The 65,178-nt window shown below is 34.9% G+C and overlaps 1 protein-coding gene across 5 annotated transcripts; it reads left to right on the top strand.

Moving 5' to 3' along the window:
- Window positions 1–4,976: 4,976 nt before the first annotated feature.
- LOC140141232 (myophilin-like) lies at window positions 4,977–36,586 on the top strand. 5 transcript variants are annotated; one of them, XM_072163031.1, is made up of 5 exons: window positions 4,977–5,158; window positions 18,003–18,127; window positions 19,657–19,723; window positions 23,491–23,628; window positions 26,888–29,961. In XM_072163031.1, exons 1-5 carry the CDS (start codon window positions 5,108–5,110, stop codon window positions 27,101–27,103), a joined length of 597 nt encoding a protein of 198 aa, XP_072019132.1. In that variant the 5' UTR covers window positions 4,977–5,107; the 3' UTR covers window positions 27,104–29,961. The 5 variants fall into 5 exon arrangements, with proteins under 5 accessions (XP_072019132.1, XP_072019135.1, XP_072019131.1 ...); XM_072163034.1 differs by lacking the exon at window positions 26,888–29,961 and adding an exon at window positions 34,103–36,586 and having other exon boundaries at window positions 4,978–5,158; XM_072163030.1 differs by lacking the exon at window positions 19,657–19,723 and adding an exon at window positions 20,712–20,778 and having other exon boundaries at window positions 4,979–5,158.
- The last annotated feature ends 28,592 nt before the right edge of the window (window positions 36,587–65,178 follow it).

Genomic DNA, 65,178 nt, shown 5'->3' with positions numbered 1-65,178 from the left:
CAACCATTAAATATATTTGTTTCTCGAGTATTCATTAATGTATAGAGAAATGACAAACATGTTTTCGTATTGACACACACCCGGTACCCCACCCAACCCATATATACTGCGCCAATAGTATCCTTACACTTGGAAAAATAATCACAATTTCCAGGCTGAATAATATGTGGGTAAATTTGTTTTTTTAATAGATGCACTATCTAATCCTGCACATTATGACACCACATCGAATCCAATCTGACTTCAAGAAGCAATGTTACAAGCATTTGATTAGACGAAGGTCCAGTTTTAAAAGTGACAAACTGGGACAGACTAGACATCTGGTTTGAGAGTCGTGAATGGCTAATTTATGCGATTGGCTTTAATTTAAAGCCAAAACTGAAACAAAAGAACTGACAAATAAATGAAAGTTATTAAAAGTACAGAGAAGCAAAAACTGAAATAAAAACTGCTTTAAATAACGCTTCATTGAAGAAACAGTGTTGTCTCTTTGTTTCGCTTGTTGGAATCTTTTTTGCGCCTTGTATAGGCCAGTTTGTCACTTTTAAAACCGGACCTTCGTCTATTCAATTGCTTGTAACTTTACTTCTTGAGGTCACATTGGATTCAATGTGGTGTCATAATGTGCAGGATTAGAAAGTACATCTATTAAAAAAACCAAATTTACCCCAATTGTTCAGTTTTGAAATTGTGATTATTTTTGCAAGTGTACAGGTGTAAGGATACTTTATTGCAGGGGTGCAAATTGTGAATTCTTCCTCAGGAGCAAGATTTTTAGGCTCAAGATTTCCTCAATCATACCATGCATAAAATAGGTTTATTCTGCACTTCAAAAGATGAGAATGTTAACATAGCGTGAATTTTTAGAGCAACTGTATGTTAGGTCTTCGAGCTTCCAAAAAAGGCTTTACGATGACAAATGCGCGTAGCGCTAAAAATTTAGTATTATACACTAGTTTGGGGTCAATTTCGGTCGGACAGAGGCTCCTTTCCCCTTTTATTTTCCTTTTTTAAGCCTACCTCCTTTCCTCTTTCATTTTTGTCAGAGGAGCACAACTTGTTTAGTGATTTATATGGTTCTTATTTTTAAATTTCCTCAATAGTTTCCAGTTTGTCCTTTTCTCAGTAGCATTAGTATTGATACTAAGTACACTGAATTCCTTCATGACTTTTGTTCCCATAAAATCCTAATTGCTGCTTCTCTATAAATTTCCTCAGGTATGATTGCCGCCTCTCTAAAATTCCTCAGATATGAGCCCTGTTTCCACCTGTCTTCATCCAACTGCTTTTTTCCTGTTAAATTACATTGAATACCTCCTATGGTGATGAATTGTAAATTTTCTCATATCCCATTTCCATATTCTAACACCATGCACCTTCCTCTTTTTTGCTCTTATTTCTTGAACAATAATGTGAATTCCTCCAAATTTTGCACAACCGGTGTCTTTTAAAGATTTCCCCTCTTCCATTCAGTAGCTTCACTTCCTCACAGCCCTCGCCTATTATCTTGTACCTCACTCTTCTTCTTTTTCTTTCCTCTTTTCCCTCTTCTTCTTCTCTTTTCTTTTCTTCTCTCTCCCTCCTTTTTCATATGTTTCTTTTTTCTTCCCATGGCATTATTCCTCAATTTTGACTTTCATTTCCTAGGAGCGATGCTTCCCGCTCCCGCACAATTTGCATCCCTGCTTTATTGGCGCAGTACACTGCAAAAAAGTTGGTCAAATCTTTCTACCTATTTGGTTGGGCAAACTCTTTTACTTATTTGTTGGTCACGGCTTGCCCAATAATAGTTCAATCTAAATTCTTATTGGGCAACCTCTCATTTTGACCATTTATTTATCTTTATTTTACTACGAGAGGAGTAAAGTTGGTTAAGTTTTTGGCCACGTAATTTATATACGACTGTTGTGCAAAATAAATCACATCAGTTGGGCAACTTTGTAGTAAATTGCGTGAATTACAAGTTGTTGGGCAAAAAGATGTAAAATGTTGAGCAAAGTTTTCAATCATGCGCACTGTTGTCTTTTCATTGAACAACAGTTCGATGATTCGAGCGGTTCGGTTCTTATCGTAAAATGGTGGATGACATGGGTGCTGGCAGAGTGGGGGCTGGCACAGCTAATTGACACCTTTAAAGGTGAGTTTTCTCTAAATTAATTATAAATACATACATTATTACACGGTGTTACTTGCCTCATTTCATTCTGACCACTGTGTATGAAAAAATACTGAGAAATTTAGTGAAGTTGTTTTACGACTAATTTGGCAAATATTTTGCTTAATAATTGAGCAAAAAATAAACCAACATATGAACCAATAATGTGTAAAATGCCCAACAGTTCAATCAAATTTTGTCCAACAATTGGTACAATCAACTATTTGCCCAACAGTTTTATTAAATATTGCCCAACAATTAGTGAAAAATATTTACCCAACTATGTTGGTCAAATATTTTGCTTAACAGTTATGCAAAAATAAACCAACATATGAACCAATACCCTGTAAAAATGCCCAACAGTTTGTTCAAATTTTGAACAATAGGCCTAATTGGTAAAACAAATTGCCCAACTGTGTTGGGTAAATACTTTGCCCAATATTTGAGCAAGTTTTTGTAAACCAACTGTTGGTCATAATTTTTGTATTAACTCTTGTTGGTCAAATTTTGACCAACTGTTTCATGTGTTGTATATAGACCAAACTGTTGGTCATTTTTTTGACCAACATCATTTGCAGTGTATATTATATACATTGTACATGCACTCTAAATTTCTAGGATTTAAAATAAATTCTTAATCCTAAGGGATTGTGATTTATAATAGAGACCTATCATGTATTAGATTTAAAATTAAATCTTACCAATTTAAAATCAAATCTTTAAGATTAAAAATTCAAATCTATAAGATTAATTTTAATAATATCAAAATCAAAATATAGTTTACTTGTTGTTAAAATTTACAGAATTAGGGATGAAATCAAAACTCGACCGGCGGTTCCATCCGGTTCCGTCAGGTTGCTATTGTTCTAAACAATGGCAACCGGATGGAACCGCCGGTCAACCGCCTGTCGAGTTTTGATTTCATCCCTTAGTATAAATCAGTATCAGTATCTCGAGTGACCAGCAGGCAACGTCCAGATGCATTTCACTTTAAAACACATAAAGTGCTTCATTTGTTTATGTATGATAACATATCGAATCACCAAACGCGTGAGTTTATATAAGATATCATATCGTATCACCAAACGCGTGAGTGAAAGTGAAAATATTGACCTTAGTTGATACGGTGACATGACAGTGATAGAGGTATTCGACATCTCTTGAATAATGCTCATAATGTCAACATGGTCAAGGCACATGTCTCTACCTCCTATGATTGTGCATTAAGGGCCGGTTTCGAAGCTTGGCATGGCTAGTGGTCAGGCTTCCTAAGCCATCAGGCTTAAGCCTAATTAATCCTATATACAAGTGCTTACAAATTTCACAAAGAAAGCTACATCAATAAAATGATTCCACATTGGTAGGGCTAGTCCACTGGATTAGGAAGCCGGACCACAAGCCAAGCTTCAAGAAATCGGACCTAAAAGACCTTAGAATAATTATAAAAACGTATACGTCGCATCTAGAGTTTAGAGTCTGAAATATAATTGTTGAAAGGAAGATAACGAACTGCGCCATTGGAAATGATGCTATTTTGGCTCATTTGATGTGTGATAGTAGTATCCTTCCAGCGTCAACTTCGTATAAAATTATTTTTTTAAATTATTGGCCAAAATGACTTATATAACTTTTATTAGTTAACAATTATCTGTTAATTATCTACTATATTTTCTTTAATAGTTACCTGTAATTAACTTGTCTATTTACATCTAGATATTCATCAAATTATGACTGGCGTGAAAATTAAATGTATCAAAATAAATGGTAACAGAATAACAGAAAAAGCACTAAAGCACTTCATATTCAAAGGAGAAATATCAAATAAACAACAATAATGAACAATATAGGAAGTGTTGATTAAATATATTTAAAAAAGGAGCCAACGTTATAGTATTCGATTTTGTAAAAATGTACATTCGGGATATTATTTTTTTGGTATCGGTGTAAATTAACCTTATAATCTTCTTGTTTCCAAATTTTTGGCATCAATATCAAAACGAACATACGAACTAAATCATTAGCCTACTCTGTCACCTGACGTGACAAGTAAAATTCTTTCATGACGTAGTTAGCATGGTAGACCTATTAGTTAATGACCTACAGATAATTGGGACTAATGATCATGATTAAATGTAGCCTAAGGTGTATGCTTCATTATGTTTAATGTATCTCAATTAAACTAGATGGAGTCTTTAGCTGTTCATAATATTCAATAACATCAAAATATGTTTAATACTTAGATAAATTGATTATAATAACATACATTGGATATAAATTTGGTAAGTCCATCAAAATAAACTATTACGACTGTTTAATAAATACCTTCCGTATTTATAAAACCACATCTTGACCTAACAAAAATACTTTCACCTTTTTAAATATTTTTTTAATCTGATCATATTTATATTTATTTAGGGATGAACTGATAAACTTTTTATTATTATTAATAATTACCATTGCAAAACCTACAACGGTGTCTGAATGTTTTATCAACACTGCCAACAAGCTTTGCTGGTCTTTTGCCTCCGATGTCCCGCCAAGTTATTTGCGTGTGTATAGGAATGCCCATAACCGGCTGGCATTCCATTCTTGATTGGCTTACAACAGCCACTATCAAAATGCCTGGTAGCATGACATCATGAAATCAAAAATATAACCATGTCAATCACGCCACGATCCAACGTATTTGGACATAACCACACCTACATCGACAACGATACACCAATCATAACGCGTTAATACTTTTTATGCAAATTAGAGTACTTAATATCGACCAATGGGTGCAGAGCATTCAGCTGACTTTGTTCCCATCGTCTGGTTTCTTGATACCATCTTCTCACTCTTGTTCTTCGGTTCTCTCTGCGCCATTTCTGTTTGTGTGTGATTATCCCGGCGAAAAAACAGTCGGAATATTTTCAACCAAGTGTAAAAGTCACGATCAAGAAATAAACCATGGCAAATCAAGGGAAAGCATATGGTATGTCAGCCAGGGTGGCGGCGAAGGTAAGTTGCAAATATAATATTAAAACTTCTCGGTATACATAAGTTTAAATTAATAGACATTTGAAAAGTAGTTTTGATCGCTGGTAGCTATTTTATTTTATATAAGATGTATGATTTTATTATTTAATCAACAAAAAAAGAATAGATAAGCTTATTACATTGATGCCATCAGCCTATCTGAAATTTGGTGTCAAATGTGAATTGTCATCTTTTTTTTTGGATGGCCATAATTTAATAAGACAAAATTAAATAGCTAAAGTTACAATACATATCAAACGTATTACAACGTTTTAACAAACTTTGCACTGTCACAGCCTAGAGAGAACAGTAATGCATTGATCCTGAAAATAGATTAAAATAATTATATGCTTTCTTAAGAGATAAAAGAACTTATAATATTACAAATTAGTACAGCACATGATAATATCAAACACTAATGACGAAAACACCAGGGACCAGATATTTGAATGATACGGGCCAGTAGTGTCAGGTTAACGTCGTGGGTGGATCCTCTCTCTCTCTGTTGGAATGCTGAGGACGTGACCGCATTTCAATATACCAAACGTCTTAAACTGTTCGCGCCCAAATCGAAACATACTTTGCACAATATTAAATACAATCTGCAACTTATATGTCTTCTATTGGCAATCGCCTTTTAGTATTAACGCCCGTTTTGTTTTTGTATCATCTTATTGCCAACTTGTTCAAAATGGCGCACCATGTTTTATTTACTTTATAAACTACCGTCGTAAATAAAAGCAAATTAAAGGTATTTTAACAAACAATGTTTTTGCAATTTTTGAAATACTATTATTTAGAAAAGGCAATTAAAAAGTATTTCAACATGGTGAAATAGTTTGAAATTTACAAAATGCAATGTTCTTGCAAATTTTTTGAGATGTAGTTTGGTATGAAAGTTGGTAATCAAATAAATTGTTCCAAAGTTTTGTACCGCGGAAAACAGTTAAGAAATAAAGTTAATAATTAAGGCATAAGTCTAAAATGCTATAATTGCTGTCATCGTATTTTTAGTTTGCAAATCTTTAAAAAAAACTTTTTTGAATAATGAAGCAAACTATCTAAAGACACACAAACCTGTGCTTCACAGTGAGCTGTCGTAATCAATGTTAATGATGAGAGTAGATTTTATCCTACAATAAACCAAAAGTATTTTCAAACAAATTCCAAAATTATCTATAAGCGAATACAAATTTGACAGCTTTGTGAAAATTGCAAGTAATTATTGGTTAACAATATATTGAAAAGTGGAAGTAATAGAGTTAATTTGGAAGATTCATAAAAATACAGACCACGAAAATAAAAATTTATGATCAAATTAAAATAATAATAATGTTACCTTATTTTTCTAATATACTTACAAATTATGCTTAAACATCCACTTGAAATGAAGGAATGGTAAAGGAAAGAAGTAGGGAAAAGAGGATGAGGACATTGTAAAATATCACTCCAGGAACACTTCAATTTTGAGAACAATAGATTGAAAAGATATTTGTCGCCCAAAACTGTTACTTTTAGTAATATAAAGCACCTCTTAGTATGCAGATATCTGATATACATATAAATGAGGTACTAAAGTATTACTTTGCAAGCTTTAAGAATCCAATTGGGCGGATAATTGGGTGTTTTCATCTGTCACAGTATACGGTTCTATGTGACCTGACTCGCCTCAGGCGTTCGTCGTATCATTGCCAAGTTTACCATAGCGTCTGACTTGTGTCCCTGCTTGTGTCCTAAAAAGGTAAAACATATACGCATTAAATATTAAAACTTTAAAGGAGAAAATATTAAAACGGTCGTCAGTAATTTTATACGAGTTTCGGTTTCTTTAAGAAGGTGATGGTGTGCCCGTTTTGACGGGATTTGGGGGTTGGAATGTTTCTAGATCATGTAGATTGGGCGATTGGTTTTATCAATGTAATTTTGTGTGTTGCAACTTTTTAGCGAATTTTATAGGCAAGTATGTTGGAAACAACCAATCAAATATCAATAAAATGTCAGTGCGCATAGCAATTATAGAAATTAAAAAACACCTCGTTTTTATGTACGCTATATTCATCTAAAATATTTGTTAAAAGTTTCACAGACATTATGTTACTTTAATTAATATACCAATTAGTGTAAGTTAGGACATGTGTAAATATTACAAATATACCCAAATGTTCGGTTTGAAAAAAAATTGACCAAGAACAAAAATTGACCAAACTTCTTTTAATGATTGTATATTATTATGGTATTAACCAGTCTAAATTAATGCTATACATTATCCACTTAGGGTCATTTGTTTAAAATGAGGTCAATTACAAAGCACTTAATCTCATTAATTACTAACTTACGGCTCAATTACTAACATTTAGAAGTACATAACAAACTGGTATAGGCATTTTAAAGTTGACCGTGTTAAAAATTCAATAATGAGTCTGGCTCTCAGATGAACCATCGCTACCCCGGAGCGTATTATAATAAACACGGTAACCCGTAAAACCGATGTTGGTTGTAGAAATAATAAGCAAGGAGTATATATATGAAAGATAAGACTAGTAGCAGTATAAGGGTTTGTGCAGTCCTTACATTATCTGAATATCATGTTCAAGAATAATAGCCTACACATTTTTGTTGCTGCAATTGCTGTAAAGAGCAAGTACATTTAAATTCGAAGTTGTTAAGGATAGACTATGTATTGTTGGTCGAAGCAACCAAAAAATCGTTTTTCATTATCTAAATCAATATATTATTGACAAATAACACGTTGATGTTTTGCAAAAGTTTATTCTACGAATCATATACTTTGAAAACTTGCTCGATTTATTGTTCTTAATGATTTATGTACGTTTTACAAAAGTGTTGTTGTTTCAGTCCTCTTTACAACATGATAACTCAAGAATCACAAAACCTATAAAAGTATATCTGTGATATTTGAATTCTTCTACACATTCGCTATGAAATGATCAATGAAATTCTTGCCAAAAGCTCACTACCATTCGCAAGATGCTGTGAACTACCAAATCGCAACAGTTAAAATAGTTGCTAACCTTAAAGTTTTAGGTTATTGACTGGTTGTAGCCATGGTAACACCATCCGATATTAAACACTGCAATCCATCATGAAATTGTAGCTATTTTTCCCGCGAGCACAAAATGGCCGCCGTAGATGACTTAACTAATTAGTCAACATTTAATTCCTTGCATATGTTGCTAGAGTTCATTATATTCAAAACACTCGTAGCTTTTTATGATAATTATTCGAACAATCTAACGCCTTAAGCTGCAAACCGGTTCACAAAATGTCAAAGAGCTAAAAATAAATTTGAGTTAAAAATAACTCTCAACAAATGTCACAAACTTCTCAGAAGTTTTGGTTACGGTTAAATATCTAAATATAATATTGCATTTTGTCTCGGGTTTTTTCAAGGTATAGATCATGTTATTTTGGATACTTAGGTCAACTAACTAATTTCTAGGATTGGAAATTTGAGTTAAGCATAACTTCAGTTAATATTTTAGCATTTTTCTGCAGGTAATAATCTATGTCTTGTTATGCCATAGACCTCCCGACCCATAGCCATAATGATGTTATATTATACACCCGTGGTGCTGTCAATATAGTCGTACTATGACATTGAAATCTAAATCATACATCAAGGATGTCACTTTGATGCCTTTAGAATATTCTAGGGGTCCTCCTCAGTTTGCCAAAGAATTCCTGGTATGAAATGATGACCGCGTACCGCAGCCATTTTTAGACAAGGCAAAATACCGAGACTATGGTCTACCATGGACGATGCGTGGAAATAAGCCAACAGTCTACCTGACGATAATTGACGGACCAAAGCTATGATCATGATCAAGTTCCAACTGAAACTTGATTGCAACTGTTCAAGCTGCTTCTTGCATGCCCGGAGAAGTTTTAAACGTTCAGTCAAAGTAGTTCAGGTCTGATTTTAATTGAGAGTTCATGAACCAACTACATTGATGACAATGCCACAGTACTGGACATAATGGAATATCAGTATATCACACATTACGTCTCCTGCAGTGTTGTTTATCTATCAGTTAAAATCTACAAAGTTCATTACATTCCCTGAGTTCACTAATGTGATATTTAGTCCGCACCATTTAGTCCTGCGATAGACTCTTTTCATGCTCATTCACCTGTGTAGAAACGGCCTTGAGCAAAATATCAACAAAGAGCAAGCCCCGAAATCTCAGTGTAAAATCCACGGAGCGTAAACTGTCTCATTTGCATAACAGGGCACAACTTTAATATGAGCAAACGCCATTTATATAATTTAGTTGATGCCTGGTTTCTCAGGTGTTGGTGTTTACCGCCGCCGGTATTGGTAAAAGCATTTTGACGTCGTGGAAAACAAAACACATCGGTATTATCTTGAAATTAAGATAAAATACGTTATTCTTTCTTAAAGACGTTATTTAATGACGTATCATTATCATTCAATCAAGAATACAATGAGTAAACAACCCAAACAAATAAACAAAATAAATGAAATATCTGCAGCTAAATATTTAAAAGAACAATTCACAATAATAATTGACAGAGTCGTCACATATTCTTAATAATGAATACAAAAAAACATTTCTGGTATTTCACAGTGTTTAATCCCGTGTTTAAATGAGAATTAATATGATAAGATTTAACGAGGATTCAAAACACCCGTTTCAGAACTCGAGCCACGCCCTATTGCGCGATACAAAATGCCCGCATATTTTTCAATTATGCTAATAAAAACGGATAACAAACTTCTAAAAATAGGACATGTCGAGATAGTGATGATAGTGAAGCAACTTCACATGCACCAGGCAATTGCATCAAGGATGATGACCTAGGGTCTTCAATTTACACATCTGCTTCTACTTTTAACACCAATCAGCTGTCAGTCCCTGGAAAGCGGAAATGGTATTTTAGGGTAACTTTTAGTCTCGTGCTTATACTGCATATGGCTTAATCACGAACAACAGAAACCGACTGCGAAGGGAGACTAGGTTGCAATTAACACCATGCTATTTTCAGGTGATAAGAGATGACACCGAGGATGACACTCCGTCGGATTTATATAAATATCTCTTTTAAGTTTGTCCTGACGTCAGATAATCATTCCGAAACAACATTCTTGTGGTAGTCTCTATTGATGATAATTAGAAATTGAATAGATAATCATGAGAGGCATTGAAATTAATGAGCTATCACATTTAGGATAATTCAATTAAAATTACTAACGTCAGATGTGTCAAGGTAATTAATGTTGCGCTCTAAAGGTGACGTCAAAATGAAGTCAGAGATGTTTAAATAGATCATAATAGTTTATACCTGATAGAAATGAATGATATTGCTCACTGCAATTCTAGAATAAAATATAACATAATTGTATTGAAGAAGTGTAAGGGAAAATGGAAAAGAAGAATGTTTTAATCATTCAATCATTCAAGGTCATGAGCACGAGTGGGAAGTTCTGCTTATTGTTGGGATTTCTCAAATTTAGTTGTTAGATCTTTCAAATGCGCGCGTACACCATTATAGTTTTGTGCTGTTGTTTTCGGGGCCTTTTCGGCATGTTTGTTTGATGTAATGTAATACCGTGTCATTTTTAAGTAAAGCTGAACGATGATGGCGATATGTACCTTAAGACTTGTTTGCATCTTTACAAGGGGTAGACACTTGTTTAATAGTATTAGAACTTTAGAAAAAATACTAACAAAATGGCAAGGGCATTTAATTTTAATCATAAAATGTAAGGAATAAGTCATGATTTGGCTGATTATATTTAAGATATATGTTTAATAGCGCCCTCAGTTTTCACACAAAAATTACCACAAAACAACAACAACAACAAAAAAAAAAGGAAAAATTTGATAAAGAAACGAGAATCTATCTTTAAAAAAAGCTTTAGAATATTATGTGTAATTGTGTATTAGTGTGATAGCTGTTGGTATTGTCCAGGTCTAAAATTGAACATTATAATAATGTTAGAAAAATTAATAAATGATCATATCAAACAACCGTGTGGCGTTTTTATCAGTGACGACCGTGAAAGCATATTAGAGCAAAATGTATTCAATTATTACCGTCAATGACAAATATTTTACCAACTGTCAAACGGATCATCTGTGTGATTTCTTGCCCATTGCTGACTGACAAATTGAATTCTTTGGATTCTTTTATAGGTAAATGGTTTTCATCATCATTCATATTGATAAGAGAAAAGAAAAAACATGAAAACGTTTAAATGAATATTCTTTAATTCCTTAAACAAAAATAAAAATATATAAATATGTTAATCATAATTATTTTGATATTGATCATAATGATAATATCAGTATAGTTGCTGAATTTGTTTAGTAAACTAGCCTCACTGTACACATGGTACAGGAGCAGCCACACTCTGTCCCCAATCTGGTAGGTATTTACGAAATAAATGGCGGAGATTTACAAAACAAATTATACAGTATTTATTCAATTAGAATTGATAAGCCTACCTACGTCCCAAACATGTGTAAACATTACAAATATACCAAAAGATAAGGTTTGAACAAATTGACCAAGAAAAATATTGGACAAACTCATTTTAAAAGTTCGTACATTACGGCATTAACCAGTGTAAATTTATGTTACACTTTCCACTTAGGGTCATTTGTTTAAAATGAGGTCAATTACAAAGCACTTACACTCATTAATTACTAACTTAACGGCTCAATTACTGACATTAAAAGTACATAACATGGTGTGTATTTCAAGTGTGAAAGGTCTGTTGATTCAGTTATAGCGATTTTGTTCGTCTAATTCAGCTATGAAATAAAACAAAAATCAAAACGCAGGAAATGTGGGTTTTTGTCTTTAAAAAAGTGTGTATAAAAATTCGTTTAGGATAGGTTATGACTAGAGACATTTCAGTTAGTAAGTCAGCTACACTTTAAATAAAAAATAGTAAAAATTTCTCAATGGTGAGTAAAAAGGGAACAGAGCAACTAAATGAGTCAAATAGAACTCAATGTTGATTAAATTTTTACTCAATATGACGAGTATAATTTAATCATCATTGAGTTCAATGCATTCAACGGTTGTTTGATGGGATCATTTATTAGTTTTTCAAACAAAACATCATGTACAACCAAATTTTAGGCTTAAACAGCTAAATGTGATATTATGCTAGTGTATACAAATGCTTTTGAGTCATTCTCAACTTTGATTTCCCCTCTTTTACAAAATTATTCACTTTTTTTTATAGCTTTTTCGGATATAAAATATCTATTAATGACAAAATTGGTGGCGCTATTTAGTTACTGGAAATTACTCTTTCAAGCTTTTAATACAGATAATTCCTTTTATTGTTTGATGAAATATGTTTATAAAATTTCCTTGTTGCTTGTTTCACCTATTCCAGCTGCTTTAGCGGCATTATTAATCACATACCCCTTGCAAATAAAGAAATATGATTTAGGATAAATAGCGTCATCTATAGTTTGCATTTAGTTAATAATGAAGCCAATTCTATATACATCAAACAACCGTGATATTCATATTGTTGCTCAGTTTCCTTTTTACTCAACAATTGAGTACTAATTATTTGCCGTGTAGCAATCTTGATTAGTGAAGTTGCGGTAAGTTTTCATTAGGCTAGGATTAATACGTTCTTGTTAACCGATTTAGCAGGTAGGTTCATACAAACATGGTTAGTAGGTTTTAAGGTTTACTATTGTTCTTTTCCCGGGATTTATTTAGCATATTTATATCTATGTCTACGCAGAGTCTACATGTTACGCCATTAAACACTGGCTAACATTTACACAACGCCCAAAGCCCAAAAGTTGGGCTAACTATAATCATGATAATTGTCTCAACATCCAGATGGTCTAGACCTGTCTCTGTTTCAGATTTGTTGGTGGTAATGATCTATATAGTTGATCATATCTGGTTTTTGCGTCAGCCCAACACGACAAAGAATGTCAAGACTTCACTGTAGATGATCTTCAGATTGTCTGACTGTCTCATGTAACATACCCGGTAACATCACTTGATATTTGCGAAGTGAATGATGTCAAAGGTCATTTATGTAATGAATATGTATCGACTTCAACATCCTCTGTAACATCTCTTGATATTTGCGAAGTGAATGATGTCAAAGGTCATTTATGTAATCAATACGTGTCGACTTCGGTGTTGCCATCACAAAATCTCATACAATAATAGTAATACATTTCAAAATAGGAAGAAAGGAAAGAGAAAGAAGGTAATTTCGAGCGAAATAATTCCATTTACTGTAACTATATTATTAAAAGTGTCTATCCTCCCTCTAACTGCTGTGCCAGCTATCTCAAACCGATTCAGCATTTTCTACACTTTTAACCCTCGTTCTGCGCTGAGCCACTAACAAGGCTTACGAAGAGGGAGCGGCCGGGGAGTGGGGGTGTTGTAAACCCCAATTTTTCTATTATAATCATCAGTATATTTGGTACCAATGTTTAGGTATGGATCTCTTCTATCCAGTGATACCAAAATAAGTACAGGCATTCTTTATGAAGGTCATAAACCGTTCAATTTGGTACCAATATTAGATATGTTAGGTATCTAGTGATACCAAAATAAGTACACATTCCCTATATACGTCATAAACCGCTAAATATAATACCGATGTTTATATATGCGCTCTTTTAGCCAGTAATACCAAAATAAGTACAACATTCTCTATAAACGTCATGAACCGTTAAATGGTTTTTTTTCTATCTGGTGATACCAAAATAAGTACACATTCCCTATAAACGTCATAATCCGTTAAATATATATAATACCAATGTTTATCTATGGTCTCTTCTATCCAGTGATACCAACATAAGTACAAGCATTTTCTATAAACGTCATGAACCGTTAAATTTGGTGCCAATGTATATAGATATGGGTCTCTTCTATCCAGTGATACAAGCATCCCCACATATTGTTGCTATGATAATGCAATCACGCCCAAAATGAGGAAATTCTGGCTATGTACAAATAATAAGCAAACGAACATGCAGTTTTCACAAGATTTTCTCCGGCCTGAATATGAAACTACAAAGAAAATAGTCGATATCTCTTTCAACAATTTTACAAGAGTGAAACGAAAATCATGGATTTGACTGTAGAAACCTATGGTAGGGCTCCCTCTGTCATTTTGGATGGTCCTACGCTCAGGTAAAATGCTATCACTAAAATGAGCGCAAACGATTAGCTTAAGGCGTTTGGACGTAAATGTGTGCGTTTTTTATGCCGGATAAAAAAACATGATGCAGTCATGTCTACAGTAGAATTCATCTCGACCTTTGCAGGACTTAACCCCATTAAAAGCTATTAAACCAAGATAACACTCATTGAAACAGCTCAACTGATTAAATCGGATCTTCTCTGGTTGTGCACAAGTGACTGTTTTCATGTGCGATATCGCAATAAAGCTGGTATTCATAGCTTCAGTTGGGTAACCGATTACAAAGGAAACGAAAGGAAACGAAAGGAAACAATGTTATGTGTGGCTTTGTTCACGAAATCAGACAATGTCGTGCTTTTTGTAAACCAGCATTCTTGAAAATGAGCAACATAATGATTTTTGACTTAACACGGTTTAGAAATAATTTCTTCATATTTTTGGTGTTATCTGTCGTTTACATGTCCTTCCTAAAACACAAAAGTACGACCCTCTCCAAACACCTAAATTAGCTAAAAATTTAGGACATGTTACAAAACTTTATTTTCTAGAACCTATTTAGAATAATTTAAATGTAGCTTTTACCGGTTTTTTGTGGCATCCTTCAGAAGTGAGCGGTCCGATACCAATATTTTCGGTCAAATCTCCATTCAAATAACACGGGAGTTGGCTAGCTATGCCTTGCCCTCACTCATATTTTACAAAAAGTACGACCATTTCTGAACATCTAACCTAGCTGTAATTTTAGGTCATGTTAGAGAAATATATTTGCTAGAAGTTTTGGAGAATAAATAAAATATTGGCTGGTTATTTTTCACACAGTGATGTTAACTAGGCAAGTGTCCATTCTCCCAACATACATCATTTGTAGGGGTCACGCGTCAATGGTGAGATCACTGTGTATTGTGTATAGGAAAACGGACAGTAACTGCAGTATGAACCATATAGAGGGTTGGTATGCTCCCCTCCTTCGTAGTACTAGAGTTAACCAGACATAAAGATGTAAAGGCAGACATTAATAAAAAAAAAGAGGAGAAATGTGATAGGAATGTGATAGGTATGACTATATTAAACAAAGCTTTATATTTGAGAAGTTTCATCTCCATGAACGTAAAAGCTCGTAGTTTTCACGGTGCAGTATTTACATGGGCGTCCATCCTGATAATGACATGCCTCTTTTTTGTATCAAAATGAAATATTTTATTCTCCTTTCAGCCACTTTTTTGTGCAATTCAAGTCAACTCTTCCCTCCCCCATTAATTTGTAAAACCCCGTCTACAAGCATATAGTGTGCTTCTGATGAAAGCTACATTAATCCAGTCGCCATTATGGAGTTTGAGCAAATAAATTACGGATCCAAGCATATACAAACAAGTATTATTTTAAGACCGATCTATTGTATTGGTATATTAACGCTTGCTTCCCAATTAATTAAGCTTTTATAAAAAAAACACTATATATGCTTGTAGACGGGGTTTTACGGTATTATAAGGTAAGCGTAATATTATAGTATAATTATTGAGCTAAACTAAATTAACAATGTATGTAAACAGCGCCCTCAATTTGCACACAAATATACAATTTTTTGAATAAAAATTACAACAAAAAGGCAGAAAAAGATGAATAATTTTATAAAGAAGCGAAAATCTACGTTGTATGTATTAATAGCTAACAAATGTGTTAAAAACATGTGTATATTAGTGTGATAACTGTTGGTATTGTAAAGGTCTATAATGGAAATTTATGTAATGTTTTTTTAGAAACATTAACAAATGATCGCATCAAACAACCGTGGGCAAGGAAGGAAATATTTTATTTGAAAATCTGCGCAAGAATCCGGTGGGAGCAATATTCCCAGCAATGTAGTCTTTCTGTTTATCTTTCCTGGTAGCAAGGCATCACATTTGTAGAGGCTTTACTCATGCATGCTATGCACGGTATGTTGTCCACGGGTTCATATAGCGGTTATTCCAACGGTTACCGTTAGCTAAATACTCATTAGAAAACCAAATATAGCTAATATAATATAAACACCCTTGGGAAAATCTCAGCCAGTTTATAATTAGCAACAAGTAAATTAGCTATGTTGAACTTCGACACAGTATCAGCTGAGCTGAAAGCGTTATAAACTTGCTCGAGATATGCCTATTGTCATTTGAAATGTCTATAAACAAAAACAAAAACGGGTTTGTATTAATTATCAAAGTATATTATACTAGTACAGCAATGTTTGATGAACTAAGTAACATCATTTGCTGTCGAAGGTTATAACAATGATGTTTAACATTGTTTAAATCAGCCAAAACATTCAAAACGTTATCCTGTGCTTAGAATCGACATTGTTAATGTTATAATTGTCCACACAGGTAATGTGAATTTCAAATACGGTATTGTTACCTGAATGGGTGGCTCCATTTGAAATGTACACCCCTTGCGTGGGAGATTAAGGTCATATCTTCCACAGGGGGTGTGTGGATTTTGACTGGACTAACCCATTGCGTGTTCAAGGCAATGCAATATAAAAGCAAAGATTGTCCCCTGTTCAAATCAATAAAGGCGAATCGCATTAAAAAAAATACAACAGAGTTCATGCGTATAATTATCGAGTTACACATAATATCACTGACTATACTCCATCCACCATCAGTCGCAATAAGTTGCATATTCTAAGACATCTGTCCTACGTTTGACCTAATCAGAACACCTACAAAAGTATGTGGATTCCTCTCAAATATTACTGACATATGCAGTCACGCAATAAATTGCATATTCTAATAAACCTACGCAACATTCTTACTTTCAAGTTCCCATAATCGCCGACTATACTCCATTTCATCTAATCAAAACACCCACAAACATTGTGGAAATGCGCTATTGCATTTAAAATCAACACTCCCACTGTGGAAGATGTTGGAAATATCTGCCACAAGGGGTATGAATTTCAAATAGAATGAGCACATTAGGCAGCTCCATTTGAGACTCACCCTCCCTCTATGGAAAATTCAGGTTGAATCTTTTCCAGAGGGTGTATGAAATTGGAGCTCTCTAATATGCTAATTCCATTTGAGATATATACTCCCCCTGCAGATGATATTTCCAAAATCTTCCACACGGGGAGTGTGGATATTAAATGGAATAGCCCAAAGGAACTCCTCTCAAAATGCTACTGACATAATCACCTAATAAGTTGCACATTCTATAATTAAAGACAGAGATAAATGCAATTTATCGCGTCTGATGTCACTGTCAATTACGATCCTTGATTGGTTTACACAGGTTAATCAGCGCGTAGATCTATCTGGTGCTGATCGGAGAAAAGGAATAGCAGCAAATGGCGAAAAATTACGTACTTTTACAAGGCAAAAATCAGCTTTGCTAGGCATTGTGGACATGGTGCCTTCACCAAAGAAAGTTTCTTACTATAAAGCCCTAACTTTTGAGCTGGTTTGCATGTCGAAAGGTGCAAAATCAACAATAAGGCGCCCGGTTATAAATCCGCGTTCAGCAAGTCATCATCACGACACTTGTAAACAAACCGTGCTCGAGTTTGATTGACAGGTGACGTCAGACGCGATAAATTGTCTTTATCTTTGTCTTTCATTATAAGTAATCTATTTTTTTTAAATTGTCCTCTTTCAGATTGAAGGCAAGAGAGACCCAGAAGTAGAAGACAGGTGCAGGCAATTCATTGAACATCTCACAGGTGAAAAAGTAACCAGCGCAAAATTCGAAGATGACCTGAAGAACGGTGTAGTTATTTGCAAGTACGTAAAATAATAAGTATTTTGCTTTAGAGGTGTATTGCAAAGAATATGACCATTTCAATTGAAGCACAAGATTTGGTTTTTTAAAACAATTCCACGCTTTGAAGCACAAGTACCTTGATTCTTGAAGCTTGATGGAGATGAAAATGTGTATTATTCAATCAAAAACTTTCAAACCAAGTTAATTTTTAATAATCATTCTTTTGTCTGTAGTCTTGATTAGCTAAATGTTGATGCCATTTACCAAAATCAAAGTTTGTTTAAGTGTTGTGCATCCTTAATCATTGCATTCCTATGGCATGTTTGTTTATGTGATGAGCGCCCTTGAAGTAAGCTAAACATAGCCTGCAGCCCATCAATCACATGTAATTTGGTGCCGAATTTGGCACTGGAGGCTGTCATCTTGGTTTTTGATGTATTGTAGTGTAGAAGCTCTCGGTAAAGACACAATTAATCTTTACCTGAACCAACATAATTAGTATTTGTGACAAGAACAAGAAGAAGAATAGCAAGTGAAGATAATAAACATCATCAAGATACGTTTCAGCTAAAGTGTATCCTTGGATTTGTGATGATTTGTGTCACTTTTTGTTGTTGGTTCCGAGTCATCGAAGATTGTATTATTTAGTACCAAGCTTCTGCTAACCAGGGGAGCAAAGCAAGTTTGCCCCTACACTAAATGTTTTAGAACAGGTAACAGAAATATTTAAGAAAATAAGATTTTTGCAAATCGCAACTTTTATGATACAAGCAACCAGTAAATGCCTGATCTTATAATATTAAATTAGTGATTTTTTTTTTCAAACCTGACACCTTTGTAATGTATACACATGTCTCAACTTACACCTAAATGGAATCGGCCAAATTGGTTGTGTTAGCAGGTCAACAGAGCAATTTTGACATAAAGTCATAATTATGACTTGATGTTCGCCATAGAACTCCATGTTAAACGACCAAAATAGCCAGTGGGATTTCTTTCCCTATACCATGTTATTTAAGCTTAAATAAAGGCTTACCCTATAAATAAAGGGTAAGCTTAAATAAGCTTACTCTTTTTCGCCAGTTATTACTACTATTATTGCAGCATTTTGGGTAAAGAAGTAAGACAAAAAAAATTGACGGCAATCGTACATTATGGCTATAATTTGTTTTCTATATTTTGCGTTTATTTAATCTTCGGTTTGATTATATTCTACTTAATATAGTTTTATCAAAACATACAATAATTTTTAACGATACTATGACAAAATCATGAAAAGTAGTGCGTAATAAACGACTTGCTTGTTTGGAAAAAGTGAGAAACGATACGTAATCCTTTTGAAATTACTCGCATAATTTCATCCAACAACATGATAAATTCTAATTTAAAATTTAAAGATATTATTTTTGATTTGTCGTGTGTCTTCTTTTGAAATTCATTCTTTGTTTATATTTGTTTTCAGTTACAAATTTCATTATATGTATTTTTGTTTCTCACACAATATTTTGTTTATTTTATTTCCTTTATAAATGTTTATTTGAATGAGCAGAATGATAAATGCACTGATGCCAGGTGCTATTAAGAAAGTAGAAACAAGTAATATGCCTTTCAAAATGGTAAGTGACATCAGGTTGATAGTGACAGAGGACACTATTATCGTGATAAAACGACTTCATTTTGTTTGTCCACAACATTTTACATCTCACTTACAAGAGATTGACGTCAAAATGTTAAAGCTTGGCGCGTGCGAGTATTGAACTAAAAATACGATGCATTACAATTTTATTTCGCGTTATTAGCTCAACGTGTCAAAATCGTAATTCGTTTTGATAATCTTATCCAGAACATTGACACTGTCGTGACAGTTTGAACAGTTCTATTGTACTGACGATATCAGTGATTGGTGACCCACCGTCTTGTTTCTGTATAGATTGCGAGTCACCAGCCACTGAAAACGTCAGAAGCCTACAACTAATTAAACTGTCATTGTCAGTAGATATTTACTGGAATTGGCTAAGTCGTGATAGCATTCAAAAATATACAAAATCAAACAATATATCTCCGTATCATTTATGATAACGGATCACATGTGTCGGTTTGTTTTAGAACGTGTTGTTAAAAATGTTTTGGGCGAACATATTTTGAGTTGATTTCTCAAGGTAAAGTGTGTCCTCTGCAATGCGGTTTATATGTTTAGGTGCCATTATCAGCCTTAGAACCAAAGTAACGAGATATGATGGCACACTTTGATGCCTCAACATAGACGTGGCCACTGATTTTCAACCACATCAGCAAACAGCTAATTTACTGTTACAAAAACACAGAAGAAAAGAAATGTCATGTCCTTGAAAAAGGAAATAAACATGATGAATTGTGTGATTGTGTACACATGAAGGTATTGAGCACCATGCCACATATCTCGTTCCAGATACAAAGGAATATCATGTTTGTAAATACAATGTAAAAGCTCGATCGTCTTCGATTTGTGAAACATGATTTCCTTTGTGTTTGATACAACAGGTTCAAGGTGAAATAGTGTAGTGTACTTATAGTGTGTGTTTAGATGTGTCTCAAAGTGCATACTTTATGTAATCAATCCTTTAGATTGATCAACGCGCTACATCCAGGAGGCGTACCCAAGATTGAAACCAGTAACATGCCATTCAAACAGGTACAGTTGCCATGGCAACAGCATCGAAAATTTACCCATTTGGAATCGAACTTTTACGATCCTTTTTAACTTGTTCTGCGCATGTGCATCACTCTGTTAATTATTTACTGGTCCTTTCAGATGACTCTACTTATAACTAGACCTTGAGGCTTGAGGTTATAGGTCACCATGAACTGAACAAATCCTAATCTTAGACCCAGGATTCAATTCAAACCATCCCCTCTATAAATTAATCTTGAATGTTTATGTGGAGTTAAATATCCTATTGAAATAAAAGAGAGAACCATACATCAAAGAAAAGAATGCCACTGATCACTCTCGACAAATCAAGTGAACAATTTTCCTGTCAGCCGTTAGACCGATCAAGAGAAAGACAATTCTTAATCCACTCTAAACTGCCACTAGACGTTTTTTTATATTTCATAGCATTCAAGATTAAAGGAAGTCTCCGGCAATCACAACATTATGCTTTAACCATAAAATTAAAAAAAAGAGCCGGCTCTCAACACGCGATATTCAAAATTCACGAGCCGAAATTGTCTAGGGCAATGACGTCATGGTTATTTGTGCTCAATTGTTGTCACGCTTCATTGCCACAGGCAATTTCGGTATCCGGGAAATTTGAATATCACGTGGTGAGAGACGGCTGTTTTTATTTCTTGTTAAGGTCAATATGAGTTTGTTTTAATAATAACACGTGATTCGTGCTTGATGATTATTTTTCTAACGTATAATGCACAATGTTGTGATTGCCGGAAACTTCTTTTAAAAGATGTTCTGTTATTATATTTGCTGTTTGTGTCTATTAACGTGTGCCACTCTAACCGTATCATGTGAGTTTAAGTATGGTAGCATTATGAATAGCAAATGTGCGTTTAATTTTTGTGTGCTGTTCTGTATATATGCTATGTTGAGTGTGAAACACAGTACCGTATATCTTTTAAAACTTAATAGCGCTACCGGTGCCCTGACATGTGATGACTCTTTAATAGCGCTACCGGTACCGATCAGTGGCTCTTTCTACAATACCTTGGAGATAATATTGAAGGTTATAATGAGCATTTGCATAGTACTACCATTGTTAACTTGTACTTAACTCGCGTCTGCGTAGTTTACGTAGTAAACCACGCAGACGGTGATGAACAACGGTGAAACATGACTGAATTCCTAACTAAAATACGATAGCACTGTGCAGATGTTCAGGGCCCGGATTCAGGGTACGCTAGAACGAGCCAACACATCGGCACTCTTATCGCCCGCCGCATCGGTACTAGCGGGGCTATTGGACCAAACTAAATGTGGTACCTGACTTATTTATATGAAAAAGAGTAACATTTTTGTCTAATAGCTGCTTTGTCGTTAACAATTATTATCATCATTATCATCATCATCATCATCATCATCATCATCATCATCATCATCATCATCATCATCATCATTATTATTATTATTTCTTAAAACCGAGTAAAAGTAATTCGAAGCTATAAACAAATTAACATAAAAAAATAAATTAATACCTCACCGCAATATGTAACATTACAATTAAAACTATAACCAATCAGTTTGTTTGAGCTTATGACCTTTGACTTACCGGATGCCCTGGACCGGATGCTCGACTAACTGGAATAAGGGGTGCAGTTTTAGAGCAATAAGTGGTTCAGATTATTTTTCAGTAAACAGAGCATCGGGGGGGGGGGGGGGGTTACTGCAGGTCCCGGGGGAAAAATTTTCAGAGTCAGGAAAAATTATGTTTGTCGTATAAAATTACCCATGCTAAGTTTTGTTTAATTATCATCATTTCCTTGTTTGCTCTAAAGACAAAAACAGTAAATAAACCTAATTGTTAAACGTGGGAGACATTCACAATTTGTAGGTAACATGTAAACAATTGCAATGGAGATTGTTTACTAACAGATTGTTTGTGAGGAGATACCAGTGTTAATGAAGTGTCAATTTGATAATGCTAACACTTTACACTGTTAGAACACTGTAAAATATCCATTGAATGAAACATTTTACTAAACATTGGGTAAATTTAACATACATTACTTAAATTCACATTTATTTTAATAACATCGGGTAAAAAATTACCTACCCAACCTACCGTATGTGGGTTGTTTACCCGGTGCCCAGCGATTAGGTAAAATGACACTTTTTTACACAAGTTGAGTATTTTTTACCCAATGTTGGATAAATGTTTTACCCAGCGGATGTATTACTCATTGTTTTAACGGTGTAGTTGTCGTGTGTGTTAAATGAGGCACTAATATTTTAAACAATATTCTTGGATATCTATTACTTAACTTTCGCAACAAATTAACGTAGAGTTCAATATAATCAGCTACAGATGAAACTGTTCACAGAAAGTAACACTTTTTGTTGATTTCGACAATAGGCAATAAGATTGTACGGGGTGGGTCATTTTTTAAAGATGTTCTCAAGTTTATTCATCAAATATTTGGGCGAAATTGGTAAATATCATACAATTTGTATTAAATTTGGCTGAAAATGTGTACCTTTGGTTTAGCGATGAACCAAATTTCTGGGAAAATTGATATATGGATGGGTCCACATTCAAACTCTCAGCGGCACCCGTACATAAACCAAGCTTAAGTAACCCCTTGATTGTATAACGATCCCACCTGTTAAAGATATTATTCATTACGTAATTAACGGTGTTCTATTACAATGTCTTCATTGCTGTACCAACAGAGGGTGAACATTGAGAACTTCATTGAAGCCTGCAAAGCATATGGTCTGAAAGAGCAGGAGGTCTTCGGTGTCAACGACCTTTTCGAAGCCAAGAATGTCCCACAATTCACACAGTGCATAGTTGCTCTCGGCAGAAGGGTAAGCATAAGGCAGGGATCATTAACTTGAAGGGATAATGTTGTGATTAATACCGCATAGCGACGAACACAGGATTACTATAAACCGTTCCTATTATAACCCATAAACCATAAACGGTACGATGAACGCGAGGAGCGATTGAGGCAAAAATAATCGATAAACATCGCCCTCTAGAGTCTTTATTATAGAACAGGATAATTTATAGTAATAATGTGGTTTGTCACTACGCGGGAATCACAAGTTAAGTATGAAATGATAAATATCTTGTTTCCAGTGCAAGACGGTGAAATGTGCTTACCGTATATTTGTTAGTCAAGTTTCAGATGACACCGGTAGAATCTCATAAGATGGGATATTATATATACGGCGCTTTGCTTGTTTTATTCGTGACTAAAATTATGATCAAATTGACGGGACGCGGAAACATTCCATCTTGAGCGGCCACATGTCACGTATTTCTTAAGAATGTATACAAATCTAAAAAATGTCTAGCTACTGAACATGTAAAGCAAAATCTATGTCTGTCAAAAATCACGCATACGGCGTACTAACAGAATTAAGGTAGGTGTGCGCCGGAGGTGCGCGTGAACCACAAAATCGGAATGGCATTTTTGTTTCGTTGGTTGCATCTATTTTCTTTTGAACGAAGCATCAGAACTTATTTTGCTCAGTTTTTTGCTAACCGCACATTCTTTCAACTGCACACACTTCTCTTTTAAAACTATGGTCAGATTTTTATATGTTCACTTCTTTCATGAGCTTTTTGCATTTCCCCTATTTGCTTTGTTATCCACGCTTCCTGCTTTTTCTTTTCTTTCACAAATGATGCATACATTAAACACTTATATGTTACACTTTATAGAGCAATCATTCCGCTACAACAGCCACATACAATATACACATAGGTAGAGCCTATGATCCTTCTTGAAGATTATGACAATGTTGTTTCCCTGTTTTCTCTCTCTACCTGCCACGTATACAGGCACAGGAAAACCCGAGTTACAACGGTCCAATCCTTGGGCCAAAACAATCCCATGAAAATGTTCGAGAGTTTTCTGATGAGCAGCTTGCTGCCAGCAAGGGCGTGCTTTTCGCATAATTTTATTATTGTTTCCGGTGTATATAAATCCGTTTTGTATTTAATAATCTTTTAAATTTAATAACGGCATGAGCTTCACTAGATTTTTTTTTATTTTAACTGAGTTGTATACGAAACAACGAGAGCATTATCATTATCGGACTGAAAGTCAAGAAACAGTTTGCACCTTTATGTCTGTTTGGCATGATGATGTTGCTACTGCACGAAGCATATGTCGGATAATTACTTCGCAATTATTTTAAAATGATGGTTCCAACCTCAAGAACTGTCTTTTGCTTCAATCCTGTATTTCATATATACATTTTATTTACAAGGCGATCAATCTACTTAATTTGGTTGTTCAATTAAGTCTTCTTTATAGATTTCAGAGCTAGATATATCTTTTTTTTAATGTTATTTCACACACCGGGATTAACGCACACATGGCAAAGTCATGATGACTTGAACAAACTGTTTGGAAGCCTCTTTTCCAGTAAATTGGCAATTAAAAAAGGAATGTTCAAAAACAGTAATAATATTTTTTTTTAATGTAATATTACCAAAATATAAAGAAAAATTCGAATTTAATTGAAGCAAAACAGATGAGGGCTATAATAGATGTGAACCGCATTTTCACACCCGCCTCTATTAGGGTAAATCAAGGAAAATGTTTTTTCTGGTTTGTCAAATTTTTGTACGAAATATCAACTGATTATGTTAAAAATGCCACTGTGAATTGTTGTGTCAATTGTTGCAAAAATCGATGGTTTTAACAAATAAAATATGAATATAATTATCTGACAAAACAGTTGATGTTTCAAAATAACTTGCACAAACTTAAAGTTGAACTCATTAATTTGCAAACTGTGCCAATAAAACCAAGTACCCAAGATCTTTCTGTTTATAAGCCCTGAAAGACCGGTACAGTCTCGTATAGTTTTGAATATGGTCCTATAATTATCTCATATCTTTTTTTGATATGACAACTTTAGCAGTTGAGCCTAAATCAGCCAATATCGGAATAAGCAATGTTGTTATTTTCTAAACGAGGGATGCTGTACTCAATTGGGCAGAATAACCCGAACGTCCCATGTTTATAACCATGTGGTACGCCCTCTATTGGGTTAATGGAATGAGTCTCTACACCTCGGGCTTAAAGAGGATTGTATTAATCTTCATATGAAAAGAGTATGAAATTTCTTGGCGCAATTTGCAAAAACATGAAAGAAAATGAAATGAAAAAAATATATATTATACTAATTTATGAAAAACAAATCTAATTTGGCACGATATTTCATATGGTAACTATTGTCTGAACCACGGTGTTGCATGACTATAATGTGCGTTTAAATCGCTTGGATTGGATGTTGCATGCTTCCAAATTTTGAATAAAGAGAAAACAAAAAGGTACTGTAATGTCAGTTTTATTTGGTTCAAGAAACAAAATTAAACGAATAAAGAAACAAAAAAATCGAACATAAATTTGTAAAAATTTTGTGTGAGTTTTAGACCAAAATATTATATCTTTAAAAATATTTAGTACCCATTAATTTTCATTGATTTTGAACATCATTGCCATGTGTTACATTAGATCCACTTTAAATAAAATTACTGACCTTTTTATAGGTTTCTTATAATTGGCCTCTTTCCGCCGTTGATGGCGTTTGGTTCGGCTAACTCCAATCAGGCCGGAATTAGCGAAGCGGAAAACTGAAAGCGAGGACGATTGTATAGATTACGCCATTAATGTCGTGAAGGGGTCAATTATAAGAAAAGAAAACTATAAAAAGTGGACCAATGATGTAGTTCAGACGAGATAGTCTGTTTAATAAAATCGAAAACTGGGGTGGGGGCATTTTGAATCACAGAACCTTTTTGTGTTTACTCATATTTCAACCCGATTGGAGAATGCTTCTACCTACAACCCTGTTTGCTATCGTCCAACCAGCAAAAAAGACAATAAGCGTAGGCCTATAACATAAATTTGTTAGGAATAAACATAAAGAGGTGCGAAAATGGTATTTTGCAACGGCTAAACGTACAATAATGGAATAATAGTTCAAAGCAAACCAGCGTGTTCGGACAATAGTGACCACTGATAATTCTTCCTCCTTTAGGTATTTATTTTTCAGTCTGCTAATTCTATTATTTTTTTCTGTCTTTATTAATATTCATGTTTAGGCTCAAATGAACCCGAGCTACAATGGGCCCCTTCTTGGCCCAAAACAAGCAACCGAGAACAAACGCGAATTTTCTGAAGAACAGTTGGAAGCTGGAAAATATATCCACTCCTTGCAAATGGGTTCTAATAAAGGCGCGTCACAGGCAGGACAAAACTTTGGTGTCGGCCGACAAATTATTACGGAAACCGATGAGGGCCAGCTTCCCTCATTCTGAAAATTTAACACGTGATATTACGTTAACATGGACAAACAATACATTGGAAGAAGACACGTGTTATCTTGTAATAGGCTCTTACTTGAGCAAAAGGAGTCAAGACAATCCTGCTTTTAGAATCATTTTCCTGTATATCCTAAGTTGGACAATTCTGTCGTTCCTACAACATGATAATATCGTCATTTATGTAGTAGAGTGACGATTCAGTCAGCGACATTTATACATAAGTTGATAATCAAAATGACTAGGAGCACAAGTACTGTATATTTATAATATTTAAAAGCTGGTTGGACACTGAATTTTGTGCATCCACTTAATGACATGAACGGTGTTAATGAAATGATAAAGAACCTTTCCTTAACAAATATACATTATGACATATCACATAACTCCAATCAACAACATTATATCATCAGAGCCTACTATATATATTCTTCCAAACTGCACATACCAAACACCTTTTCCCATAGATGATCTTTCTGTGCATGTACTTGCTCAAATTACGGCACAAATTCTTTGCACCAAGCATCCTACGTTTTGCCTGATTGCACTGTATGTTTTTTGAATTTCTTCACATTGTTTGCATATTTAGATGTTGTTACTATGACTTTTTACCGGCATTTGCAAGTTACTTTCCTCTGCTACATTATTTTTGTAAACAAAATGAATCTTATCATGTCAATGTGCAATTATAATGGTTTACACCTACTTGAATTGCATCATAAATTGCTTGCACATACAAGGGTGTTTTAGCAATGAAAATGCATAAACGCTGCCGAGACAAATAGTTGACGTGTCAAAGGTCATGACACGACATCCCGTCAAAGGTCATGACACGACATCCCCTAAAAGGGGGCGCTGGTCTGTTGTAACTACTAATAAAAATTAATGATAAACGACATTTGTTTTTCAAATGTGGCAGAAATAGAACATGTAATGCCGGTAAAAAGTCTTAAAAGGTCTTAAATTCTAAATTTATATATATTCATTGTATTTCAAACAAAGCTGTCATTAAATGTGCAAAATCATTATATTCCTTTGTGTTTTTTAGGTGTCAGACGTATTACAAATATTATGAAAATACAAGCACGAGCATTACAAAAACAGATTACTATAATTATTAGTATTAAACAAAAGCTTATTGCATGATGCTCGTGAATTTTCTGCATGTTACGACTCCTATCTGTGCAATGTTTTCTTTGATCAGCATTTCATCTATTTAACACTTCATGATTACTGTACCGTCCTTATCGAAAAGAGTTGGGAACATTCGGTCGTGTTATACGTGTTCTCATTAATTCTTAGTCAACGAGGTCGACAGTACGGTAAGTTGACTATTATTAGTTTATTGCTGGCCACCCTCATTGCTCCACCATGGAGAAGATTTTCGACCTCCTCTCCTTTTTTCACATTTCTTCTTCCCTTTCCGATTTTTGTTTGGCCAAGGCGCTCTGACTAAGCACCTGGTTTACCAAATGCAATATTACTGCTCTGATCGCTTATAGAAAAGAAAGAAGTCATTAATAAACCCCCTGAGCACTACCTGCCGATCTAACATTGCCTCTGATTGGTCAATATCATGATATCTTCATTTCAATCACCAATCAGAATGGAGTTTTGCAAATAATTCACCCCAATTTTTTGGCGTGGTGAAATTATTCTAACAATGTTGCTGATTGGTCTAATTGATAATAAAAACTCCTTTTTGACCAATAGGCAGGTAGTTCTCACGGGGTTAAGAAACCCTGGAACATGGATGAACGGCGTCTGAATCAAACGAAAACGTTGCATCAGCATTTTTAATCTAGTATTTTTGTAAAATAATGTCAATGAAATGTGACATGGTCATTGTATTTTAGCATCAACACAAATAGCATTTGCAAATTGCATGATGTCTGAATGAACGTTCTGTAAGACGTACTCCTAAGATCGGTTTCAAAACAAATGAAAAGTGCACTTGTAAATTGGATGACTTCTGCAAGTCATAGCATGACACAAGTATTATTTATCTCACTACGTTACATCGGCCATCAAAAATTGTGCATTTTCACCTCACAATTTGAGTACCCCCATTTAATGCGGTGATCAATATGTTGTCATATAGCCAGAGGTAGCTGACCTGGATGTGTCAATGAGTTACACAAGATAACCTTTGGCAGCCATGTACCAAGAATATGTGGTATTCAAAATGTTGACAGTCTTACTATAGGGGGTATGCTACACTACAGGCACTGTCGGTATTACCATCGATTTCGCTTAAAGAGGCGGTGAAATGTGACATAATTTTTAAGGCACATATAACGTAGTGGTCTAAATTTGCTACTATTTGGATGCGTTATTCTCTGTAATATGCACGGTTGTTTCGTCATGCTTGTGCTTATGTCTTTAGTATAAACCACAATTTTACCGTATATAAATATAACAAAGAGAAAATAATGTATAATTTATGATAAATATGAAAGAATATGAAATATTAGTGTGGTTATTAGATTAATTGTTACCCGTGCGAAGATATTTTTGCAGAAGCTTGAAAACCAATGTCTGTCTTGAAAGAGGAATATTAAGTAATAAACTGTAATATTATTGATTAAAAGAACTAGCAAATTGTGTTAGCTTGACAAAATGTATTTGTGTAGTCGCTAGATATGCATATGTGAAAATATCATCAATGTATTTGGCTCTCCTAATAGATATTCACTCTGTTAGTATAAGCTTAAGTAGTCAACTAGTCTCATGGTTTTGAAAACAAAATAAGAGACTCTGTAATTTATGGATTCTTGTATTAATTATTCAGTTAGGTTAACTACGGATAATTAAGAATGCAGAAGACATGTTCATTTCTTAAGTACATTGAACTCTTTGAATAATTGTAGAGAACCTTTGGAAAACGAACACGTACAATATTTATTTTACTACAACTTCTGTTGTTGTTCAACAAAACTTTACTTCCAAAATTACTTCAAAACTAGATGTGTATTTAATGTGGAAGTTCCCAGATTGGCAATATATCTAAGCCTGTAAGATTAAGGAAAAATAATTATGAAATCTGACTTGACATATCGCGAAACCTCTGTGGTCTAGATACCGAGGACGTTCAATTGCTAATGTCACTCTTAGGTATTTCAGAAATTTACTATTCCTCAATGCCAACGCCAACTTCAACGCCAGTTAAATAAATTAGAAGTCACTCTGTTGTGACCGATTTTCAATTGATCTAGTAGTTAGATAAATTGCGGTTCTAAAACACAATGAATAATCCAATCTGACGGAATGAGCGAATTGCATTGTGTTTTAGAACCGCCACTTATCTAACTACTAGATCAATTGAAAACCAGCCACAGTAGAGTGATTTTTAATTTATTTAATTAGGCGTTGAAGTTAACGTTCACTGTAGAAGTTAGCGTTTTGTAAGAAATCGCAAAGTTATGAGCAATATAATAATTGTTGGAATAATTTTTGAAGAGGTTTTGTGGCTGTCTAGTCTTGTACCAATCATGTGTTTGTACTTTGCTCAATGTTAGTCAATGCTATGTGTTTAGTTAAAAATAAATCTTGCTTATTTATAATGCCCTTCTAAAGTGTCCTTACAGTGTCTGATACTTTGTTTTATGTTATATAATAAAAAGTGCATGATTTTTAAGTTTTGGCTGAAATTTTCTGAGAATTTTAGAATTGAAACATCACGTGGATGAAGAATTCTGCAACACTGTGCAATTAACTACCTGTAATAATAGAAAACACCGTAAAGTTTAATAAAATATTGTGCAATGTTATTTATTAAGCGTAAGTACGTCAACGAGTAACTTTTTATGGACATCTTTTCATATGTGACAATGAAGCAACTGAAGCTGAAACAGTAAATTGTGGGATAGGCTTTTATGACTGGAGTCCATAACATTAGTAGTACGTTTTTAGTGGGTTCGCATCGGACAAGTTTAGAACTGTCAAGCTTTTGTCAGGAGTAGCTATGACTTCTTCAGGACAAAGTACCGAAGTATGAGACATGTAGGCCGTCCCTTGCCTACTGATGGCTCTGAAAAGAACTTCGCCTATCTGCGTATGTTTAAGTTTTGGTGGCTCACTGAAGACCGCCCCTTGTCAACAGAGAAAAGTAAATAAGTGGTGGCTCTGAAAAGAGCCGTTCACTGAAGATTGCCCCGTGTCAACAGAGAACACACAGACCTCCCCTATCTGCTAATATAAAGGTTTGGTGGCTCTGAAATGAGCTGTTCACTGAAGACTGCTCCTTGTCAACAGAGAAACGAGGTCTGCGTGTTCTCTGATGACAAGGGGCAGTCTTCAGTGAACGGCTCTTTTCAGAGCCATCAATATGCTTGACAAGCTTGACAGTTATAAACTTGTCCGACGGCGACCCCGCTAAAAACGTGCTAATTGTCTGAAACAGTAAACGCGAGAGGCTCTTTCCTCATCGGACTCTTGATTAGCCTAAGGAAGTGTGGGCTGTGATTTGCCGATGGGAAGACTTTCAACTTTTGGCTAAGTTATGGCTATTGTACTCTGTTTTAAAACGAAATGTGTGAGACATGGTTAAGACATCGTTTTCTCTAAATACTGGTTGATTAAATGCTGATTTGCTTCCGAAAGATGTTAATGCACATGTGTTGCTTTTTTTCTTTGCACAATCAACATCTGTGATGGGACATTTTTATGCCTGCTATGTGTGCACGGATTTTGTTTACTTTTTCAAATATCGTCGGTTACAAACCGCGCATCCGTTTGAGTGGTGATAATAGCGCAAATTAAACAGGTCATCGGCGATTTTTAGAAATAAATGCGCGACTTATTGTCATAGTTCAACAGTTATAAAGCGCGTTAAGCGTTACTAGCGTCACTGATTAAATCATGTATCATAGCCCATGAGAACGAGCAATGAGCTTTTAGAGAACAATGAGCGACGACGTGGTAAAATTATGGAAACTTATAACAAACATCGCTGTTGTCTTTGTTTATGTTTTTCGGTACGTGGATGTGTAGGTATGAAGGGGTGTGTGCGCGGGGTGGGGTGTGTGTTTGGGGGGGTCCGTGTATTTGTGCTTATGCTATTCAGTTAAAGTTCATACACCCCTGTGGAAGACTTGACTTGTCCGTAATCGTGCTAATCTCGCACAGTGATAATTTCAAATATGGGTGACTCCATTTGAAATCTACACCACCTGTGTGGGAGATTATGGTCATACAGGGGATGTATGGAATTCAACTGGAATAGCCTGTAACATCAATTTGAACCGAACCAGTGTGTATTATGTCTTATTTGCGGCAATGTATGGTGTCTCTATACAATGATTACGTAATAATCGGTAAGTATAGATATGTCTGAAATGTATTTTGCAAAGTAACGCAATCCAATGTTAATATATTATCCCCAATTGTGCCGATACAAGATTCAGGTAGTAATGATGTCCTTTTCTGTCGCAACAGGCACAAAACAACCCAAGCTATAGTGGACCGATTCTCGGACCCAAACATTCTGAAGCCAACCCACGAGAGTTCAGCGAAGAGCAAATGAAAGCTAGAGAAGGAGTGCTTTTCTAAACAAATTCTTCACATTTTTAACAAAATATTGTCACTTTAACAAAATTTCTGGAGTTGTATAAATTAACATTTACAGTGTTATACATTTTCCTTCTTTATTTCATCCATAAAAAAATAACTCAATTCTAGCAAATACTGTAATCTGTGCGCTGATTGGCTAATTTTTCATCACAAGTTACAAAACTAACCAATCACAGCACGGGTAAGATAACAATACAAATTACATTTCAGGAATTAAATTGTTTTATCAGTTATAAAAAAGTCAATTCAGTTGATATCTATATGACGAAAGAACCTAATTCAACATCTTTCCTAATTGTCCCTACCGGTCCCATTTTCTGTTACATTTTTGCGTTACCGTGGTTACCGAATAACAGATCACATGTTGTACTAACTGATGTTGTATGTAATACTTTCTGTTTGAAAATATTCTCATTCATGTGAGTGTGGCGCCAACCGAACATTGTGAACCCATTTGAGTTTCAAACTACAACTAAGTTAAATACCTACTTCTGCATTACTTTCAACGATCTTTCATTCCGAGTATATTTTGCTATTTTGTATGATTGAATGACAATACCGCAGAACCAAACAATTGCATATGCATCAGCATCAGCATGTAGGCATAATAAAAATCCCTATTCATAATTTTTTCATGATATGACCATTGCATGCACCTTTTAAACATGCAAGTTATTTAAATGCAAGTTTTAAAGCATGGTGGTCTTTGAAATGGGCTGTTCCGTTTAATATTCACACTCCCGCTGTAGAAGATTTTAGAAATGTCTTCCACAGGGGGAGTATGAATTTCAAATGGAATGAACACATTAGGCAGCTCCATTTGAATTTCATACACTCTCTGAGAGAGATCCAACCTGAATCTTTCACAGAGGGTGAGTGCGTGACTTTTAAATAGAGTTGGTGAATGTATTCATTTCATTTGAAATTCGTACTCCCTGGAAGATATTTCCAAAATCTTCCACAGAGGGAATGTGGAGTTTAAATGGATTTAATAGCCCAATACATCGAAAGCATTGACTGAACGCATTGATTGTTCATCAAAAGTCATACCTAGATCCAAACCGATATCCAACCTAACTTGAATATCTGCTTTTCCACTGAGCTGTGTTACTATTTCTACAACTAGTGATATTAGCCATGTCAGTCAAAGAGACGGTTTAAAAGGTTATTTTCAAGGAATGGCAAATACGTCGGTTGTTCATTTAAAGAAAAAACAACTGGATAAAATCATCGACAACAAAACGCTAAAGCAACAATTAATATTTGTTGTTTTTCGGATATAGATTTCAAAAATAATAAAAGTTCAAAAATATGAAATTCTTTGGTTCTGTCTATGGGTTGTTTTAATAATGGCCTAAAGTTTACCTAGTAACTGATTCTTGTATTGCTTTCGTTTCGGTTATCAATCTTCCTTTAAACCTTTAGGCGCAGAACGACCCAAGCTACGACGGTCCCATACTCGGTCCCAAACAGTCAGAAGCAAACAAGCGCGAGTTTACTGAAGAGCAGATGCAAGCAGGAAAACACATCCATAGTCTCCAAATGGGCTCGAACAAGGGTGCTTCACAGTCTGGCCAGAGCTTTGGTTTGGGTCGCCAAATTCAGACGAAAACAGATTGAAAAGCTATAACAAGCGAAACCTAACTTTTATTCATCAATATAATTGTTTGTTTGTTTTTTCATTACTCAAGTTATGCCTATAGTATACCAAGTTACAATATACATTGAGAGTTTGTTTACTTTCACTCTTATCAACGTTCGCATTTGGTTGTATACTCTTGTTCTGGCTCTACTGAGGCATCGATTTACAGAAAGTCCAACAATAACAGCCATGCGGAAATATTCTTAAATAACAACATCATTTTCTGCTTGGTGTTATCATAACAATATTATTATTATTTATAATTACTGGACTTGTTTTTGATACTAATCAGCATATCTTGACAATTGAAAAATTAACATTTTAAATCACTTCTTTTCAGTTAAATATTAATACCAAGCATTTGGTAATCTAAATTAAAACACCACCTCAGATCTTATAATCAATATTACTAATCGGTTTTGATCATTGTCATAAATACATGGCTAATTTATTTTATGGAAATAAAAGTTGAAATTTCGATGTCAGTAAGTTGATGAGTAACATATTATTAGCCATGAATCACACTCCTACTTTGCTTTCAAACTACATGTATTCTTGGATAACAATCTACATCATAATCATGTCATTCTTTTATTTCTTGCACCTATGTTCCCAAAACGCATGCCATACCCCCTATGCTGCAATGGCCCGTCATTTTATTATTAGAATGTAAAACATCCTGTTAATCTACACGTGGAAGAACTTGAGAGAACTAACTTGAGCAACCTTAACATGTCCTCGGTTAGGCCAGTGTTTTATGTATGGTCCATTTACGTTACACGTGCGATACATAAAACAACACCCTTACGAGAGGTCTAAGTAAGGTTCTTTAGTTAAGTTTCTGGTATTGAACTGAGTTTCACTTAGGCATCAGAAACTGATTGCGTAACTTATTGCACAATTTTGTTTAGTATAAAGTTTATAAATAAGTAAACTTAAAAGCTACACATTCATACTTGAAGACTTGAAGATAAATGAAGACTTAATCCGCAACATTAAGATGTTTCAGTGAAGCTCATCAGCAAAATAATTATTTTGTCTTTTGTCATAAAATTACTGTATCGCCTCTTTGAGTGTCATGGACGTTGTCTTTTTATGGCAATATAGAATGACTAGAACATAAGTAGATTACAGAACTTTCTACATTCAAAATTGAACATAAAATAATCCTATAGAATCCGTTTATACTACAATACCGCAGTGGTATATAAGTCACTACATACTATAAAGTTTCATCATCGTATTTAATGTCCATTTAGTAGCTTAGAATTAAATGTGTATTACTGCATGGATATAATGATTATATAAATATGCTGAATATATGGACATAGATCAAACAACAGAGAACATATTTTTTGTGTAAATGTAATGCATAAAAGCTGCAATTAAAAAGAAATTAAAACTATTATAATAGCAGTTTTTGCTATATAGTTCGATGTAATGTAATGCCTAAAACATGGAAAAAGAAGTCGTGTTTTCATCATCAACGAGTAAACCAAGATATATCGCTGTAGTTTTAATTCCTTTTGAATTATAGTTGTTGTTATTATTGAGGTTGCGCCGATGTTGCGTTGATGGATAGCAAATTATTAATGTAGAATTGTAGACGCAGCTTCAGAAACCGATGAGCGAGATGAAGCCGAAATGTTTTTTGATATTTTACAACATATCAAAGCAATAAATAGGCCTAGATTTATATGCATATGTATACCTATGTCGGCTTAAGTTTGTAAGCATACAAATTTGGTTAAAATGAACTGTCTTTACCTTAATTTAAATAGAGAAAAAAACTGTCCAAATTTAAGTTGATCAGAATTCCATCCCAAACACTTCCAAATGTCACGTGTAATAGATACTCTGATTTTACAATTTGTGCTAAATGCCTCCCTTACTGTTTCTTGTTTCCGAACATGCTTTTGGTGCCATTTTATTACTTTTTGTTCTATTTTATGGCTGTCATCGTTAGTATAGCACAAATCATATGACGAGGAATCATTCAATGTTTTATCAATTTCTTGAGGAAATACAAATAATTGAAACGCCGGATAAACACAAAACTGTGTTGTAGTATCTACTAATAAAGTTTAATCAGGTGGTTACAAACTGTCCAATGTGAACTTCATCCATCACAGAACCCTTTAAATAACATTTAATGTTTATTATGATTATTCTTTCTAAATTTCACTTTCAATCCACCCTATAAATGTTTTATAAGATTATGTATGCTTCTTAATTTAATAAAAGCGCTAACCACTGTACGTTTTAAATATTGTGTAATGTATTTATTGTTTCAATGTGTGAATAATTATTTTATTGTGTTACATTAAACAAAGGAAAGCCAGGCTGCTATAAAGAGTCATAGAATATCAAACATATAGCATAAATATACAGGGTGTATCAAAATGATTGGTACTCATCAGTTTTAATGTTTATTGGAAAGTTTGCTTTTTCCAACATTGGATCTGTTTTATATGACCGGAATATCAGTTTTATACGATGTGGTTATAAGATCAGAAATTAAGGGGTACCAACCATTCTGACACAGCATAATCCTACAAGGCCCATTCAGTGATACCAGCGTAAGTGTAAACAATCTTAATTGTTTATTAATTGCCTAAAAGTGAAGGATAAGTCATTCAAAATGTCATCAGGTCGGAAATGAAAAATTTTGCAAAGAAAACAGCAATATAGACAAAGTTGAAGCCCCATTTTAACACATGTAGCTAGTACAGCTTCGTGTAAAATGTCTTATTGTCTGTAATACACAGCTTTCAGCTGAGGCTATGTTAGCACATCTATGACATCAACAAAGGTGCCAAAACCCGAATTTTTATGATTTTTACGATCCTCCCGATGAGCAAATCATTGAATGGGCCTTTAACTTGAATGGCTAGGGCACTGGCTGCCTCAAAGGAGAGGGCGTGGGGTAAATCATTTGCTCCCTACACCCGATGACCCATTCAGAACCAAAAATAATCCAATATCCCACTTTTGGTGCAGAAAATGCCGATATTTCCCTGGCTCCTTCCCCCTGATTTCACTTTGCCTCCATTCCATTAGGCGACGAAAAAAAGAAACCCTGTTCTACTGGCGGACGGACCTTTCAAGTAGGATCGGTCGGTCGGCCCCTTTTAAAAAAATTTAGAAATGACCCAAAAAATCACCAAAATCTGTAAATAATTTGCAATTTGAAAAAAAAAAATTTCCTGAAATTTCCGAAATTTGTACAGGAAAATTATTTTTCCCAATTTGTTCAAAATCTGGGTCGGTCGGGCCCGTAGAACAGGGTTTTCTTTTTCGTCGCCTTACCCCGGTAAACATCCTGGTACCGCCATTGGGGTAGGGGTGTTGCGATGTTGCTATGGGATGTTTTCCTTTTCCTCTTCATTCCTCTGAGCTACACGAATTTGATCTGTACGTAAGATTAGTCTTCGGGCTTCTCTCCCAGAGCATGATTTGTACACACGTACATTTGACAAAATATGCCCAAATCCAACTCCAAAGGTAAATGTCAAAATAACGTTTGATGGGAACTTTAATTTAATTGTCATCATTAATAAACTGGTGAGACAAACATTATTATGTGACACGATCTGGTCCATGGGGGCCAAAGGCGGCAAATTTAAAACTGAGATAAAGGTAAAAATATGGAGTAAAAAAACAAAAAAATAGACATCAAAAAACTTCATAACTTTAGAACCAAGTATTCTAGACCTTTGGTGTTTTCAGTAAATGATAGCCTATTGCATGTATAATGTAATAATTACAGTAACTCAATTTTTTTTGGCCCCCACGGACCAGATTGTGTCACATATACAACCACTCCCCACAGACACGCACCCTCGGCAAACACCCCCACAGACCCATTATAATACCTCAACCCTCCATTCTCTGTCTCTCTCCCACACGTACAACCACGCCCCCTAAGGGAGCGGTCATTATTTACACCAGGGGGATGGAAGATTTGAGGGGGAATGTTTAATTTTTTGGTGAGCAAGAGGGGGAATGCGAATTTTTTGCCAGGAAAGGGGGTGTTAAGTTTTAAATGGAGAAATTTCATAAAATAAGGGGGAAATGCGGAATTTTTGAACGGAATCGAAGGGGAAACGCGATTTTTTTTTCAAAAGCACATTTGAAATCCCCCGGCGTAAATAGTGACCGGTCCCTATACATATAGAGGCATGCATGCATACGCATTATAGCAAACATGCCCAAAACTGTAAATTCATATTTTTTTTGCTGATATAAAGCGTACACACTGCTGCCTTTCATAGAGGAAATCACAAATCCATGGAACGATGGACCCACCACAGACTCACAAGCGGATTATCTTATCAACAAGGATGGTATGATCGACCAAGTCAAACGCTTTGGAAGAATCCGTTAGGTCCACCGTTCCAACAATGTGACTTCCTTTTGCGCCTTGATGCAGATGGAAAAGAAGGCTAACAATTAGGTAATGGGATGTCGAGACACCTTTAACATTGCCAAATTGGCGTTAATCAATTTTTTGCTGAATATCATTGAGAACCCATCTCGCAACAAAACCTTCAGCAACTTAAGCAAAAACAGAGGTGAGTGACACTGGTCTCAGTTTTTCAATAGTGGGGGCAGTTGCTTAGGAATAGACACCACTATTGTTTGTTTCCACTGTTTGGGAACTTTACCTTCTGAGTAAGAACTATTTAATAATCAGTCAGGGTCACATTCAGTTCATAAGCGAACTCTTTTACCAACCGAGGAGGAATTTGATCAGGACCCGCGGCTTATTGTTGTTTCCGGTGTACATAAATCCGTTTTGTATTTAATAATCTTTTAACTTTAATAACGGCATGAGTTTCACTAGATTTTTTTAAATTTTAACTGAGTTTTATACGAAACAACGAGATCATTATCGGACTGAAAGTCAAGAAACAGTTTGCACCTTTACTGTTTGGCATGATGATGTTGCTATTGCACGAAGCGTATGTCGGATAATTACTTCACAATTATTTTATAATGATGGTTCCAACCTCAAGAACTGTCTTTTGCTTCAATACTGTATTTCATATATACATTTTATTTACAAGGCGATCAATCTAAAAATTTGGTTGTTCATTTAAGTCTTCTTTATAGATTTCAGAGCTAGATATATATTCTTTTTTGTTTTTTCACACACCGGTTTAACGCACACATGACAAAGTCATGATGACTTGAACAAACTGTTTGGAAGCTTCTTTTCAAGTAAATTGGCAATTAAAAAAGGAATGTTCAAAAACAGTAATAATATATTTTTTTAAAGCAATATTACCAAAATATAAAGAAAAATCTGAATTTAAGTGGAGCAAAACAGATGAGGGCTATAATAGATGTGAACCGCATTATCACACCCGCTTCTATTACGGTAAATCACGGACAATGCCTTTTCTGGTTTGTCAATTTTTTATACGAAATATCAACTAATTATGTCAAAAATGCCACTGTGAATTGTTGTGTCAATTGTTGCAAGAATCGATGGCTTTAACAAATAAAATATGAATATAATTATCTGACAAAACAGTTGATATTTAAAAACAAAATGCACAAACTTAAAGTTGAACTCATTAATTTGCAAACTGTGCCAATAAAACCAAGTACCCAAGATTTTCCTGTTTTTATAAGCCCTGAAAGACTCGTATAGTTTTGAATATGGTTCTATAGTTATCTCATATCTTTTTTTGATATGACAACTTTAACAGTTGAGCCTAAATCAGCCAATATCGGATTAAGCAACATTGTTATTTTGTAAACGAGTGATGCTGTACTCAATTGGACAGAATAACCCGAACGTTTATAACTATTTGGTACGCCCTCTATTGGGTTAATGGAATGAGTCTCTACACCTCGGGCTTAAAGAGGATTGTATTAATCTTCATATGAAAAGAGTATGACATTTCTTGGCGCAATTTGAAAAAACATGAAAGAAAATGAAAAAAATATATTATACTAATTTATGAAAAACAAATTTAATTTGGCACGATATTTCATATGGTAACTATTGTCTGAACCACGGTGTTGCATGACTATAATGTGCGTTTAAATCGCTTGGATTGGATGTTGCATGCTTCCAAATTTGGAATAAAGAGAAAACAAAAAGGTACTGTAATATCACCTTTATTTTGTTCAAAACAACAGAATTAAACGGCAAAAGAAACAAAAAAGTCCAACATAAATTTGTAAAAATTTTGTGTGACTTTTAGACCAAAATTTTATACCTTAAAAAAATTTTGTACCCATTAATTTTCACTGATTTTGAACATCATTGCCATGTGTAACATTAGATCCACTTTCAATAAAATTACTGACCTTTCTATATGTTTCTTATAATTGGCCTCTTTCCGCCGTTGATGGCGTTTGGTTCGGCTAACTCCAATCAGGCCGGAATTTGCGAAGCGGAAAACTGAAAGCGAGGACGATTGTATAGATTACGCCATTAATGTCGTGAAGGGGTCAATTATAAGAAAAGAAAACTATAAAAAGTGGACCAATGATGTAGTTCAGACGAGATAGTCGAAAACTGGGGTGGGGGCATTTTGAATCACAGAACCTTTGTGTTTACTCATAATTTCAACCCGATTGGAGAATGCTTCTACCTACAACCCTGTTTGCTATCGTCCAACCAGCAAAAAAGACAATAAGCGTAGGCCTATCACATAAGTTTGTTAGGAATAAACATAAAGAGGTGCGAAAATGGTATTTTGCAACGACTAAACGTACAATAATGGAATAATAGTTCAAAGCAAACCAGCGTGTTCGGACAATAGTGACCACTGATAATTCTTCCTCTATAGGTATTTATTTTTCAGTCTGCTAATTCTATTATTTTTTTCTGTCTTTATTAATATTCATGTTTAGGCTCAAATGAACCCGAGCTACAATGGGCCCCTTCTTGGCCCAAAACAAGCAACCGAGAACAAACGCGAATTTTCTGAAGAACAGTTGGAAGCTGGAAAATATATCCACTCCTTGCAAATGGGTTCTAATAAAGGCGCGTCACAGGCAGGACAAAACTTTGGTGTCGGCCGACAAATTATTACGGAAACCGATGAGGGACAGATTCACTAATTCTGAAAATTTAACACGTGATATTACGTTAACATGGACAAACAATACATTGGAAGAAGACACGTGTTATCTTGTAATAGGCTCTTACTTAAAAAAAAAAAAGGTGCCAAGACAATCCTGCTTTTAGAATCATCTTCCTGTATACCCTAAGTTGGATAATTCTGTCGTTCCTACGACATGATGATATCGTCATTTATGTAGTAGAATGACGATTCAGCGACATTTATGCCTAAGTTGATAGTCAAAATGACTAGGAGCACAAGTACTGTATATTTATAGTATTTAAAAGCTGGTTGGACACTGAATTTTGACACTAGTGCATCCACTTAATGAGATGATAAAGATAATAATCTTTTCCTTAACATATATACATTATGATACATCACATAACTCCATTTTGTTCATATCATTAGGGCCTTACTATTATATTCTTCCAAACTGCACAAACCAAACACCTTTTCCCATAGATGATCTTTCTGTGCATGTACTTTGCTCAAATTACGGCACAAATTCTTTGCACCAAGCATCCTAAGTTTTGCCTGATTGCACTGTATGTTTTTTGAATTTCTTCACATTGTTTGCATATTTAGATGTTGTTACTATGACGTTTTACCGGCATTTGCAAGTTCTTTCCTCTGCTACATTATTTTTGTAAACAAAATGACACGTATTATGTCACTGTTGTATAATATTTTCACCTACTTGTATTTCAACATAAATTGCTTTCTGTTGCATACAAGGGTGTTTTAGCAATGGAAATGCAACAACGCTGCCGATACAAATAGTTGGCGTGTCAAAGGTCATGACACGACATCCCGTCAAAGGTCATGACACGACATGCCCTCAATGGGGGCGCTATAGTCTGTTGTAACTACACTATATAATAAAAATGATAAACGACATTTATTTTTGTTTTTCAAATGTGGCAGAAATAGAACCTGTAATGCCGGTAAAAAGTCTAAAAAGGTCTTAAAGTCTAAAAATATATATATTTCATTGTATTTCAAACAAAGCTGTCATTAAATGTGCAAAATTATTATATTCCTTTGTGTTTTTAGGTGTCAGACGTATTACAAATATTATGAAAATACAAGCACGAGCATTACAAAAACAGATCACTATAATTATTAGTATTAAACAAAAGCTTGTTGCATGATGCTCGTGAGTCTTCTGCATGTTACGACTTCTATCTTTGCAATGTTTTCTTTGATCAGCATTTCATCTATTTAATACTTCATGATTACTGTACCGTCCTTATCGAAAAGAGTAGGGAGCATTTGGTCGTGTTACACATGTTCTCATTAATTCTAAGTCAAAGAGGTCGACAGTGCGGTGCGGTAAGTCGACTATTATTAGTTTACTGATGGCCACCCTCATTGCCCCACCTCAGGTGGAAAGAATATGTAAATTTCCTGAACTCTTCAAAGTAGATTGTTTTCGGCCTGTCAATTTTCACATTTCTTCCTCCCTTTCCCCATTTTTCTTTGCTCCGGGTGGTCAAGTCGCCCTGGCTAAGCAACTGGTGTACCAAATGCAATATTATTGCTGCGATCGCTTATAGTGCGCATCAAAAACAAAGAAAAAAAGGACATTAATTAAGAAACCTTGGAACATGGATGAACTGCGTCTGAGTCAACAGAAAACGTTGCATCAGCATTTTTAATCTAGTATTTTTGTAAAATAATGTCAATGAAATGTGACATGGTCATTGTATTTTAGCATCAACACAAATAGCATTTGCAAATTGCATGATGTCTGAATGAACGTTCTGTAAGACGTAATCCTAAGAGAAAAGCAATCGGTTTCAAGACAAATGAAAAGTGCACTTGTAAAATGGATGACTTCTGCAAGTCATAGCATGACACAAATATTATTTATCTCACTACGTTACATATGCCTTAAACAAAGTTTGCATTTTCACCGCACAATTTGAGCACCCCTTCTAATGTGGCGATCAATATGTTGTCATATAGTCAGAGGTAGCTGACCTGGATGTGTCAATGAGTTACACAAGATAACCTTGGCAGCCACGTAATTCCTTACTAAGTGATCTTCGCCCGAGGGTATATGGTGACGTTTTCAAAATGTTGACAGTCTTACTATAGGGGTATGATACAGGCACTGTCGGTATTACCATCGATTTCGCTGAAAGAGGAGGTGAAATGTGACATAATTTTTAAGGCACATATAACGTAGTGATCTAAATTTATACTATTTGGATGCGTTATTCTCTGTAATATGCACGGTTGTTTCGTCATGCTTGTGCTCATGTCTTTAGTATAAACCACAATTTTACCGTATATAAATATAACAAAGAGAAAATAATGTATAATTTATGATAAATATGAAAGAATATGAAATATCAGTGTGGTTATTAGATTAATTGTTACCCGTGCGAAGATATTTTTGCAGAAGCTTGAAAACCAATGTCTGTCTTGAAAGAGGAATATTAAGTAATAAACTGTAATATTATTGATTAAAAGAACTAGCAAATTGTGTTAGCTTGACAAAATGTATTTGTGTAGTCGCTAGATATGCATATGTGAAAATATCATCAATGTATTTGGCTCTCCTAATAGATATTCACTCTGTTAGTATAAGCTTAAGTAGTCAACTAGTCTCATGGTTTTGAAAACAAAATAAGAGACTCTGTAATTTATGGATTCTTGTATTAATTATTCAGTTAGGTTAACTACGGATAATTAAGAATGCAGAAGACATGTTCATTTCTTAAGTACATTGAACTCTTTGAATAATTGTAGAGAACCTTTGGAAAACGAACACGTACAATATTTATTTTACTACAACTTCTGTTGTTGTTCAACAAAACTTTACTTCCAAAATTACTTCAAAACTAGATGTGTATTTAATGTGGAAGTTCCCAGATTGGCAATATATCTAAGCCTGTAAGATTAAGGAAAAATAATTATGAAATCTGACTTGACATATCGCGAAACCTCTGTGGTCTAGATACCGAGGACGTTCAATTGCTAATGTCACTCTTAGGTATTTCAGAAATTTACTATTCCTCAATGCCAACGCCAACTTCAACGCCAGTTAAATAAATTAGAAGTCACTCTGTTGTGACCGATTTTCAATTGATCTAGTAGTTAGATAAATTGCGGTTCTAAAACACAATGAATAATCCAATCTGACGGAATGAGCGAATTGCATTGTGGTTTAGAACCGCCACTTATCTAACTACTAGATCAATTGAAAACCAGCCACAGTAGAGTGATTTTTAATTTATTTAATTGGCGTTGAAGTTGGCGTTCGCGTAGAAGTTAGCGTTTTTGTAAGAAATCGCAAAGTTATGAGCAATATAATAATTGTTGGAATAATTTTTGAAGAGGTTTTGTGGCTGTCTAGTCTTGTACCAATCATGTGTTTGTACTTTGCTCAATGTTAGTCAATGCTATGTGTTTAGTTAAAATAAATCTTGCTTATTTATAATGCCCTTCTAAAGTGTCCTTACAGTGTCTGATACTTTGTTTTATGTTATATAATAAAAAGTGCATGATTTTTAAGTTTTGGCTGAAATTTTCTGAGAATTTTAGAATTGAAACATCACGTGGATGAAGAATTCTGCAACACTGTGCAATTAACTACCTGTAATAATAGAAAACACCGTAAAGTTTAATAAAATATTGTGCAATGTTATTTATTAAGCGTAAGTACGTCAACGAGTAACTTTTTATGGACATCTTTTCATATGTGACAATGAAGCAACTGAAGCTGAAACAGTAAATTGTGGGATAGGCTTTTATGACTGGAGTCCATAACATTAGTAGTACGTTTTTAGTGGGTTCGCATCGGACAAGTTTAGAACAGTCAAGCTTTTGTCAGGAGTAGCTATGACTTCTTCAGGACAAAGTACCGAAGTATGAGACATGTAGGCCGTCCCTTGCCTACTGATGGCTCTGAAAAGAACTTCGCCTATCTGCGTATGTTTAAGTTTTGGTGGCTCACTGAAGACCGCCCCTTGTCAACAGAGAAAAGTAAATAAGTGGTGGCTCTGAAAAGAGCCGTTCACTGAAGATTGCCCCGTGTCAACAGAGAACACACAGACCTCCCCTATCTGCTAATATAAAGGTTTGGTGGCTCTGAAATGAGCTGTTCACTGAAGACTGCTCCTTGTCAACAGAGAAACGAGGTCTGCTTGTTCTCTGATGATGACAAGGGCAGTCTTCAGTGAACGGCTCTTTCAGAGCCATCAATATGCTTTGACAAGCTTGACAGTTATAAACTTGTCCGACGGCGACCCCGCTAAAAACGTGCTAATTGTCTGAAACAGTAAACGCGAGAGGCTCTTTCCTCATCGGACTCTTGATTAGCCTAAGGAAGTGTGGGCTGTGATTTGCCGATGGGAAGACTTTCAACTTTTGGCTAAGTTATGGCTATTGTACTCTGTTTTAAAACGAAATGTGTGAGACATGGTTAAGACATCGTTTTCTCTAAATACTGGTTGATTAAATGCTGATTTGCTTCCGAAAGATGTTAATGCACATGTGTTGCTTTTTTTCTTTGCACAATCAACATCTGTGATGGGACATTTTTATGCCTGCTATGTGTGCACGGATTTTGTTTACTTTTTCAAATATCGTCGGTTACAAACCGCGCATCCGTTTGAGTGGTGATTATAGCGCAAATTAAACAGGTCATCGGCGATTTTTAGAAATAAATGCGCGACTTATTGTCATAGTTCAACAGTTATAAAGCGCGTTAAGCGTTACTAGCGTCACTGATTAAATCATGTATCATAGCCCATGAGAACGAGCAATGAGCTTTTAGAGAACAATGAGCGACGACGTGGTAAAATTATGGAAACTTATAACAAACATCGCTGTTGTCTTTGTTTATGTTTTTCGGTACGTGGATGTGTAGGTATGAAGGGGTGTGTGCGCGGGGGTGGGGTGTGTGTTTGGGGGGGGGGGGGGCCGTGTATTTGTGCTTATGCTATTCCAGTTAAAGTTCATACACCCCCTGTGGAAGACTTGACTTGTCCGTAATCGTGCTAATCTCGCACAGTGATAATTTCAAATATGGGTGACTCCATTTGAAATCTACACCACCTGTGTGGGAGATTATGGTCATACAGGGGATGTATGGAATTCAACTGGAATAGCCCGTAACATCAATTTGAACCGAACCAGTGTGTATTATGTCTTATTTGCGGCAATGTATGGTGTCTCTATACAATGATTACGTAATAATCGGTAAGTATAGATATGTCTGAAATGTATTTTGCAAAGTAACGCAATCCAATGTTAATATATTATCCCCAATTGTGCCGATACAAGAATCAGGTAGTAATGATGTCCTTTTCTGTCGCAACAGGCACAAAACAACCCAAGCTATAGTGGACCGATTCTCGGACCCAAACATTCTGAAGCCAACCCACGAGAGTTCAGCGAAGAGCAAATGAAAGCTAGAGAAGGAGTGCTTTTCTAAACAAATTCTTCACATTTTAACAAAATATTGTCACTTTAACAAAATTTCTGGAGTTGTATAAATTAACATTTACAGTGTTATACATTTTCCTTCTTTATTTCATCCATAAAAAAATAACTCAATTCTAGCAAATACTGTAATCTGTGCGTTGATTGGCTAATTTTCCATCACAAGTTACAAAACTAACCAATCACAGCACGGGTAAGATAACAATACAAATTACATTTCAGGAATTAAATTGTTTTATCAGTTATAAAAAGTCAATTCAGTTGATATCTACAAGCTGAGTCAAAAAGAAGTAAACTCATGTTTGAGAGGCTGTAACTCGCGATCTGCAAGGAATCTGCTAAAAATAAAAGTACCACTGGAAAGAGCAAATTCTACACGTTTACATAAAAAAATAATTGTTGCAATTGCTTACAGCAAACTAAAGTTGTACTCATTTGAATACAACCACCCATTTTTGTAGCTGCACATGGCTGATTGATTTTCATCCATTTCAATTTCGACGAATCAGCAAAGTGCTAACAGGATTTATTGTTAAAAAGACAACTTTTACTTTTAATTAATAATCAACAAAGTCCATGACGGTACCATAGTTTGTAGGGAAACCAATTGAAGTCTTTACAAACGATCCGGCAGAAGCTTGATTGGAGAATGTTGGGTAAAGGATTGAGCTGATCTTTGGTCTTGCTGTAACGCATGTCTAACTCTAGCAATGTTCAGTGATCTAGCAGTTCGTGGTCTGCCCGAAGCTTCCGACTGTCTGTTCCTTAGTGTCCAATGCACATTGATCTTGTTCACATTCTTATATACTGCTCCATTACATGATGATATTGGAGACGAAAAGGACGCTGAACTTCAGCGGGACTCTTAGTTTCATGATACTTCGTCGACAGAACCGTGCGCTCCAGTACGGTAAATTGCGGTGCCATGCTGTCATTGGCCCGTTTTATTATAATGTAGTGCAAGTGGTAAAATTCATATTGACAAGAGCCCATCAACATGTAGGAATTATTGATCGAAGCCACACCTGCCATAGAACTTTATTTGCATTTGAATAGTGTGCCTTACAAATCAATATAATAGGTAGGCCCTACTTTGGAAGTGAAACCGTGTGCAGCTACAAAAATGGGTGGTTGTATTCAAATGTGTATAACTTGAGTTTGCTGTGAGCAATTGCAACAATTCTTTTTTTATTTAGACGTGTACAATTTGCTCTTTCCAGTGGTGTTTTCATTTTTAGCAGATTCTTTACAAAACTCGAGTTACAGCCCCTCAATCATGAGTTTACTTCTTTTTGACTCAGCCTGTATATGACGAAAGAACCTAATTCAACATCTTTCCTAATCCCTACCGGTCCCATTTTCTGTTACATTTTTGCGTTACCGTGGTTACCGAATAACAGATCACATGTTGTACTAACTGATGTTGTATGTAATACTTTCTGTTTGACAATATTCTCATTCCTGTGAGTGTGGCGCCAACCGAACATTGTGAACCCATTTGAGTTTCAAACTACAGCTAAGTTAAATACCTACTTTTGCATTACTTTCAATGATCTTTCATTCCGAGTATATTTTGCTATTTTGTTTTATTGAATGACAATACCGCAGAACCAAACAATTGCATATGCATCAGCATGTAGGCATAATAAAAATCCCTATTCATAATTTTTTCATGATATGACCATTGCATGCACCTTTTAAACATGCAAGTTATTTAAATGCAAGTTTTAAAGCATGGTGGTCTTTGAAATGGGCTGTTCCGTTTAATATTCACACTCCCGCTGTAGAAGATTTTAGAAATGTCTTCCACAGGGGGGAGTATGAATTTCAAATGGAATGAACACATTAGGCAGCTCCATTTGAATTTCATACACTCTCTGAGAGAGATCCAACCTGAATCTTTCACAGAGGGTGAGTGCGTGACTTTTAAATAGAGTTGGTGAATGCATTAATTTCATTTTAAATTCGTACTCCCCATGTGGAAGATATTTCCAAAATCTTCCACAGAGGGAATGTGGAGTTTAAATGGATTTAATAGCCCAATACATCTAAAGCATTGGCTGAACGCATTGATTGTTCATCAAAAGTCATACCTAGATCCAAACCGATATCCAACCTAACTTGAATATCTGCTTTTCCACTGAGCTGTGTTTCTATTTGCACAACTAGTGATATTAGCCATGTCAGTCAAAGAGACGGTTTAAAAGGTTATTTTCAAGGAATGGCAAATACGTCGGTTGTTCATTTAAAGAAAAAACAACTGGATAAAATCATCGACAACAAAACGCTAAAGCAACAATTAATATTTGTTGTTTTTCGGATATAGATTTGAAAAATAATAAAAGTTAAAAAATATGAAATTCTTTGGTTCTGTCTATGGGTTGTTTTAATAATGGCCTAAAGTTTACCTAGTAACTGATTCTTGTATTGCTTTCGTTTCGGTTATCAATCTTCCTTTAAACCTTTAGGCGCAGAACGACCCAAGCTACGACGGTCCCATACTCGGTCCCAAACAGTCAGAAGCAAACAAGCGCGAGTTTACTGAAGAGCAGATGCAAGCAGGAAAACACATCCATAGTCTCCAAATGGGCTCGAACAAGGGTGCTTCACAGTCTGGCCAGAGCTTTGGTTTGGGTCGCCAAATTCAGACGAAAACAGACTGAAAAGCTATAACAAGCGAAACCTAACTTTTATTCATCAATATAATTGTTTGTTTGTTTTTTCATTACTCAAGTTATGCCTATAGTATACCAAGTTACAATATACATTGAGAGTTTGTTTACTTTCACTCTTATCAACGTTCGCATTTGGTTGTATACTCTTGTTCTGGCTCTACTGAGGCATCGATTTACAGAAAGTCCAACAATAACAGCCATGCGGAAATATTATTAACTAACAACATAATTTTCTGCATTATCATAATAATATTATTATTATTCATAATTACTGGACTTGTTTTTGATACTAATCAGCATATCTTGACAATTGAAAAATTAACATTTTAAATCACTTCTTTTCAGTTAAATATTAATACCAAGCATTTGGTAATCTAAATTAAAACACCGCCTCAGTTCGTATATCAATATTACTAATCGGTTTTGATCATTGTCATAAATACATGGCTAATTTATTTTATGGAAATAAAAGTTGAAATTTCGATGTCAGTAAGTTGATGAGTAACATATTATTAGCCATGAATCACACTCCTACTTTGCTTTCAAACTACATGTATTCTTGGATAACAATCTACATCATAATCATGTCATTCTTTTATTTCTTGCACCTATGTTCCCAAAACGCATGCCATACCCCCTATGCTGCAATGGCCCGTCATTTTATTATTAGAATGTAAAACATCCTGTTAATCTACACGTGGAAGAACTTGAGAGACAAAGAACTAACTTGAGCAACCTTAACATGTCCTCGGTTAGGCCAGTGTTTTATGTATGGTCCATTTACGTTACACGTGCGATACATAAAACAACACCCTTACGAGAGGTCTAAGTAAGGTTCTTTAGTTAAGTTTCTGGTATTGAACTGAGTTTCACTTAGGCATCAGAAACTGATTGCGTAACTTATTGCACAATTTTGTTTAGTATAAAGTTTATAAATAAGTAAACTTAAAAGCTACACATTCATACTTGAAGACTTGAAGATAAATGAAGACTTAATCCGCAACATTAAGATGTTTCAGTGAAGCTCATCAGCAAAATAATTATTTTGTCTTTTGTCATAAAATTACTGTACCGCCTCTTTGAGTGTCATGGACGTTGTCTTTTTATGGCAATATAGAATGACTAGAACATAAGTAGATTACAGAACTTTCTACATTCAAAATTGAACATAAAATAATCCTATAGGATCCGTTTATACTACAATACCGCAGTGGTATATAAGTCACTACATACTATAAAGTTTCATCATCGTATTTAATGTCCATTTAGTAGCTTAGAATTAAATGTGTATTACTGCATGGATATAATGATTATATAAATATGCTGAATATATGGACATAGATCAAACAACAGAGAACATATTTTTGTGTAAATGTAATGCATAAAAGCTGCAATTAAAAAGAAATTAAAACTATTATAATAGCAGTTTTTGCTATATAGTTCGATGTAATGTAATGTCTAAAACATGGAAAAAGAAGTCGTGTTTTCATCATCAACGAGTAAACCAAGATATATCGCTGTAGTTTTAATTCCTTTTGAATTATAGCTGTTGTTATTATTGAGGTTGCGCCGATGTTGCGTTGATGGATAGCAAATTATTAATGTAGATTTGTAGACGCAGCTTCAGAAACCGATGAACGAGATGAAACCGAAATGTTTTTTGATATTTTACAACATATCAAAGCAATAAATAGGCCTAGATTTGTATGCATATGTATACCTATGTCGGCTTAAGTTTGTAAGCATACAAATTTGGTTAAAATGAACTGTGTTTACCTTAATTTAAATGGAGAATAAACTGTCCAAATTTAAGTTGATCAGAATTCCACCCAAGCAATTCCAAATGTCACATGTAATAGATACTCTGATTTTGTGCTAAATACCTCCCTTACGTTTACTGTTTCTTGTTTCCAAATATGCTCTTTGGTGCCATTTTATTACTTTTACAAAGTATATGACGAGGAATCATTCAATGTTTTATCAATTTTTTGAGGAAATACAAATAATTGAAACGCCGGATAAATACAAAACTGTGTTGTAGTATCTACTATAAACTTTAATCAGGTGGTTACAAACTGTCCAATGTGAACTTCATCCATCACAGAACCCTTTAAATAACATTTAATGTTTATAGTGATTATTCTTTTTAAATTTCACTTTAAATCCACCCAATGTTTTATAAGATTATGTATGCTTCTTAATTTAATAAAAGCGCTAACCACTGTACGTTTTAAATATTGTGTAATGTATTTATTGTTTCTATGTGTGAATAATTATTTTAATGTGTTACATTAAACAACGCAAAGCCAGGCTACTATAATTTTAAACCTATAGACGAATCCATTTTCACGCATTCCTATACACCTCAATGGCAGCCATAGCTGGGTCCCCCTTAGGTCTATCCCACCTAAAATGTGAAATGATGTGGCCTCGGCGGGGATATTAAACTGCATTCCATCACCCGTGTTACACGTAGACAAAAGAATACTGAAAGTTTACAACACAATACAATTCAATTACAATTTTTAAGCGGATTTAACCCACCCAATTGGGCAGTAACAACACCAGTTTGGTGCAGACGGGACCCAGTAATAATGGCCGACTGAATTCTGACCATCACTTGGCTCGTTGGATTCGTCTATAGCATAAATATACAGGGTGTATCAAAATGATTGGTACCCGTCAGTATCAGGTTTGATGATTACTGGAAAGTCTGCTGTTTCCAAATACAAGATTAGGTCTGTTTTATAAGACCGGAATTTATTATTTTATGATTTTTAATATCATTATTCTAGACATATGTTGCCTATCTTTATAACACAGGATCTTAATATTTTATTAATTTTTAATAACATTATTCTAGACATATGTAGCCTACCTTATGTACGCTATTGCATTTTAATGTTGTTATAAAATCATAAACTGATGAGTACCAATCACTCTGACACAGCATGTATAACCTAACCGAAATCCTTCAAGACCCATTCACTCATTCAGTGATCCCAGCGTATTAAAGTGTCAAAAAATCAAGTTGTTTATAAATTGCCTAAAAAGTGAAGGATAAGTCATTCAAAATGTCATTAGGTATTTTTGAAATAAAAAAAGCGAAGAAAGCAGCAATATTGAAGCCCCATTCAAATAGCTAATTTCTCTACGTAAGAAATAACAGATTCGTGTAAAATGTCTTATATTGTCTGTATTACACGGCTGTCAGCTTAACCACTAGCAGGCTATGTTAGCACATCTATGACACTAACAAAGGTGCCAAAATCTGAATTTTCATGATTTTTACAATCCTCCCGATAAGCAAATCACTGAATGTGCCTTTAACATGAATGGGTAGGGTATTGACGGCCACAAACGGGAGTGCATGGGTAAATCATTTGCTCCCCATCCCCGATGGCCCATTCACCCGGGGAGGGGGGTCACTCCCATTATGGCCTGTACACCATCAGCGATAATCAAATTTTGAAAAGCACCCTAAACAAAGATTTAACCCTTGGCTAAAACGATACTCTAAACAGGTAACACGCGAGGGATTTTATTCCTTGCATCAAATGTCATACCCTAAATTTCATTTCCGCGTAATAGCAATTGCAATTTTGCTACCCTTTTTTCCAATTTGCCATGTTTTTGACACTAAACACGATACGCGCGTATCGTGCCTACCCACGAAAAACTACCCTTTATACGCGTTTTATTATCGCGGATGGTGTACAGGCCACAATGGGAGTGAACCCCCCGGGCCCATTCAGAACCAAAAATCACCCAATATCCCAATTTTAGGGCAGAACGTTGCCGATATTTCCCCCGGGTCCTTCCCCTGGTTTCACTTTGCCTCGACCTATTACACCGGTAAACATAAAACTAACGTATAATCTCTATAATATGGGTTAGGGGTTATTTTAACGTGCCTCCTGGTACGTTCGTGCAGTGAGATTAAAAATCCGTGCAGTGAGAATCCATTGGGGGTAGAGGTGTTGCGATGTTGCTATGTTTACATTTTCCTCTTCATTCCACTGAGCTACACGAATTTGATCTACGTAAGATTTTCTTATCTCCCAGAGCATGACATGTGTATATACGGGCAATTGACAAATATGCCCAAATCCAACCGCCTATACTAAATTTCAAAATATTTTTACTGACATATCATGGCTGAGGAAAGCCTACATTATTATCACGTTTGTAACGCTTGTTATATAATATATAGACTGGTGAGGCAAACATTATGTACACCCACTTACACACACGCACCCTCGACACACATCCCCACAGACCCATTATACCTCAACCCTCCCTTCTCTGTCTCTTACCCACACGCACACTCACGCCCCTACAACAAAATAGAGGCATGTATGATAGCATTATAGCAAACATACCCAAAACTGTAAATTCCTTTTTCTTTTTCTTTTTTTGCTGGTGCATCCTGAGCGAGGAAAATCTATATTACTCATCACAAAAAAAATGTTCTATATAATAGGGGTCAGGGGTCGCTATTTTAAAGTGCCTCATGGTGCGTTCGTGCAGTGAGATTAAAAATCCGTGCTGTGAGAATTGAAAATCCGTGCTTAACATATTTTTTACGCTATTCAAGTTTCAACCTTACCCCGACAAGTGACCAGGAAATCAAATAAGTTTCTCAGGTTCAGCTGTTAATGCCTATAGATATACTTACCATAATTTGGTAGGGTAATTTTGTTGCACAATAAGGCAACTCGGCATTGAAATTTGAAATGCATTGTGGGACAGTTTTTGCAGTTTTGGGACACTTTGCTCTCTGACCTATCGGGAAAATTGGTTTTTGTGTGTAAAAATATTATTTAAAATGTTTACTAGAATAAAAATTGTTTAAAAAATATGAATATTACATAAATTAATTATCTAAAATATTGTTAATAATAATAGTATTGCAATAATAAATAAATGAATAATAATTAGAGCAATTTTCCCGATATGCCAGAGGTCAAAGTGTGCCAAAACTGCTCTCAAATACCGGACGTTACAATGGCGATTGGGCGTATTTGTATTGTTTGGGTTTTATGAGCTTTTTTAAAAGCTTAAAAGTGTCTGACATGGCTTGAAATTAGGCTACATCGCCCTTTCAAGCCTTCTCTATAATCTTTATCTCCATGCATGGACTTTACATGTAAAATGGAAAGGTCCATTAAAAAAGAACCGCATTCAAGTTTAAGTAATAACACTTGCATTAATGCTAATTGAGCTAGTGCATATGCAACACACTAGTTTTAGTGTCATATACAAATCTCACTTTTTATATATTGTTTGTCCCAGGTAGGCCCTATGTATGGTCTTTTCAAAAATAAAAGGTCATAGGTGCCCGGACGCGTATTTTCTGCAACCATAATGGGCCGAAATACGCTAGCATAACCCGTAGAGTTAGCTGTATTGCGGCCCATTATGGTTGCTGACAGGAAGTAAGCAGCCTATGTAGCTACAAAGTGCATGGCCTCTCTACTATAACTACTGAATATAGCATTTAGAGCTTAATGAAAATGCATAAATTAATTCATACATTTAGCAGAACGCCACGGTTGTTTGATGTGATCATATTAATTTTTCTAACAAAAAACATTATGGACAATATTAACAGCCATCATGCTAATACACGTATATGTAATGGAATATGGAATGCAAGGAATACGTCATATTTAATTTATTTAGCTAATTTAAATTTAGAATGTATGTAAACAGCGCCCTCAATTTTCACACAAATTTACAGAAAAGGAAGAATTATTTGATATCGTTTCTGTAAACTGTACATTTGTGTGAAAATTGAGGGCGCTGTTTATATACATTCTAAATATAAATTAGCTAAATAATATGACGTATTTCTTACATTCCAAGTTTTTCGAAATATTTTACCCATAAATTAAATTTATTGAATTAAGCGTAAACCGATCATCACGAATAAAAGATTTGAATATTTATGAAATGACGTCATTAATGAATATTCGTCAATCACTGATTGATGAACATTCGTGAATCACTGATTTTTCTCGCGCTTCAGCTAAGCGGACACATTTGAATTTGGATTTGGAAGATACCTTCTCTTAAATAACAGTATTGCGAACCACCAGCATACATAACTCGATGTAGAGAGTCTTTCCTATTCAGAGGAAATATTGCAATTGCACACCTTATTGCCTTTTAACAATAACCATTGACACTAGCACATATCAGAGAAGATGTAAGAAAAGGATGGAGAACAGAATTATATCCTTGAGATAATCCCGTAGGTAATCCTGTTGCACCTATCATAGTCCTTTATTCTCAAGTGGTGGGTTAACCAACAGTTAACAATGAGAGGAAATTCCTGAACCTAGTTCAGTTGGGGATGATTTGAAGTGACCGCCATTTATGACCATTTGATATTTAATAACAGCAATGTGGAAAAAAAAGAAAGAAATAATGTAGTGCCAAAATAATGTACCCTTTTACGGAAGGAGCAAAGTTTAACAAGTTATAACTCCGCTACTGAAGTACGAATGTCAGCGGCGAATGTCAGGTTATTATTTCCCAGTCTTTAAAAAAAATTGCAGGCAGAGGTGGGAATCGATCACGGTACCTCCCGGTTAAACAGCACTGTGAAAGACCACTAGACCAACTAAATATCTGTTGTGAGATGTGTGACATTAATCTTTGATATTGCTTAATGGAACAAATGGCGGAATTAAATCAGTAATAAAAGAAATAGATTCTTATATAGCGTTTCAAATTAGATAAGAGGGGAAATATTTGTCCCTGCTCGAAAGAAAATATAGGTTAGAAAATTATCAAATATATTTAAATTACAAATTGAGATTTTATATTTCTTTCTTTCACGAGGCGACATTATCACAGACAAACACTGTATAAGCTAAAAACTCGACGCTCATCACTAGATGCTGTCATTTAGCTCAATGGTAGAGCATCAGACTGCTGATATCAATATCGTTGGTTCGAGTCCTCCTGCCAGCAATGGTTATATTTATGATTTTAATGCTACGCTAAAATTTGTTCAATTTTTTCGTTTATTTATTTATTTATTTATTTATTTATTTATTTATTTATTTATTTATTTATTTGTTTTTGTTTATTTATGTAAATAATTTGATATATTTGAAAGAGGTATTTGAGCAATTTTATAATCCTATGGGGTCATTTTGAACCCCCACCCCTCCCAACTTGCCAAACGCACAACACCTATGAGTTTGCATCATACATATCATCATTAGTCACGATTATGCACTTTCAGTTTCCCACGCGTTTGAACGGGAATTGGATTGCGTACTTTTTCGATGTCTAGTGAGCAAATTTTTTCATTATTTTGAGAAAATGATGTCAAATTTTCTATTCTATATTGTTTGGTAATAATGTCTTTTGCCAATAGTATGTTTAAAGTTGTAATTTTGTGTTTTTGATCGCAAAGATCGGATATTTTCGTTCCCGATTCGATTTCTGAACCCTTCGCAAGGGTGCCGATTTCGTCAGAACTTTGACGATAATTTTTCCTTTTGGACACTTAAATGCTTTCGATCCTTAATTTTGTTTCAACCGAGTCTTAAATTATCAAGCACAATACAGTTGGTACCACATTTATATACATTGATGAAATTTTAAAGATTTTTTTCAAGTTTCTAACCGGCGCAAATCGTTAAGTGTGTATTTCCCATTGACATCCAAAATGGCGTAAGCCAGTCCTCAATATACATAGGTACGGCGTATATAGGACTGGCAAGCGAGTCTATGTCATCATCATAAAAATGTGAAATTCAGGTCCCACAAAAATACAGTAATTGTGCAAAAGAGGACATAAATAATTTCTTTCTGCAACCATAATGGGCCGCAATATATCACTAACCGCATAGTCCGAGGCAAGGTTCATTATTGTCAGGGTTAGGGTCTTAGGGTTAGGGTCTTATGGTTAGGGTTAGGGGTTAGGGTTAGGGTTAGGGGTTAGGGTTAGGGTTAGGGTTAGGGTTAGGGTTAGGGTTAGGGTTAGGGTTAGGGTTAGGGTTAGGGTTAGGGTTAGGGTTAGGGTTAGGGTTAGGGTTAGGGGTTAGGGTTAGGGGTTAGGGTTAGGGATTAGGGTTAGGGTTAGGATTATATTCGTATTTATTATACTAGTAATAGTATATTGTGTGTATGCAGTTTATTCCGTAATCAATAAGTATCATAAACAAACACCTTTCTGGCACAACGAATCATAGCACAGTCGCGTAGGCATTAGACTATGGATACAACGGTTGTGGGTTCGAACCCCAGGTAAACCGTTATAGAATTTTAATTCTATCGATTTCTTTTTATTTTATTAAGTAAGAGGAAATAATAATGGTAATAAACTTGTGTTATTTTATCTAGCCTCATAGGCCTATTAATTACATGTATGTACTATGTGTTATCGCATTGTGGCCCATTATGGTTGCAGAAAGAAATAACGCACGCCGGCAACTAGACTACTATACAAAAAAATAGTATCAAATCTTTCCTGCTCAATCAATATAATACTTGCAAATAGATCATAGTTTACTAATCTAATCCTGTAATATAGACCTGTTATATCACCTGTATTTGCATGTAGAGTCTATACATGGTTTGTTATGGTAGGGATTAGTGTCCGATCTCTGTAATGTAATGTAAATGAAGCATATTGATATGCAGGAAGAATCGATCAGGGCGCTATCTATAAGGGAAAGATAAACACTATTCAAAATATCAATAGACAAGAAGAAACGGATGTAGAGATTTGTAATTGAGTCATGCATGATTTATCAGAAGGTTCTTTCCAATTCCCAAACGTAATGAATTGTGATCCTTTTGGAAGTTCACTTTTTATTTCATCGGGAACATCTTCAGATATTAATAATATGAGTAGGCCTAATGTCCCACCCGTTTGAGCTCGCAACATTGATAAATTTATGATGCCAGTAACAAATAGTCCTAATCCTTACAAGTGAGCAAAGGTTTGACTCTAATGATTTCCCCCAAATCATTTTGTTAGGCTTTCGGTAAAGCTGCTTTTTTAATTCAATTTTTAAGGTGATTTGTTTGTGAAAGTGGGAGATTTTCTGTTAAAGCCTCCTCATTTCGCTTTTTTTTTTCTGTGCTCATAAAGTAACGAAATAAAAGAGTAGTTTGCACGTTTGTTTTTGTTGTTGTTGTTTTTTTTGTTTTTGTTTTTGTTTTTTTTTTTTTTTTTTCTGTTTTTGCTTTATATTTCAAAAGTGTAGAGTCCAATCAGGTAACTTAATGTGGTTGCCGCTGGTTCATCACCGACACTTTACATTAGCCAACGTGCAGTGACTTTTTTTATCTCCTAAATAGGAGTACAATTTCCTTCTCTTCATTCATCATTAGACTAACACTGGTCATATCTCACTACCCAGGCGGCATAGGAAGCGCAATACGTGACGTACGAGGCTGGCGAAGATACAGGGCTGACAGCCCCATTCAAAATACACGGTTAGCAATTACAAATGGAAAATTAACATACTTGCAGTCAATGCAGTGTGGTACATTGTCGTACCCCGACGGTTTTAGAGTAAGATAATTTTGCTTTGACACCGCATAACAAATTTAGAATTGTTTGTGAAGATTTCATGATTATGTGTTAATCCAATGGCGACCTCAAAATTGGCGATATCGCTTCCATCACCGCCTGTCACTACCCCAAACACACCTCACACCCCCAACCGCTCACCTCTATACTAAAATATTTTTGCTCGCACATCCTGAGCGAGGAAAGTCTACATTGCTAACCACATTTTAGTAGCCTACATTAAGGGGTGGGGTATGAACGTTTGGACAGTATTTATTGTGGGACATTAGAGCACATCAGACATATCGAATTGCATTCTGAATACGAAGAATGTAAATCTGATATCAAATAATTTAGATTTTTTGAAATTCGCATGTAATACACATTTTATGGCAAATGTTTAAAAATTGATATTTTTGATATTTAACAGTACTCGAGGTAAATTTTATAAATCTGATGATTTATACTTAAAGTGTATGTAGGTGGGATGAAAAGCCGACGATCAATTAAAACTTTTGACCTTTCGTATTGAAGATATGGATTTTTTTTTCCAAAACACCAAAAAAATTAGGTCTTTTTGGGAAAAAAATCCATATCTTCAATATGAAAGGTCAAAATTTTCAATTGATCGTCGGCTTTTCCTCCCAACTACATACACTTTAAGAATATGTCATTATATTTATAAAATTTACTTAAAAGGACTGTTAATATATCAAAATGTGAAAAATATCAAATTTTAATAATTTGTCATAAAATTTGTATTATATCGTGATTTTCAAAAATGAAAATTATTTGATATCAGAAAGACATTCTTCGTATTCAGAATGCAATTCGATACGTCTGAGGTGCTCTCATGTTCCGTAAAAAATACTGTTGAAACGCTTATTCCAGATCCCTTAACCTTTGTAACTTTTTGAATCACTCGACTATGGTATTTTATTAATCAAAATCTGGGATATCCATTCCACAGGAAATTCAATATTATTTTTAATAAACTTCCCGGAATGCATCCAAGTATCATGATGAAAAACAATCGCTGAAGGGACAACATTAATTTATAAATTATATACGGTATAGTAACAATAAACGCAATCCGAAGACTTTTAGAACCAAGTGAATGCAATTTTGACCTATGTACCGGAGCTATATAGTATACTATTCAATCATGAACACTTATTTGTTCATGAAACCTAACAATTATGTTGACTAATTTACATGATAAAGAATATGATTTAGATAGAAACCATTTACTATAGTCTAGTTTTTTGCGTAGAAAGAAAATATTCGCCGCTACATGATGAAATAAAAATGTAAAACATGTCTTCTAGAGTAGAAAGATGTGATGAATCGAGATGAGATGTGAAATGCTATCTTCAGTAGATAGCGACAAAACATAACAATTATCAAAATATACCCTAAGACTTTCTTAGCACGCGCTCGCTCTGCACGCATTAAAAATCGTAATTCGGCCTAAATGCTGAGCTATTTAAAAAAGGTAAAAATCAGAGAAACATGTAGATGCGTGATGAGTCTGTAATATCGTTTTAAAGAGGGCGCACCACCAAATCACTCCACGCTTTTTGTACCAGTGAAATTCGGTTAAAATAGTCCACCGCTTATTTCAGTTTGTTGCGGCTTTATTTTCTATAGATATTGTCAAAATCCGCTCGTTTTCAGCTCATTTGCTTCCGACAAGTGTCTGCATGAAAGAATCTGAGAAAAAATCCCAATATTTTATTTCAGAGGTGAAGTTTTGGCGCGAATTTGAACAACGTCCGGTTTCAAAAATTGAGTGATTTTTTGGGTTAAATTTGCACCTTTTTTCTTTGCGGCCAAATAGCAAAAAAAGGAGATGGTCACCAATATATTCTGTTAAAAGAATAATATTCTACACGTGATAAGCTTTAATTTGATACCAAACTTTTGATCTATATTACGTTTTTGCAGTGACAAAACGCCATCCAAACGTGCGTATTTTCCTGTGTTATCCAATGGCGCAATCATTGGTGGTGCGCTCTCTTAAAATGTTTGATTGGAACTGATGTACTAGAAAGGAAAAATGCGCCGCTACATGATGAAATAAAAATATAGAGAAAATATTGTAAAACGTGGCTTCTACAGTAGAAAGAGGTGATGAATCGGGATGAGATGTGAAATGCTATCTTCAGTAGATAGCGACAAAAACATAACAAAAATCAAAATATACCCTAAGAATTTCCTCGCACCCGCTCGCTCTGCGCGCATTAAAAAAAATCGTAATTCGGCCTAATGCCGAGCTATTAAAAAAGGTAAAAAACAAACAAAGAAACATGTAGGTGCGGAACGTGATGAGTCTGTAATATTGCTTTAAAATGTCTGATAACTATAAAGACAAAATTCGCCGCTACATGATGAAATAAAAATATAGAGAAAATAATCTAAAACATGGCTTCTAGAGTAGAAAGAGACGATGAATCGGGATGAGATGTGAAATGCTATCTTCAGTAGATAGCGACAAAAACATAACAGATATCAAAATATACCCCACTTTCCTAGCGCGCACACGCTCGCACTGTGCGCATTAAAAAATCGTAATTCGGGCAATTAAAAAAGGTAAAAACAGAGACAAATGTAGCTGCGGAACGTGGTGATGTCTGATCGGGATTGATGTAGTAGAAAGAAAAAAATTCTCTGCTATACATGATGAAATAAAAAATATAGAGAAAATAATGTAAAACATGGCTTCTAGAGGAGAAAAAGGTGATGAATCGGGATGAGATGTGAAATGCTATCTTCAGTAGATAGCGACACTGATTATTTTGTTTAACATGGATTTCTATGGGGTATTTAAAGTCATACTTATGTTCATATTTCTCTGTTGACCTATTCAAATACAAGAAATTTGGCCGATTCCATTTAGGTGAAAGTTGGGACATGTGTAAACATTACAAATATGCCAAAAAATCAGGTTTGAAAAATAAATTAACCAATTTCAAATTATAAGATCATACATTATGACTAGAAGTAATGAATTAAGACAGAAACAAAAATATTTACATGACAATTCAAATTATGGAATTTTCATTTAAAAATATTACAAATTCTTTTTCATATGAAACTTGCTGACAGCGCCAGCTCAGGTAATCTTTAAAATATACACATTTATTTAGAATCTGGGGAATGCGACAATGGAATTATGGAATGATTAACAGTAAAGTTTAAATCACTCTCATTTATTGGTCGTAGTTCTGAGCCACATACAGTTCTGCATCAAAATGAACTCTGTCATCCACGCGATCCATGTGATCTTGAATACCCACTTTATGGAAGGTCACTGGGACAACACAAACACACATAAGCTGGTAGTGAACTGCGCATTTGAGCATGATGTGATGTGAACTCATTGACATTATGTCTCGGTAAATTAATATAACTAGCGGGATACCCGCGCTTCGCGCGGGTCCCCGCTAGATGAGTAAATGGGAGCGATCACTAAAACAGGAGGAATTACTGAAAAGGTAGAATCATTGAAAGGTAAATTTTATTTTTCTAAACCTGTCCCTTCTTGCATTTCCATTTTCTTTTCAGTTTATTCTGCACGGGCCTAGTGTGTTTCCATTAAAACAAAATGCTATTTAGCTTGTGATTTTCCGTTTCCATGTTATTTATCTATCTAGGCCTAACCCCATTCCCATTATTTTCTAAATCTATCCTTTCTTATACGTTTCCCTTTAGCTTCATTTTTATCAGCTGCTTAGCTTGTGATTTCCCGTTTCCTTCAGTTGTTATTTATTTTTCTTATTTTTCGTGATTAGTTTCTAATTTTAACTTCTTTTTTCCCTTAATTTTCCTGATTAGTTTCTTTCTTTCCCTCTTTAGTTTGCTCCCGTTTCATTTAGTTACTGTAATCATAACCTGTATAATAGGCCTACCTTTTTTTGTCTTCTTTTTTTTCTATTCATTTAGCTCCTTTCTTTCTCTTCAGTTTCTTTTGCATAGGTCTATTTTGTTCCCATGCTGCTTAGCTCGTGATTTCCGTTTCCATGTTATTCATTTATTGAGCCCCGTTCCCATGCATTATTTTATAAATCTACCATTTCTTACATTTCTCCTTTTAGTTTTGGCTTTTTCTACATTTTGTTCCCATTTTCATATTTCCTGCTTAGCTTGTGATTTCCCGTTTGAATTTTATCTATTTAATTCTGTTCTCATTATCTTAGTTTTTTTTACGTTATTTATTTATTTATTTATTTATTTATTTATTTATTTATTTATTTATTTATTTATTTATTTATTTATTTATTTATTTATTTATTTATTTATTTATTTATTTATTTATTTATTTATTTATTTATTTATTTATTTATTTATTTATTTATTTATTTATTTATTTATTTATTTATTTATTTATTTTTATTTTTTTCATTTTTAGCTTCCTTCTTTCCTCTCGTATCCTCACGATTTTTATCATCTTGGCGGGTAATCTCTTAACCGAATCCAGTACCATGCATATAATCCACAACCCGACCCATCCATAGGCCTACCTTTTCAGTTTTGTCTTCCTTTCTTTTCTTTTTCTATTTCTCTGTCACGGAAAGTTGGTCTGTGCATATTATGCACCCTTACGTGCGCGTCACATTGCTCAGTACGCCGACGTACTAACGCCAACCCCCTGCTGCCAGTTAGTTACGGTACGCGCTACCACTGAGTTTTGACAACAAAAAATCCCGGGGGAAAACCCCGGTTTTAACCATATTTTCACTGATTTTGAGGCCAATTCTTGATCTTGACCGTTTTTAACCAAATAAAGTGCAATGCGTTCCCCGTATATTCCTCAATCTCCCGTATGAATGTGGCTGTAAAACTAAACGACGATTCATTATAGGCCTTAAATAATAAAATTCACGCGACGTAGCCCTAATCTCTTGGCTGCCAACTTCGGTGCAGTGGCGGAAAATGGGGTGCGTAGCTCTGCGTAGGGGCGAAAAGCTCGTAAGATCATTCTTAAAGTACGCGATGTTGTCCATCTAAATAGCCTGAATCATTTCTTGGCCACCTCGCAGTTGGCAGAAAACAGGCCAATGTTGCTCTGCGTATGGTTTTTAATGGAAATATTATTACGCGGTTCACACTGTCCTTATTACCCACAATGCCACTGCATGCGATTTTGCATAGCAACACGACAGTTTTTATGTTATTCTCTTAGTTACCATCAATTTTTGCAAAATGAACCTCAGATGGTTTAATGGCAATATGTACCCGATCAATGTACGAATAAATCAGAGCTGAAAGTGAAATCATCTCTGAGTCTATTCGCGCACAAGATTTAGCGACTTCCTTTTATTTATATAGACTAGCGGGACACCCGCGCTACGCGCGGGTCCCCGCTAGGTGAGTAAATGGGAGCGTTCACTAAAACGGAGGAATTACTGAACAGGTAGAATCATTGAAAAGGTAAATTTCATTTATCTGAGTCTGACCCTCGTTAAGCCTAAGTTTCCATTTTAGTTTCTTTCTTTTTAGTTTCTTCTACATGGGCCAATTTTGTTCCATTTAAAAAAAATTTTGCTGCTAAGCTTGCAAATTTCCGTTACCATGTTTTTTATTTACTCAATCCCGTTCCCATTATTTTCTAAATCTGTCCTTTCTTACATTTCCCTGTTGACTTCATTTTTTATTTGCTGCTTAGCTTGTGATTTCCCGTTTTCATGTTATTTATTTAGTTCTGTCCTCAGTTTAATAGCTTTTTATTTAAATCATCTAATTTTATTAGATTTTATTATTCTTTCCTTCTTTAGCCTATTTTATTCCCGTTTTCATTTTCTTACTGTGACTAACTATAGGCAAACCCACATACTCGTAGGCCTACCTGTTTGTCCTCATTTTGTTTTCTTTTTTGAAGCAGCGCCCGCAGGCGATGCTTCCCTATTTAATTTCACTGAAATGGCTTGCATACGATTAGGTGATATTCCTCAACTTTCGTTGATACACCATTCAAAATACATTACGATAATTGAGCTCAAATGAGCCTAGAATATTACAGGTTAGGCGCATGCACATGCTGTATTTTGTTATGAGTTTGATTTGCATGGCAGTACATGACTGAGAAAGAGAATAAGCAT

This window comes from Amphiura filiformis, chromosome 19 (genome assembly GCF_039555335.1).
Source record: "Amphiura filiformis chromosome 19, Afil_fr2py, whole genome shotgun sequence".
Taxonomy (NCBI): Eukaryota; Metazoa; Echinodermata; class Ophiuroidea; order Amphilepidida; family Amphiuridae; genus Amphiura; species Amphiura filiformis.
Note: the sequence above shows the minus strand (reverse complement) of the source record. Positions and strands in the feature narration are given on the sequence as shown.

Bases quoted from the DNA above. Each gene is read 5' to 3' on its own strand.
- LOC140141232 (XM_072163031.1), top strand. From the start codon at position 5,108: ATGGCAAATCAAGGGAAAGCATATGGTATGTCAGCCAGGGTGGCGGCG. The intron at 18,128-19,656 runs GTACGTAAAATA...TTGAATGAGCAG, and splicing joins AACGGTGTAGTTATTTGCAA to AATGATAAATGCACTGATGC. The intron at 19,724-23,490 runs GTAAGTGACATC...CTGTACCAACAG, and splicing joins GTAATATGCCTTTCAAAATG to AGGGTGAACATTGAGAACTT.